A 72,089-nucleotide genomic window follows, 5' to 3' on the forward strand; every position below is an offset into this window, starting at 1 on the left:
CCCAAATTAAAATATGCTAAAGGTCGCAGATTCCTGCTTTATTTGAACTTACGTTAGCAATCAAAATAAAGGGCCTGATTCTCATCTCACACCAGTGCATATCAGAAGCAACTCCAATGCAGTCAGTGGTGTTACATAAACATAAAAGGGAAGAAAACCAGGCCCTAAGAAAGAAAACAAAAGGATTCTCTACTGCTTAATTGTCAGGAGCTACAGAGCTGCTAAAAGAGTGAGGGAAAGGGAGAAGCTCACGAAATTGTGCTGCAGTCCCTCCCCATCTCACTTTCCAAAGCAGAATTCCATGAATCCTGGTCTCTTTCCCTTACAGGACTGCAACAACCTCAGTGGAGCTGCTGGATGGGGGGAGAGAAGGATTCTGTTCTGTCCCTTTTCTCACAGAGATGAATTAAGAGCATAGTCAATGGAGAGAGGTATGTGAACACATATACATTGGTGTTCCCTGGAGAGGCCCGCAGCCTTAATGCATCCCTCCCCTGTGTGAGCATTTGAGAGTTCAGTCCTAAATTCTGAGGATTAAATTTGAGGGTTGAATCTAGTTGTTCTGGACTAGATTTTGTAGAGTTTCTGGGAATGCCTCCCTGAAATGAATGTAACTGGAGGAAGCCATATGCTTCCTACCTGCACTTGAGTTAATGAGGCTCAGAGATGCAAAAAAAGATCCTGAGCTTCTTTTAGGGCTCTCAGCAAGGATGGAGTGTTTGTTATTTTGAAGCCAGAACACAGATATCAGGATACATTAAGAACTGTCTGGTTGATACTGTTTGTTTTTGTATTTGAAGACTGCTAAGATGCCTGAAGCAAAGATAAACAGAGAATTTGCTGTTTTATTTTGCACCTCAGAAAGACCTGTGGCTAAACGTGAAATCCCTGAGAGGTTTTTGTCTAATTAACTTGATGCTTGTACTGAGGTTCTGTCCAGCTGAGTGGATGCTGGTCCTGCCGCCACATCCCTTTATGGCAAATATCTTTTATAATTTCATAGTAAATAAACCAGTAGAAATATAATAAGGTCCTCAAGAAAGTACTCTATGAAATTATGGAGTTTGATCTTCTATTGTCTTCTACTTCACAGTCATTTACTCCTGTGCAAAATTAATGTCAATTTCACATTCATGTACATTTCTATTTCACATATAAATGCTATTCTGATTTAATATAATTGTACATTCACTTGACCCAGTTGTAAATAACTACAAAGGGTTAAAGGCAGTGGCGAATCTTACCCACAGAATTAAATAGGGAATAATACCCTTTCTTTAGTTGCTGGTTTTTTTAACCATCCTATAGAAGTCTATAGCAAAGATAAAATTTTATATTAAAAATTCTATATGATGGTTGAGAAAGCCTAAACAAATGTTACCATTTTCTACTAAATTCATACAGCCCCATTGTGGTCAATGGCAAAACTTCTATTGACTTCAACGGGGCTAGGATTTTACTCTCCGACTCTTCCATAAGGAACTCTTCACCTCCTTCTCATGATCAATAGTGTAGCCTATAGAGATGATGCTTGCTTATGTTAAATAGAAATATAAGTAGAGAAAAGGTTTGTAGGCCTAAATTTGAGCTTAATAGTAAAGGCCTAATAAAATATGAGTGAAGTGAGACAATTCAGAGGCAAGTTAGAGATAAGTTAGGACATAACCCCAGGTCATACTATAAACACTTTTGGGTTTTAATGAGTGTTTTAGACAAAATGTGAATGTTGGAAGAATGCTACCTGTCTTGATAGTTACTGGAATGATATTATGCAGGTGTTAATTAAGATAATGTTTGTTACATAGCCAATGAGAAAGTAGAAAATATTTTATTATGATAGCTGAAATATAGATATGATAATAAGTATGCTTAGTGTTAATTAATTAAGGGGTGTTGTTATAATTCATTATAAAAAGGATATACACTAATTTTACATTAGCTTGCTCATCTACCATCAAGATACTGCTTGAGAAAAGATTATATACCCATTCTTCTCATCCAGGGTCTGATCACCTCTGGATGCACCATTTCATCTTGGAATGTGAGTAGAAATGCAGTGTATGGTTTATATTGTAATCCTATTTGTTTTATCTAATTATTTTGTTTTAAATAAAGTTTTTAATTCTGTCACTCATTGTGTCATTCACAATCCTCCACTAAAATAAATGATCTGTAACAGCCTTGGAGACTTGCACTTAAAGAATTCAGTTTGGTTTTAATCCTTAGCTTTAAATTTATTAATTGGGAACACATAAATCAAGGTTACAGGTTGACGACTGCAGCAGAACTGTAGGGTGCATGACTAAATGATTCTGGGGTTCACTGGGGCGTGAGAAAGTCAGGAAAGGGCCAGAAAGCAAATTCTCACTTCTCTTAGAATTCTTGATAAGTTCTTCATGCAGCAGCAAACTGTTTTGAAGTAGACTGTGGATTTGTTTTGCAAACAGCACTGCTTATCAGTTCAGGGCACTTTCTCTTTTGCTAATAGTTGCAGTTAAAAATATTGTTAGTGTTACATAGGGGAATTGATCTTTGTAAGTATGTAATTTGATTTTGGTGGTACTGGAGGCTACTGAAACACAGTAGATCCGAAACTGTTGGCATCCAGGCACGTACAAACAAGCAGCTATGCTTGAGCCCAGTTCACATATGTTTTTCGTTCTTGTGTAGCAGGACCAGGTATAGCACTTTTATTAAGAAACAGTAAATCATTTATTTCTCAGACCCTGTCTCTTCAATAACTCCACGAATTTTAATGGGTTAAAATCAATAGCATTTTATTTTCATTTCTTAATCAAACAAAACTGTTGAATTAAAACAGCAGCCCAGCTGTAGTACAATGCAACCCCCACGGTGCCAGTGACTTACCCAATTATTTTCTAGACAGCAGAAGAATGGTACGAATCAGGATTCCTGGGTTCTCTTCCTGGTTCTGGAAGGAAGTGTGCTGTAGTGATTACTCACAGTACAAACAAGCACCCTCATTTGGCAAATTCGGGCCTGTCACATTAGAAACAGAGAAAGTTCTATTCCCAATTCTGCTAGTGACGACCTTGTGCAACTCATCAATCTCCTTATACCTTCTGTAAAATAGGAGGAATAATACTTGTCTGCCTCCTAAGATAGGGCTATGAGGCGTTACTCAATAATATGTCCTGTGAAGTACACACAATTATTTAGTCAGAAAAAGGGCGGAGACAACCAGGCCATGTTTTCAGGCTTCTGTTGTTATGATTCTTATTAAATGGAAGTAGAGCTCAGGTAATTACATAGCAGGGGTTTTAATAAGAGCATCAGATCTCACCAGCAATTGCTGAGAGTTGGCAACAATGCCTGTAAACAGCTTCTCCCTGGTGATTCACTCTTTGTCCACCCCCTCATCTGCCCTGGTGAAACACTTCAGACCTGTGTTGAAAAGAATTTTTGGCCAGTGGCACCAGTTTCAAGAGTGAGTGCCGAAAAACTGTGATTTTTGGATACCTACATAAAATTCAAAAAATTTTAAAAATTAACACTGAAAAATGAAATTAATAACCCCCCAGAATGCAAGCCCTAATTAAGATACAGTCTTGCCTAATATTAAAGGAAGTCTGTTACAGAGACAAGAATAGAATTCAGCTCTCCTGAGTCCCAATCTGTTGCTTTAAACACAATCCATTTTCTTCTTATATCTATCTGTCCATCCTGTACACTAAATGAGGCAGGACTCCTGGAAAAAAAATAGTATGTGATGACACAAATAAAAACTATAACAGAATGCCTATGCACAAGGGGCCAAATTAAGTTTGCACAGGCAAATGTAATCCTGTCATTGCCTAGCTTTTGAGTGCTTGACTTTGCAACCTTAAAAAAATAAATAAAAATGGAAAGACAGAAAATGCATCATGAGGAACCACAATGACCCTCTGTATCGATCACTAGCAAGGTCTGAGCTCAGAACCTGTGCATCCACAGCACAGACCTTTGAGTTAAAATATACTTGATAGTGGTAATAGGCTATTAAGGATTCTTTGTTTTAATTCAACAGTTTTGATTGATTACTTAAAGAAATGAAAATAAAATGCTATTGATTTTAACCTGTTAAAATTCATGGCGTTATTGAAGAGACAATGTCTGAAAAATGTTGGCCTGGTTGAAGGGGGTGGGGGTGGGGGAGCTATTAGTTTCATTTTACTAAAGGGGCTTTCAAAAGTTTTGGAACATTGCCCTAGGCCCTAGGCTTAAGGGGCAGATGCTGAAACCTTGTCCTATCTACAGTTCAAGCTATGATGAATCACCAGAGAGCATTCTTAGGCTATATCCACACTTAAAATGCTGCACTACTCAAATGCTTAAGTGTAGGGGTTCTCCCGTCAGCATAGGTAATCCACCTCCCACCTCTTCTATCAGCCTAGTGCTGTCTACACCAGGGGTTAGGTCAGTATAGCTCTCTCTCTCTCTCAAGGGTATATATTTTTTACACCCCTGAGAGACATAGCTATTCTGATGTGTAGACCAGGCCTGGGTGTAGACGAAGGTCAGTGGAGACCAGGGAGCATGCTCAGTGCAGCTATATATACCTAGTTTTAACTGCACTGAGTACCTAGCTTTGACAAAATACCTAGTTTTGCTAAACTTCAAGTTTGGAAAAAGCATAACTGTTTTTGCTGAAACTTAAAAAACAGACAAAATTCTTCATGAATTTGTGATGAAGGCATACAGCTTTTTTTTTAAAAAAAAAATTGAAGCAAAGATATGTAAGAAAAAAAGCAAAAATGTAAGGATTCTTTTATATATATATATATATATATAAAGAATCAGCAATAAGGAATAGTCCATTTAAATTAGCCAAACATTTACAGCCTGATCAGTCCAATGGATCCACATGGATCATTTTTAAGGTTTGGGGCCTAAAAGTTTTGGCTAGTGTTAGCAAACTGACTATTGTTTATTGAAGGTTGTAGCCACATGTATTTACATCCACTACTCACATGTACATACACACACATAGTGCAAAAGTGATCACTGTGATCCAGTGATTTCTACATGCTGTGCCAACCACTCTGCTCCACTTCCACAGCTCCGCTCAGCATTCAGCAGGAAACTGTTGTTAGGATGTGACAGTTGGCTTCCTTGAAACTGGTGCCAGTGGTCAAAAATTCTTTTCAACACAGGTCTGAAGTGTTTCATCGGTGCAGATGAGGGGGTGGGCAAAGAGAGAATCACCAGGGGGCGGTTGTTTACAGGCATTGTTGCCAACTCTCAGCAACTGCTGGTGAGATCTGATGCGCTTATTAAAACCCCTGCTATGTAATTACCTGAGCTCTGCTTCCATTTAATAAGAATCGTAATAACAGAAACCCGAAACCATGGCCTGGTTGTACCCTAAAGGCTCAAAGGCAAATAAAAGGAACCCAACATTTACACTTCTAGAAACTCAACCAAGCAGGATTCTCTTCGTGGGCCTGACTTGGTTTTGAAGCACTGAACTCCCTGCACGCTGGACTTCACCGTGGCTTTAAGCCCCTCACCCCTATTTCAGGCCCTCCCTTCTCACCGCGTGGCCCCTTCTCTGAGCCCTTAGCCCCAGATTGCCCCTGACGCTCAGAGATCAGCACGCTGCTAGCCTGAAGCCTACTTCGGGCATGCTCAGTGGGAGCCCCGGCAGCTTGCCACGGCGCCCCGCCCCAGCCTAACCCGGATACACACGCTCCGCTGCCTTTCACCTCTGCTCGCCGGGGAACGTGGAGCCGGGAGCCAGCTGAGCAGCGAGAGACGCCGCCGGGGTCCCTGCGGTTCCATGCGGGCGGGCGCTGCCTGCGGGCCGCTGCCGGGCTGGGTGCGGGGCGGGCGGGCCGCTATGGAACGCTGGTGAGCGCCCGCCTTCGGCCCCCAAGAGCCCGCTCCGTGCCCGCCCCGCCGCCCCCGGCCATGGCCCCCATGGGGATCCGCCTCTCCCCGCTGGGGGTGGCCGTGTTCTGTCTGCTGGGCCTCGGCGTCCTCTACCACCTCTACTCCGGCTTCCTGGCCGGCCGCCTCGCCCTCTTCGTGCTGGGCGACTCGGCGGAGCGGGCCGGGGGCGGACCCGACGTTCCTCCGGGCCCCTTGCCCGAGGGCACCGTGGACCTGCGGGAGCTGCTTGCCGCGTCCGTGCTGGCCGCCGTCAAGGGGGGTGAGGAGGTGAAGCGCGTCCGGGAAAGCAACGTCCTCAACGAGAAGGCGAAGGGCAAGACCCGCGAGGGGGCCGAGGAGAAGATGACTAGCGGGGACGTGCTGTCCAACCGCAAGATGTTCTACCTGCTCAAGAACACCTTCCCCAGCGTGCAGGTGGGTCCCACACCCGCCCCCTGAGCCCCTGGTCAGGGGCCCCTTCCCTTAACAGAGTGAGCCACGTGTCTCTCAAACCCCCCTCTGCATAGCTGAACAGCAGCCCCCCCTTATGGGAATCTCTTCCCTAGCACCGCCTCCTTATCCAGCACACCCGTCCCTGATCATAAATCATTTGAACCGGTAACTCAGTATCCTGTAATGGCAACTTTCTGTTTGTTTAAACTGGGTGGCCCCTGAAATACTTTGTCAGTGATTCTCAATCTTTCCTTGCCAGGATCCTCTCGTGCTAAGGTCTGAGCCGCACGGAAGCTTTGTACCGGTATAACTCTTTCAGTTAGGGGTTTGATTTTATGTTTTCTTGTAATGGTTGTCCCAGTGTAATGCCGACCCCAGTCGTCATCTGCATAAAACCTGGGACCTCTGGAGCTTAATGCATGAGCTAAAAGACACATCTCTCTTGGCCAGTGTAACAGGCTCATCAATTCTAGTCACAAGAGGGGGATAGAGTGCCACACCAAGCAGGCCTGGGTTACACTAGGTCAGTAGTTCTCAAATTTTTTTTATTGGTGATCCCTTTCACGTAGCAAGTCTCTGAGTGCGACCCCCCCCCCACACACGTAAATTAAAAACACTTTTTTTATATTTATTTAACACCATCCTAAATGCTGTAGGCAAAGCGAGGTTTGGGGTGGAGGTTGACAGTTCGTGACCCCCCATGTAATAACCTCGTGACCCCCTAAGGGGTCCCGACCCCCAGTTTGAGAACCCCTGCACTAAGTACAACCCATAGTGTGGATGCAGTTACACTATTTTAAAGATGTCTTGTACAAGTATAGTTTATTCTCTTTCCTATGTGGGATTAGCTGTACTAGTATGAGGTAACTTTATAGTGGTATAACTGTGTCCACGCTACAGGTTTATGTTGCTTGAACTATTTCAGTGCAGTTAAAGCAGCACAACTTTCTAGTGTAGAAAAGACCTTAGCAATACAGTATAAGAAGAGCAGGACACCTTATTGTGATCCCCAGACTGAGAACCCATGTTTTATATAAATATAGTTATACTGCAAACAGTAAGCACGTTAATATGAAACTTCCAGTTTTAATACATTCTGCCCCAAAGTGCTATAACGGCTTTTGTCTCTCAGTAGGTTGAATGAAAAGAGGCATATTATACATCTGATTTGCAGGGATTGGGATGGAGTTGGGAAATAAAAAAGTTTGTTTGCATATTTTGACATAACTAGCGTAAGGTAGTACGTTGTATTGTCATAGGGTGATAAGAAAAAGACAACATGGATATGTCAAGAACAAATCATCCCAAACCAGCCTAATTCTTTGACAGGGTTATGGCCTAATGGAGGATAGGGGGGCAGCTGTAGACTTGATAGGTTTTGATTTTAGTGAGGCTTTTGACACCGTTCAACATAACATTCTCATAAGCAAACTAGGGAATGTGGTCTAGGTGAAATTACTATATAGTGGTGCACAAGTGGCTGAAAAGCTGTACTCTCAGATTAGAGTGGTAGCTGTGTTAGTCTGTATCAGCAAAAACAATGAGGCGTCCTTGTGGCAACTTAGAGACTAACAAATTTATTTGGGCATAAGCTTTCGTGGGCCAGAACCCACTTCTACCAATGTGATATATACCATCATGTGCCAGCAATGCCCCTCTGCCATGTACATTGGCCAAACCAGACAGTCTCTACGCAGAAGAATAAATGGACACAAATCTGACATCAGATCATAACATTCAAAAACCAGTAGGAGAACACTTTAATCTCTCGGGTCACTCAATAACAGACCTAAAAGTGGCAATTCTTCAACAAAAAAACTTCAAAAACAGACTCCAACATGAAGCTGCAGAACTGGAATTAATTTGCAACTGGATACCATCAGATTAGGCCTGAATAAAGACTGGAGTGGTTGGGTCTTTACAAAACCTAAACTTAATTTCCCCAATACTAATTTCTCCCTACTGTCACTCACACCTTGTCAATTGTCTGTAATGGGCCACTTCAAAAGTTATTTTTCCTCCCTTGGTATCCTGCTGTTAATTGATTTATCTCATTAGACTGACCTCACACTTGGTAAAGCAACCCCCATCCTTTCATGTATTTATACCTGCTCCTGTATTTTTCACTTCATGCATCTGATGAAGTGGGTTATAGCCCACGAAAGTTTATGCCCAAATAAATTTGTTAGACTCTCAGATTAGTTGTTCATGGTTGCCTGTCAAACTGGAAGGGTGTATTTAGTGATGTCCTTTAGAGGTCTGTCCTGGATCCAGTACTAATCAATATTTTCATTTAATGACTTGGATAATGGAGTGGAGAGCATGCTTATACAATTTGCTTATGACACCAAGCTGAAAGTGAATGCAAGCACTTTGGAGGACAAGATTAGAAATCTAAACAACCTTAAGAACGTTAGAATAGCTACAGCAATGGTCCATCTAGCCCAATATCCAGTCTTCTGACAGTGGACAGTGCCATATGCTTTAGAATGAATGAATGGAACATGGCAATTATTGAGTGATCCATCGCCTGTCCTTCAGTTTCAGCTTCTGGCAGTCAGAGGTTCAGGGACACCCAGAGCATGTGGTTGCATCCCTGACCATCTTAGGTCCATCACCCATGAATTTATCTAATTCTCTTTAGAGTCCAGTTATACTTTTGTCCTTCACAATTTCAAGAGGTTGACTGTTGTGTGAAGAAGTACTCCCTTTTGTTTGTTTTAAACCTGCTGACTATTAATTTCTTTGGATGACCCCTGGTTTGTGTGTTATGTGAAGGGGTAAATAACACTTCCTTATTCACTTTCTCCACACCATTCATGATTTTGTAGACATTTATAGTATCAACCCCCATTAGTTGTCTCTTTTCTAAGCTGAACAGTCCCAGTCTTTTTAATAATTTTTGTTGCCCTTCCCTGTACTGTACTTTTTCCAATTACAAGATATCTTTTTTGAGGTGGGGCAACCTGAACTCTGCATGCGGTATTCAAGGTGAGGGCATGTCATATATTTACATAGTAGCATTATGATATTTTCTGTTTTATTATCTGTGCTTTTCCCAATAGTTCCTAACATTCTGTTAGCTTTTTTGACTGCTGCTGCAACATGAGCAGATGTTTTTAGAGATCTATTCACAATGACTCCAAGATCTTTCTTGAGTGGTAACAGCTATTTTAGACCCCATCATTTTGTATGTATAGTTAGGATTATATTTTCCAATGTGCATTACTTTGTCGCCCAGTCACCCAGTTTAGAGAGATCCCTTTGTAACTCTTTGCAGTCAGTTTTGGACATAACTATATTGAGTAATTTTGTATTGTCTGGAGACTTCACCACCTCACTGTTTACACTTTTCCAGATCATTTATGAATATGTTTACCAGCCCTGGTCCCAATACAGATCCTTGGGGGACCCTACTATTTAATTCTCTCCACTATGAAAACTGACTATTTATTCCTACCTTTGTTTCCTATCTTTTAATCAGTTACTGATTCATGAAAGGACCTTCCCTCTTATCCCATGACAGCTTACTTTGCTTAAGAGCCTTTGGGGTGGGACCTTGCCAAAGGTTTCTGAAAATCCAAGAAGACTATATCAACTGAATCACCCTTGTCCAGGTGCTGGTTGACAAAGAATTGTAATAGATTGGTGATGCATGATTTCCCTTTACAAAAGCCATGTTGACTCTTCCCCAATATATTGTGTTCATCTATGTGTCTGATAATTCTGTTATTTAGCACAGTTTCAACCAATTTGCCTGGTACTGAAGTTAGGCTTACCTGCCTGTAATTGCCTCTGGAGCCTTTTTTAAAAATTGGTGTTACATTAGCTACCCTCCAGACATCTGGGTACAGAGGCTGATTTAAGTGATCGATACATACCACAGTTAGTAGTTCTTCAATTTCACACATGATTTCCTTCAGAATTTTTGGGTGAATACCATCTGGTCCTGGGAACTTATTCTGTTTAATTTACCAGTTTGTTCCAAAATCTCCTTTGATACCTCAATCTGAGACAGTTCCTCATATTTGTCACCTAGAAAGAATAGTTTAGGTGTGGGAATCTCCCTCGCATCTTTGGAGGGAAGACCTTAGTAAGTTGGAGAATAAGTCTGAAATAAACAAGATGAAATTCAATAAAGACCAGTACAAAGTATTACGCTTACAAAGGAAAAATCAAATGCACAGCTACGTGGGTGGTGGGTATAATAGACCAGGGGTCGGGGCTGTCCTGCTGCCCGGCCCCACACACCATAACTCCGAAGCTTCTCCCCCTCTTCAAAATTAGTATTAATTTGTTGTTCTTCAAACCTCTCCACTTTTGCCTTGGTAATTAGCTAATACATCATAGTATTACCTAAAACTTCATATACTTAGTTTAGGGAATGCTATACTAACATTTAGTTACCTTAGGCAACTTAAAAGGGTTTTTTTAGGGGTAACTAATGGCTACATGGAACTCCTGGGGGACTTCAGTCATGTCTTTTCTACCTGCACAAACTCTGAACAGTAGGAGAAGTCTTCTCACTGGTGATTGACTAAATGTAATGAAATATCTCTGGTAATGGGAATACCAAGTGACACACAATACACTGGCCATGTAATGTGGGTAGTAATCACAATCTTATGAATTAGTACATCAAAGATGTAGTAAACATACTAAGACACTTCTTCCAAAAAGCTAAACTATTACTAAGCTAGGAAGAAAATCTTTTTATATATATATAAAAAACTATCCAAACAAAAACACCAAAACAGACAAGAAGTATGCTAAACTTCAGTTCATTTACAGTTTTCTTCATTTTATCCCACCTCCCTCTTTTCCTGAATTTGTACATAGTGTTTAGACTGTTGAGGAAGAGTCTTGTCTTCAGACAGATCTGTAAATTGTTTGCCATGCCCTGAGGGCGCTCTTTTATGGAAAAAAATGTGGTTTTGTCTCCCTTTCACACACACGCAGCCCCCGACACTTTCTTTTCCCCCCAATTCCATCCTCATTCTGGAATTTATCCTTCACTCCAGAATGAGGAGTACAGGATCAGGCCCTTGATGAGGGAATTGATGATAGATGGTGATACTGAATCTCAGCTTGATATAATTTAAAAAAAACCTTGAAGTTAGCCTCCAGTTCATGAGTGCAAAAACTTGAGGCATTGTTTTGATTAGCAGTATTAATGCTTTGAATCATCCCAGCATATTCACTTTAAAAGTAAATAGATATGCTTTCCTTCTCTGCCTCTCTACAGCTCTTAAAATTAAATTGAGGGAAGCTTGTATGTACAAGATGAAACATATTTAAAATAATGCTTTATACTATTAACTCCTGTTTAGCAGTAATGATATATAAATTACAACTAAGAGAAAGTGAAAACTCTGTACAGTCTGTGCAAAAGGTTGGCACACACAGATGTGGTTGTAGATCTCAGCTGGTGAAAGTTGTCATAGCTCTATTGATCTTCAACCCGACAGTGTAGGTCTCTTTGTAAACTATTATGTCATGTTCCTTAGCATTGGTTTTTGTGGTGGTGGTGTGTGAAAGACAGAAGCAATAGTAGGAGTTAGGTTGTCACAGGAGACTGAACCTGTTTTGTTGTTGTTATTTTTTGTTTAAAAATAAGTGTCTTTTGTTATGGAAGCATTGATTGCTATTACCCTCTGAGCTAAAGATAATCTAAATTTCCATTATAAACCCCACTGTCTAATGCCACCAACTTTTGACTGGTAAAACCAATTTGTTTGTAAATTAATATGCTCAAAATAAATTAGGAGTAATATTTTTCTAGAGACCTTGAAAGTTGTTCCCACAGGAAAATTACAGTAATACTGAAACGGTAATGAAGGTTTCTGTTCTTTAAAGAAACTGTGACTTGAGGGTATGTTGACACTTAAACTGCCACAGTGGCAAAGAAATAGACACACACTACAGCTGTGGAAACACTTAGGCACACAAATAACTTCTTGCATGAGTAATGTTATGCAAGTGCCTGTGTGTGTGTGGCATCCCTTGCTGGGATATCTCCTTGTCAGTTAGCAAAGGACCAAATTTTGCAGTGAGGCAAGAAATATTGATATACCAAAATGATATACGTTTAATGCAAATAATTTTTGAGATCTGTTTTTATAGATTGTCTCAAAATGTGAAAATGCTATTTTTGATATTTCTACTGGAAACAGTTCTTTCCAGCAGGCAGGAGATTTGACTATGTGGATAATGATTCTCTGGACTAAATTTTTCTCTTCTGTAGCTAACAAGTAACTCTTTTGCATGGGTTCTTTATATGGATAGTGATGGTTCACTTGTTCAGTTAAAATAAAGTCAGGTTTTTCATGGTTATGTGGAGTTACACTTCCTTCATTAACCCAAAATAGTAATTCTCAGCATTATTAATACGATGGATTATGACCAAGTAAAACTAAAATGTTAAGATTAATTGCTGTTGGTTAACACCTATGAAAACAAAACTCAAAGATACTGTTTGCAAGAATTTTTTTTTTTTTAAATAAGGCATTCACTACCAGGCATAAGTCAAGTATGTGCTATTTTGGTTTTAGTGCTCTAAGGCTTCAATCCTGCAAAGAGAAGCATTTGGGCCAACCCCTATGTGAAGCTCTGTTAAAATCAGTGGTTCCCTACATGGGTCCAGGAATGCTTTTCTTTGCAGGAATAGGGACTTAAATCAAGTTTGGTGTACACTGAAAACTTACACTGGCAAAGCTGTGAAAAGCCCATGCCCATGAGAGATGTATCTATGCCAACCTAACCTCCATTGTAGACAGTACTAGGTTGACAAAAGAATTCTTCCATCAACCTAGCTACCACCTCTTGGGGAGGTGGCTTAACTACAGCAATGGGAGAACCCCCTCCCATTACTGTAGTGAATGTCTACACTGAAGCACTACAGTGGTGCATCTGCAGCTATGTCGCTTTAGCAGATTAAGTGTAAGCATAGCCTCAGTCACAGTTTATTTAAAGAATAGAAACTTTATTATGTTTTCAGCATTGTAATTTTCCAGTGTTAAAAAATAGCCTAATTAGATAGTAGGAAATAAAGTGTTTGTCATTTGATCAAAGTAGACAAAGACCCAATGAGCCACTGTATTCCCAGCGGTACTGTCTACCCTGCACTACGCTACTTAACATTATAAAGAAGAAAAGCATGTAAACAATCAATACTTGAAGCAGAGTTTCTTGTTAAGACCTCGTTATCCATAGAAAAGGAAGAGTTAGACTTCCTTGTTATGGGATTTGAAATAAACATGTAAAGTGTCTTGGATTTTTGATGCCTCTAACTTATAAATAAAAGCACTTGAAATCTGCAGGGGAGAGAAATCCATAGAAAATGTTGTACCTTTGTTTTTTTTCTCTTAGGAAAAAAATGTGCAGTGAGTCTCAATTCTATGCAGAATGGGGGGAAAAATCCACTATTTATACAAGTTATTCTGTTTGATGTCAGCTGGCTAAATTCACACCAGTTACAGTAGCAAAGTTAAATAGGAGCAAGGAGTAGCAATTAATTTTTACTATATGCTGCAATAAGCCTGATCACCTTTTAATGAGGGTTATTCTTTAATATTTGTATTACAGTGGGGCCTTTAGATGCTTCTCAGGACTGGTGCTCCCCGGGACTGGTTGCTATTCAGACATGAAGGCATGGTATGTCACAAAGGGCTTACTGTCTTAAAGCATAAAACATATGATGACATACAAACACTGCATTAAAAGAGGGTTATTTAAGTTGTAAAGTCGCACACTCAAAAGTTAGAAAATGCCAGAACAACGGTTGCCAGTTCTGCCTCTTTGTGTTTATGCATTTTGTTAGTATGTGATCATATAATTAGCAACCATATATTTTTCCACAGGGCTGCTGCCTTTTTCAGTGTATTCACTGGCATGAATTCCTCCAGTATACCTCAAACCTTAGCTGTAGCCACCCTACTTTTGCAGTCCTGGGCCTCATGTGAAAGGGAATGCAAATCATTATAGAATTATGAGTTATATGATTTGGGCAGTTACATTGTTGCAGTACTTTTGTGACATTGTCTCCTTTTTTGGCAATCTCCAGCAAGTACCTAAATAGAACAGTGAGCTAAGATGTAAACCCAAAATTCCACTGACAGATACTGTCTTGGGCTTTATGCAGGCCCTCTGCACTGAAGTGAATCTCCCATTTAAAGCTCATTGAAGAAAATATATTAATTCAGGCCCTTAACATCATGGTGCATATGTTCTGTGATTATCTTTTCAAATGTATTTAAAACTATTTTAGTTGGTATTTTTATTTTAAATTTCCAGACAGAGACCTTTGAGACTGAATTCCTCTGTCCATAAATGAGGAACAGCACAGAATAGTGCAAGCTTCTGCATGCTGTTTTGCCCATGTGCCTCAAATCTGATCTGATTAGGATGCCTTTAAGAAAGAAGATGGTGATTAAGGGCTGGTCTACACGGGGGAGGGGGTGTCAATGTAAGATGCGTCGACTTCAGCTACGCTATTCCCAAGCTGAAGTTGCGTATCTTATTTCGATATACCTCGGGTCCTCACGGCGTGGGATCGATGGCCGCAGCTCCCCCGTCGACTCCGCTACTGCTGCTCGCCCCGGTGGAGTTCCGGAATCGACGGGAGCGGATTTGGGGATTGATACATCGCGTCTAGATGAGACGCGATATATCGATACGCGATATATCGATTCCCGATAGATCGATTACTACCCGCCAAATTTGGCAGGTAGTCTGGACATACCCTTACTCTCTATGCCAGTGGTTCCCAAACTGGGGTTCGTGAAATGTTACAGGGGGTTCTCGGGGGAAAAAAATTCCCTAATGGCGGACAGAGCTGTCCCTAAGGACTCCGGGCAGCATAAGGGCCAGCAGCCCAGAGCCTCTGGACTTCCAAGAGCTAAGCAGATCAAAGCCAAACATATGTATCACACTGAGGAGATTTAAACTTCAAGACTCCTTATAAGAAATGGAAAGGGAAATGGATATTTTTTGCTGTTTCTAAAATTAAATAGGCAGCTCGTATTGTATTTAAAATGATTACGAAGAACAAGCTTAAGCTTTGTTGTAACGTGCGTTGTTTGCCTGGACTGCTCAAGACCTGAATGCTTGCGTAGGAGGAACTCTTTGAGTTGGCACCTTAAATACTTTCATGCTCTTTCACATCTGATACTCCTTGATGAAACATAGGAGCCTTGTCTTATAACAGGCTTCTTCAAAGTGATACAAGCTACGAAAGTGAGATCTTGGAAGAGTGTTGCTGTTTTCATAATGTAATAAAAATACTGTAATGATAAATAATTAATAATGTGTAATAAGCATGTCATAAAAACAAATTTTATATTTCCAAGATCACTGCTTTTATAATTTATACTCAGGTGAAGGAGAAAATCCCTGGAAATATTCATTTTTAGGAGGGAGTTCACGAGACTTGACATTTTAGTGAAAGGGGTTCACAGGTTGTTAAAGTTTGGGAACCACTGCTCTATGCCCATCCAATCCTGTCCTGTCTGCAGAGAAGTGGCCAGCTAGAGTGGTGACTTTTTTTGTGATGGGGACACTTGTCTACTAAGAAGTGAACAGCAGCTATTAACTATTTTACATAGGATACTGACCTGCAGGGAATTTAGAACAAGAAAGAGTCCAGGTGACCGCAACAAAGACTGTTACACTCCTGAGGTACCTGTGAAGAAAGGTTGGGGGAAATAAGGTTTATATTAATTAGAAACAAACTGAGATTAAACATGACTGAGGTCATGCCTTTGCTTAGAAACAGTTTCTTATCACTGCAAGAGTTTATCTACTTCATCATATATGGGAGTGGATTAGCTACCACCATGAGAGCAGATCAGGGTTGGTGAGTGAGGGAATAAATGTGCCATCCTCTCTGATTGAGTTTTAAGGAGCCTTGGCAATGAGATTGTGTGCTTCAGGGAGCTCTGAACTGGGTCTTGCATTTATGTCCCTCATGGCTGGTTATCTGGAAGAAAACATCAGTAATCTCAGTCGGCACATAAAGTACTAGGATTCCCTCAACTGAGAGCTTTATGAGCCATGCTATTTATTTATTCCTGTCTCTAGCTGCTTCTGTCTCCAGGTACACTACCCCCTCTCCCCCCCCCTCCCGCCCGCCCGGCCAAAAAAAGAAGTGAGAAAGCAACTTCTTGTGGCTAAGCAATTCTAGCATAATAGAGAATCTTCTGACTGTTTTGAGAGCATTCAGTCTAGCTTTAGGTGGTTAGTCCACTGATCTTGTTGGCTGATTTTCTGTTAGTGGACAAAGTTAGTATTCTTGTTGGTTTTGTTAGTTTCAACAGGGGCTTTTGAAACTGTTGACCATAAAAATCTTGATAAGTCCTCTGCAGTTCCTGTAAAGGGTGAATTGGAGTGAAAGTGTTAAGCCTAATTTCTGCACATATGCCTAATTGGTAATGGCTACTTTTTAAATTACAAGCAGGCAGTATTTGAATGAGTTAATCTGCAGTTTTAATGAAATAATAGTGGGATTTATATTTCGGAGTGCTTACTTACCTCCATCTGTTATTTACACTTCATATATAGATAGATAACTTTTAGGATTTTTTTAAAATTCTCCTACTTTAATTCCTATAATTAGGTTATTTAGGGAAACTTAATTTTATCACTTTCAATCAATTTCTTACTCTTTTTTTCAAAGTTTAGCATTGTATGATGAGCTCATTGTGTTTGGAACAAGGAAACAATTTCTTCCTTAGAAATATTGCATTTTCCATTAGCTGTAGTTGCTATCTTTTAAACTATAAAAGTGTATTTCCTTAAAAAGCTGCCAAAAGGATTTGACTATTCACATACTTAATTATAATTATTTTTGTATCTTCAATTTTCTGTGTAATTGAGACTTCATAGGGTATAGCTGTAGTTTTGCTTCCCAAACTGGGAAAAATGTCTTATTTAATGCACCTTTTCATGGACAACTGGCTAATATTCAAACACGTTTGGGAGGAGAGTGGGTGATGCAAAAAAAGACTTAATGAACTGTTGTCAAGGAATAGCCCAGAGCAAGAAAATGAACCAGTGTGAGGTTCCTGTAATGCTTTATGCAGGCTGGACTGTGGTTTGTTTATTCAGATTACTAGATTCATCAACATGGATTTTTTTTTTTTTTTTTTTTTTTTTTGGTATGCTTATGACTTGTCTTTCAATCCCAGCTTTCTGTTTTGCCAACAAATTATGAAAGAGAATGTCCTCAATATAAAGAACCAAGTTCTTAAGGCCTGGGAAGTCCCCTGTTGTACAGCTTTTTCAGGCCCAGATGTTTTGGTTGAATTTTCTGCTCGTACCTTTCTAGAATAAATTGCCTTCATACTTCATGAGATTCAGATAAACCACAAATTCATTTTAAAGTACGTATATACTCATTCATGCGCCAAATTTTTTTTAGTAAAAAAGGGAAGCACTAGAGACGGGGGTCGGCTTATGAACGGGTATAGAGAGGGAGAGGTGGGACACAGTCCCTCCCCCCAACAGAGAGAACAAGGAGAGGCAGTACAGCCAGCAGAGACAGAAGGGAAAAGGCGGGGCCAGAGTCTCTCCACTTCTGGCCATGCTGCTCTCTCCCCAGCCTTTGAAGCAGCTGCAGCTCTGGGGCTGGCAGGCTGCAATTGCGCCGCTGGGCCCCGTCCCCCAGAGCAGGCTGTGGCCGCGCTGCCCAGTCACCGGAGCACGCTGTGGCCGTGCTGCCCGGCCCAGCCTGCTGGAACATGCTGTGGCCGCACCGCCCGGTCTGGCCAGCCAGAGCAGGCTGCGGCTGCGCTGCCCAGCCTGCCGGAGCAGCTCCAGCCAGGACACTTTGTTTACTTAGGTTTACCTCCGTACCTGCGGATGCTCGAGGTAAACAAACCATCTCGGCCCACAAGCGGCTTATCCTGATGGCCTGGGAGCCAAAGTTTGCTGACCCCTGAATTATAGGGTCGGCTTATGAACGGGTTATAAAAATTTTCCATTTTTCCTTATCCATCTTTGGGGGTCAGCTTATAAACGAACTGGCTTATGATCGAGTATATACGGTAGTTTTGAATTTGTAGGTTGCAATTAGGTTGCCTTTTTTGTATAAGAAAATAATTGATAGGTGTCATAACTATAAAGGGAAGGGTAACAGCTGTCCTGTGTACAGTACTATAAAATCCCTCCTGGCCAGAGACTCCAAAATCCTTTTCCCTGTAAAGGGTTAAGAAGCTCAGGTAACCTGGCTGGCATCTGACCCAAAGGACCAATAAGGGGACAAGATACTTTCAAATCTTGGGGTGGGAAAGGCTTTTGTTTGTGCTCTTTGTTTGGGAAGTTGTTCGCTCTTGGGACTGAGAGGGACCAGACATCAATCCAGGTTCTCCAAATCTTTCTGAACAAGTCTCTCATATTTCAAACTTGTAAGTAAACAGCCAGGCAAGGCGTGTTAGTTTGTCTTTGTTTTCTCAACTTGTAAATGTACCTTTTACTAGAGTGTTTATCTCTGTTTGCTGTACTTTGAACCTAAGGATGGGGGGGAGGGGTCCTCTGAGCTCTTTAAGTTTGATTACCCTGTAAAGTTATTTTTCCATCCTGATTTTACAGAAAGGATTTTTACCTTTTTCTTTCATTAAAAGCCTTCTTTTTAAGAACCTGATTGATTTTTCCTTGTTTTTAGATCCAAGGGGGTTGGATCTTGATCCACCAGGAGTTGGTGGGAGGAAGGAGAGGGGATGGTTAATTTCTCCTTGTTTTAAGATCCAAGGGGTTTGGATCTGTATTCACCAGGGAATTGGTGAAGAGTTTCTCAAGGCTTCCCAGGGAAGGGAATAAGCTTTGGGAATGGTGGCAGCGGACCAGATCTAAGCTGGTAGTTAAGCTTAGAAGTTTTCATGCAGGCCCCCACATTTGTACCCTAAAGTTCAGAGTGGGGAAGCAGCCTTGACAATAGGCTACTCTTGAATGGCTATTCGCCACTTTTAGATGTTTTTAGAAAGCTGCAGGGAAATGAGAAATTTGAATAGCAGAAGGCCGTTTTTTGTGAGGAGTGATTTTCTTCAAACTCAATCAGGAATGTTACTGAAGTGGCTGAAGTTTACTTTTTTTAAAAGTGGTTTATTTAATTCGCACAGTGAGGAAAATATCCTTAATAGCAGGTTTTATAGTTAAACACCATGATCTGAAATATGGGTAGCTTGCAGCAAAATATAGGCGTTCTACATTTTGGTCACTTGTCATGTATTCTGCTTTGCATATGGGCAGATCTGAAGGTTCAGAGATATAATTTGGTCTCCAAAGTCATTAAATGTTTTGGGATTTCCCCCTCTCCCCTCCCCCACCCACATTGAGTTAGAAATTAAATTCCTCAAGGAGAAAGGGAAGGCTGTTAATTTCCATTATGTGCACAAATATTTGATAGATCATCCTGGTACAACACTCTGGGTTAATGTGTCTGTTTGTATCATTTTTAACATAGATAAATACTGAAGAACATGTTGATGCACCTGATGAGATAATTTTCTGGGATCGCAGTATTCCTGAAGACATAAAGGAAAAAATACAGCCTAAAAAGGTCCCAGCAGAAAGTGTGACAGTGTGGATCGATCCATTAGATGCCACGCATGAATACACAGGTAACTGTTTTTTGTTGTTGTTCTTTTTAAATTGAGCTAAATATTTAATTCTGATTTTTTTTCCTTTAGATAGGAGACAAAAATGTAATGTATTTTCAAGAGCATTTATACAAGAGTTGTTGTTTATTAGCGCTGTTGTGATTTTGCTGAACTACTCTTAAAAAGGAGATCCCAGGTAGATATCTTGGCCACAGCTGTTTTCAAAGCTTAGCACTGTGTTGACTCTGGAGCTAGGTGACACTAAAATACATCTGATGATATTTGTCACTTATGGGTGCAGTTGATTAATACCTATTTCTTATGCTTGAATAGCCAGTGATGCTATATTCTAAACAAATTACTTTAAATTCAGTTGAATTCTCTGTTCCTGGGCTTGAATTAAGAAACGGACATGAAGTTAAAATGCATCACATAATTGTAAATCTTCCCCTTCTCCAAAAGACTCATGATGCTGCACAAACTATTTAAAATACAATATAGTGCAGTTAAAAACCTAACCAATATAAACACAGGTAAATAATTACAGCAAAACTAAACCAGTGGTTCTTTTCCTTGACAATATTGCACTGGTATGATGGTAATCATGTATGAAAATTCAAAACCTAGGGAGAACATTCAGCTCTCAAGTAAACAGAATGTAACATGAGGTGGAGAATGGGAGGAATTTGTTCTGCCCAAATCTGCCACCTTCATGTAAGAATCTTTTGCTTAATGACCAGGTGGCAGAATTGGGTCCAGTAGGAGCAGAGTGCACATCTACTGAACAATAGAAAGTATGGGAAAACTGGGGAGTTTTTACTCTTTAATATTTTGGCAACTGTGGAATGACTTAAATCAAGATGGAACAAGGTCATATCTTTTTAAAGGATTACATTTAAAACTCAGGCTGTTTTAAAGCTTGAAGGATAAGATCTCCGTACAATCTATTAATTTACTAATGCTGTTCGGGTATTGTGTCAATATATGTAAGTCTATAAAGTCAGGTCTTTTTTTTGTTTTTTGTTTTTTTTGTGTGTACTCTTAACCTATGTGATGTTGAGCTAATTAATTTGTCTGATTTCCTGGCCCCTTCCCCCTCAACCCCACCCCTTAGAGGATCTTCGACAATATGTCACTACTATGGTGTGTGTGGCTGTGAATGGTGAACCAGTAATAGGAGTAATACACAAGCCTTTCTCAGCATATACAGGTATCAGTATGCATCTCTCATTTTTTGTTTCTGCCGTTTTCACTGACGTACAGTTAAAGTTTTACGCTTGAGGGAGAATCTGTAGTTATAAATGGATACAATAATACTTAATACAGGAAAACAAAAATGTGTCATTATTACTTATTTATATTGTGGTAATGTCCAAAATCCTTAATATTGGGGCACCCACAAAACACAGGACAAAGTGATCTTTGTGGGGCAGAAGAATGGTACATGAAAGAAACCTAAACCGAAAATACAGTTGTTGATGAAGCTCTTTCATTGAAACATTAAGAACAATCTCTAAAGAAAATAACACTGCATATATAGGCCTCTATTCTATCACCCTTGTACTGAGTAGCCCCTTGCTCACACAACCAGTTTCATTGAAGTCCATACGACTGCTTCCACAAGCAGATTATTTTTTATCATGAGTAAGGGTAGCAAAATCAGGACCTTAATGACCTGGGGCACCTACAGAATTTTTTCCTATCATACCCACTATGGCCCCAGCACCTCACCCATCAAAGTCTGCGCCTTTTGACCCAGCTTGTCCAGGTGCAGCGTCCTGATGCTTTGGGGAGTTACCCAAGATGACTGTGGTGAATCACTACCACCAGCTCACAGCAGGAGGGAACCCTGTCCGTGCCCACTCAGGGAAAATACTCCCAAGCCACCTGCTGCCAGCAAAATAAGTGCTCTGTTCTGGGTGCCCGGAGCCCTGCTCTGTCCCAGTGCAGGCTATCAGTTTACACATCCCACTCTTACATTCAAGTGCCCAGTCCCTTATCTTCTGGACACCTGCAACATACACCAGTTCACTGCCTCCAGAAAAGCAATGCATCCCAGTTCACTGGTTTCACCTTAGTTCAACACACTCCTTAGCACAGTGTGTTTAGACAGGTTTGTAGTAAAACCACATTGAAGTTTATTTAACAGAGCTTGAGATAAAGATTCAAATAAAACCAAGTGTAAAGTTTTGGTAGCATAAGGTTGCAGGTAAAAGAAAAACATAAGACACAATCTAATAGTCTATACAAGTTACTTTCCTGTCTAGTAAGGTATTTCTCACCCAAAGGTTAGTCCTTGCAGCACTTGTTCAGACCAAAGAGCTGCCCCACCCCGGGCATGACAATTGCAATGCCACTCACTCAATTTTGGCCCTGCAGTCTCCCCAGTCTCTCCATCATGAGGCCAAACCTGAGTGGGCAGTGGGGTGGCCAGCGCTGTTCTTCCTCACCACAGCCCATGCTATGGACCCTGCGTAATGTGTGCCTGACTGCAGGCACCACTGTTAATAACTATTATGCATCCATCTTTCACAGTTTTAAACACAAGACTTTCTTGAGGGAAAATCTGTGTACAGTAACTCCTCACTTAAAGTCGTCCTGGTTAACGTTGTTTCATTGTTACGTTGCTGATCAGTTTAGAGAACATGCTCGTTTAAAGTTGTGCAATGCTCCCTTATAATATTGTTTGGCAACTGCCTGCTTTGTCCACTGCTTGCAGAAAGAGCAGCCCATTGGAGCTAGCTGGTGGGGGCTTGGAACCAGGGTGGACCACCAGCCCCCGTATCAGCTCCCCGCTCCTCTAAGTTCCTGTGCGGCAGCCGCCCAGCAGGCTATCAAATGCCTGGCAGTTCAGCTGTCCCTACCCCCACTGCTATGTGCTGCTCCTGCCCTCTGCCTTGGAGCTGCTCCTGGGAGCCTCCTGCTTGCTGTGTGGAGGTGGGGGGAAAAAGGGGTGCTAATGTCAGGGTGTCCCCTTCTCCCTGCTCCTGCACCTCGTCTCCACAGAGCAAGGTGAGGACATGACGCGACAGGACTCAGGATGGAGGGAGCTTGCTGGCAGCAGCTGCTGTCTCAACTTGCTGATCTACTTAAAAATGCAGTGTACGTAGAGTGGGGTCAGTGTACTTAAAGGGGCAATGCTTCTCTCTCTCTCTCACACACACATGGTGTCTGTCTCTCTCTGCCATGCTGTCTCCCCTCCCTCCATTCCTGCTGCCTAGTAGAGTGTGAGGCTATATTAACAATGTGTTAACCCTTGAGGGCTCAGCCGAGTGCTAGTTCATCATTTAGCAGTAAGGCATTCCCTGAGAAATATCCCACCCTCTTCCACCCTCTGACTTCACCACCTCAACCAAAGTTCACAATCATCATTGCTGTGTACAGTATTAAAGTGTTTGTTTAAAATTTATACCGTGTGTGTGTGTGTGTGTGTGTGTGTGTATATATATATATAATGTGTGTGTGTGTGTGTGTATGTATGTATGTATATGTATATACACAAAATATATATAAAATTAGTCTTTTATCTGGTGAAAAAAATTTCCTTGGAACCTAACCCCCCTATTTACATTAATTCTTATGGGGAAATGCTTAAAGTTACATTGTAGTTATGTTCCTGAAAAATGATAAGCGAGGCGTTACTGTATTCCAAACATGCAGCCCTCACATACAGAATCTCTTGACTCTGTTGAAGCACTGATTAGGATGGATGCGAGTTTAAACATACACATTCAAAGACAGGGTATTGCCAATAACTTCTGAAAGGCTCAAACAACAAATTAAGTGTTGAGTATATTTGAAGGAAATGTGTTTTATATTCCTGGATAGTTAAAACAGAGGCTGATAACATGTTTCCCTTAAGCCATACTGACTTCTAGAGTCCAGAGAAGTTATATAATAGCTCTGACTAATAGCACCACAACTAAGCTCGTTCAAATGAACTAGGTTTTCTACCTACTAGAATATTCAGTGTTGTGATTTTTCCCCACCTAAGTATTACATTCTTTAAATGCTAACTTTAATTCCAGTTGTTTATCATTAGCACTTTATTTTCACGTTTATATGTATCTTGGCTTTTTCTGAAGCACCTGCCACACCTATTATTGAAGAGCTGATTTTCTTTCCAACAAAAATTCTGTAACTGTAACTGGGAATTTACCACATTCTTTCTTTTTAAAAAAAGGCATCTGCAAGGATAGCCCATCAGAAATCTTCAGGAATGGCATCCAAATAAGATTTTTTTCAAATGTAAAAATATAGTTAGTTGTATTACTCAAGATTAGGGATTGTGGAGGGTAACTTTCCAAACTGGAAATGCCACAACCCTTTGTTTTATCGTGATCCTGCTCTACCACATATATATAAATCAATAAGGGGGAGCCATATTTAAAGATTACAGGTTAGTTCAGGCTCTGCCCACATAGTCTCAGCCTCTCTCCTGTGCTGAAATCACCAAATAAATGTCAAATTGTAATGGCTTTTGGACACAGCCTATCAAGGGGTGGTTTGAACCAGTAATCTAGAAGCGGAAGGCTATGCATACTGAATTCAGTCTCCTGAATCAATCAATGTTTTCTGAAAATAAACATGTTCATATTCTTCTCTCAATCTAAAAGATGACAGTATTTTGTTGAATGATGGGAAGGAAATAAAAGGTAAAATTTCAAAATCCATTTGAAATGTAGTCAATTTAAAAGAATGAGCTAAAGGAATTTCAGGTAATATCTACATTATATCTGCCCCTGAATCTCCCTGTGAATTTTACAATCACTTTTTTCCAGTTTTACAATATTTTATCTATTATGAAAGATTACAGTTGAACCTAACTAGACATAAAGTGTTCTAAAATACACTAAAACCCACTAATGGAATGTGTGTTTCCTTTGCAGCGTGGGCAATGGTGGATGGTGGGTCAAATGTAAAAGCTCGTTCCTCCTACAGTGAGAGAACTCCAAGAATTATTGTGTCCCGCTCTCATGCAGGAAAAGTAGAACAGATAGCACGGCAAACATTTGGAAATAAAACTGTGATCATTCCGGCAGGTGGAGCAGGTTTGTTACCTTTAAGCATTCCAGACATTTTATTGCTTATGGATTACTTAGTAAGGAAATAGTTATTAAGTGGAGAAGTGACCAAAAACAAGTAACTTGCAGCAGAAGTACTGTACTTCATGCACCTAGAACCCAAATTTAAACCTATTTCAGATTGTGGGATGGGAACTGAGTGACTAAAAGCACTGGTTAGTTGGCAGGAAAAGGAGTAAGTACCCAAATATTAGGCACAACATGAAACAAAGGAAAAGAGAGTACTGGGTACATTGAGAGAGGAGCATTTTGGGTGACTTTTGCTCTATGCCAAACATTAGAAAAGATCAGAGTGAAAGTGGCTGCTATGTTAAGAAAAGGCTGATAATCATGAACAGAAACAGGAGTTGTTGCACTATTTTACTGGCATGAGAAAACAATAAAAAGAAAATTTTCAGCTTGTACATCTGAAAATATATTATAAGAAAAAGGAGTTCAGTGATTTAAGAATCTAATAGTCAGTTCCAGGAGTGATCTAACTACAAGCAAACAAATTGGTTGGAGGGTTTTTTATATTAAATGTCTCGGCAAAATTGGTTCATGGCATAGGCGGAGTGTGCCTATATAGACTCATAGACTTTAAGGTCAGAAGGGACCATTATGATCATCTAGTCTGACCTCCCGCATGATGCAGGCCACAAAGCCGTCCCAACCCCTTTCCCTTGACTCTGCTGTTGAAGTCCCCAAATCCTGTGGTTTAGAGACTTCAAGTAGCAGAGAATCCTCCAGCTAGCGACCCATGCTGCGGAGGAAGGCGAAAAACCTCCAGGGCCTCTGCCAATCTACCCTGGAGGAAAATTCCTTCCCGACCCCAAATATGGCGATCAGTAGAACCCTGAGCATGCAGGCAAGATTCTCCAGCCAGACCCTCATTGGCCATTGATGCTATTTACCAGCGATGGCACGCTGTTCATTTGACTAAATCATGTTATCCCATTAAACCATTCCCTCCATAAACTTATCTAGCTTAATCTTAAAACCAGACAGGTCCTTCGCCCCCACCGTTTCCCTCGGAAAACTGTTCCAATATTTCACCCCTCTGATGGTCAGAAACCTTCGTCTAATTTCAAGCCTAAACTTCCCCACGGCCAGTTTCTATCCATTCGTTCTCGTGTCCACATTTGTACTGAGCTGAAATAATTCCTCTCCCTCCCTGGTATTTATTCCTCTGATATATTTAAAGAGCAATCATATCCCCCCTCAGCCTTCGCTTGGTTAGGCTAAACAACCCGAGCTCCTCGAGTCTCCTTTCATACGACAGGTTTTCCATTCCTCTGATCATCCTAGTGGCCCTTCTCTGTACCCGTTCCAGTTTGAGTTCATCTTTTTTAAACATCGGAGACCAGAACTGCACACAGTACTCCAAATGAGGTCTCACCAGTGCCTTGTACAACGGAAGCAGCACCTCCTTATCCCTACTAGATATACCTCGCCTAATGCATCCCAAGACCGCATTGGCTTTTTTCACCGCCACGTCACATTGTCGACTCATAGTCATCCTGCGGTCTACCAGGACTCCGAGGTCTTTCTCCTCCTCTGTTACTTCTAACCGATGTGTCCCCAGCTCGTAACTAAAATTGTTGTTAGTCATCCCTAAATGCGTCACCTTACACTTTTCACTATTAAATTTCATCCTATTTCTGTTACTCCAATTTACAAGGTCATTCAAGTCTCCCTGCAGAATATCCCGATCCTCCTCTGAATTGGCAATACCTCCCAACTTTGTGTCCTCCGCAAACTTTATCAGCCCACTCCTACAATTGGTTCCGAGGTCAGTAATAAATAGATTAAATAAAATCGGTCCCAAAACCGAACCTTGAGGAACTCCACTGGTGACCTCCCTCCAACCTGACAGTTCACCTTTCAATACGACCCGCTGCAGTCTCCCCATTAACCAGTTCCTTATCCACCTCTGGATTTTCATATCGATCCCCATCTTTTCCAATTTAACCAATAATTGCTCGTGCGGTACAGTATCAAACGCTTTACTGAAATCGAGGTATATTAGGTCCACCGCATTTCCCTTATCTAATAAGTCTGTTACTTTCTCAAAGAAGGAGATCAGATTGGTTTGGCACGATCTGCCTTTTGTAAAACCATGTTGTAACTTGTCGCAATTTCCATTGACCTCAAGGTCCTTAACTGCTTTCTCCTTCAGAATTTTCTCCAGGACCTTGCACACTACAGATGTTAAACTGACAGGCCTGTAGTTACCCGGGTCACTTTTTTTCCCTTTCTTGAAAATAGGAACCACATTAGCTATTCTCCAGTCCAACGGTACCACCCCCGAGTTTAAAGATTCATTAAAAATTATCGCTAAGGGGCCTGCTATTTCTCGCGCCAGTTCCTTCAATATTCTTGGATGAAGATCATCTGGTCCGCCTGACTTAGTCCCGTTAAGGTGTTCAAGTTTGGTTTCTACCTCGGATATGGTAATCCCCCCCCTCCTGTATCCCCTTCTGTCACGCTGCCAATATTCCTAATCCCTTCATTGGCCTCAGGGGGAAGCACAAGTGTGAAGTAATTACCCACTTCAAGATCCTGCAAAATGCAAGTAATTTCTGAATTTCGCAAAAGGGCATCTTCCAATTTTGTATGGACAGCTATATCTGTTTTTTGTTTGTTTTTAGAAAGGATGCAGTTAATAATATCTCATGTTGATGAGCTGTCATGGGTAAGAGAATGAGTCTAAAGAAGTTGGGTTCTGGTTAGCAGGAAAGATGAAAGTTTAATTGGTCTAGCAGATATTCCATTCCATTTGGCAGCATATAAAAAGGGGGAAAGGTTTAGCAAGAATGAAGAGGATGAACTGTACTGTGAAATGAGTGAGTAGGGAGCTTTGTAAAATAATGAAGTCAATCAATAAAATGAAGAAAACTGATTACATGCAAAGATTTTTATGAACTGGAAATATGTTTGATATGCATGCCAGCTAGAATTAACAAAATGGTGCATTTGGGAGTAAAGTGGAGATAAGTGATACAATTGTAGTAAAGCAAACAAGCCCAAGAGTGAAACACTATCCTTTAGTTAAATGCACACAATCTGATTCTGTTGATGTATCTGACAAACCAGTAGAGGATGGTGAAAAGGAAATGATCATGGTCACAATGGATGTGTTAGTTTCAAGTGTGATGTAGTGGAAAAATCTTGATTTCAGCACCTTGCAGGAAGTGTAACAGAAGGTGAAGGTTTCTGCTGTATTCACCGTTACATTCTCAACTAACATGACACAGTTAACAAAATCATTTTAGTAATTGCTAATAAATGCCATTATTTTGTGATGAATTAGGAAAGTTGATGTTTTCATTAACTGATTTACCTTTCTAATCTTTAGGCTATAAAGTTTTAGCCCTCCTTGATGTGCCAGACAAGAAACAAGAAAAAGCTGATGTATATATTCATGTGACATACATCAAGAAATGGGATATATGTGCCGGGAATGCCGTGCTGAAAGCATTGGGTGGTCATATGACTACCCTGACTGGTGAAGAAATCAGTTATACTGGTTCAGATGGCAATGAGGGGGGACTCCTAGCCAGTATCAATGTGGATCATCAAGCGTTGGTTGACAAACTCCCAGATCTGGAGAAGGCATCACATAAACAAACATAACTGCTGAGGAGTACACATATGGTTCTGCAGCCTCAAAATATTCAGCCTAAGGAAACAGGCATGAGAAGAGCCTGCTACGGGACTAGGCACTGAGAGTCAAGGCCACTCAGTGTTTTTTGGGGGACTACATATAGCATCGGGCTTCTTCATTGGTGGTGGTTACAAATTCAGAATTAGGAAGGCAACTGAACTGTCTCATGCCATCTTTTATCTTTTGAGACGTTTCCATACAGTTATACTCAAGGTGCATATACAGTATATATTTTGTGAATATAGGCAAACTAAAAGAAAATCCAGATGGGTACTTATAATAGTCTAAGTGGTACTTTTCATATGGATTCTTGGAACACATCACATTGTTACAGTATTGTAGCCGCCCCATCTTGAATCAGGTAGAAGAAAGGATTGATTTATGTAGTCACTTGATAATCCATCTAGCAGGAAATCTATGACCATGTGTTCAATATTCCCTTGGATAAAAAGCACAAGTTGCAGACACATTTGTGTCTGCTTTCAACAGTTCCTCTGACAGAACAGTATTTTTGAATGATCAGACATGTTCTGTACTAGTTTGCTCATATTTTTTCTGAAAACTTAAACCAGTTTAATTCACATGAGAAAATCATGAATATTGGTGGTTTATTAATCAGTGTAATTATTTCTGTATATCTTTTAAAAAGAAAATAAGTGATTCCTTGTGTGGGTTTTTAACAAACTCTTGTTCTTGATTTCCGTTTGCAATGTTAAAGGTGCATGCTAGATTTTTCTCTAATGTGAGATTAGTTCAATGTTTGTCCCTGTAGAAGCAGCCTCCTTTTCCTTTAATGTCTTTTTGTTCACTAAGTTACTTAGCAAACACATACGACAGTGTTGTTGGCAACAGTAAGTAGGTGGTTTAGCTTACAATATGGATTTAAACTAGCAGTTTTTTAGAATTCCAAAATTAACTTGCTGGCTTCTTAAAGGTTGTCTTGTATGAATTCCCTTCAAAAGATGTACTCTTTCCTTCTTCGCTGTAAGCGCTCTAATTCTGAACAGTCTCTGGCCACATGTTCACCTTGTAAGTTCACCATGGAATTTAGCTCTGCATTAAATTACAACATTTTCCCATAACCCAAAATGGGTTTGGGAAATTTTTGGGGACCTGTGGGATTGCTGTACCTCAGTTTGAAATAGGACACTTTTTAATTAATTCCACTTCCGAGTTTTAGCCCAGTTCATATGGGACAAAACACTAACCCTTTGAGGTCAGATAACAAATAGCTGCACCACTAAAATCTGTGGGCCTTTCTCTTCTGAAAATGTAACTCTGTAACTGGGAGTCTTCTTAGAGAGGTGGAAGAATAATATTTAATAAAGCAAGTTAAAATGTACTTTTTTTTTTCTTTTTAGTACATGTGGGTGTCTCATCGTCTCAAGGAAGCTAAAAGTTTCATTTAAACACAAGTCTTTTTTTTTTTCTTCAGTTCTATGTTTATTCAGTGCAAGTATAGACCATTTATGCAAAATTTATATTCCCCTGGTAAAAATTTTAATCTTCACTCCAATAATCATCCATGTGGTAAAAGGAGGGTGACACTGCCTACAAAATAACTTTATAGTTCTTCTTAAATCAAGAGCCTAAATACATCAGTGACTTCCTTATGTTACAAAATAAAACAAATATGCTCCTTTTCAGTGGGCAGATTTATTCTGGACAATTAAACTTCACTGCAAACTTCACTGAAGAAATAAAGTCAACGATTTAGCAAGGCTTTAGTAAGATTATTTTGCAGGAGTACAATGTATTTTTTTTTCTCCTTCTGTCTACTTTAAAACTACTTGTGGCCTGATTAAAAAGATAGCTCTTTTACTACTAATTAAAGAACAAGGGTTAAATTTAATCCTAGAAATAGCTGTAGTTAGCACATTAGTAAAAGCTGAATGCATCATAGAGATAGAGCATAAGGTGTTAAATAATACTAAGGCAAAGATTTATTTCGAAGGTTCGGATTGGGAGATCATGTAAACTTTTCCTAGTAAGTATGTGACTATTTACTTTGGGGCTGATTCTGCCAACCCTACTTGCATAGAGCTAGATTGTGGAAAAGACTGCATGCCCATGCAAGGAAAGTAAGAAGGGATAATAACTCCCCTTACATCCCTACATAGGCTACTTAGATCAGGGAGTAAACAGAGATATTCACCTGCTTAATCTCTCCCCAGAGCAGGTGACTAGGGAATGGGCAAAGCTATGGCTCCACTCCTCCTACTTGCTGGCCACAGCGGCTAGCCTTGAGTCTATTTGAGACTATTTGCTTACAGTTACTGCATCCTTAGGTGTTTTGCTGCATCAGGTCCAGAGTATTCAACACCTTGCAGGATCAAGCCTTTATTGTGGGTATCGGCCAGCTGTAAATTACTATCTCTGAGGCCTAAGGAGAAGGCTGTGGAGGAATTGTGATTCAGAGGCATTCAGGGCTGTGCCTAGAGTCTCACAATCTAGCGCAAAGAGGCATCCCCTTGAAGTTGGCAGAATTGGGCCCTTGGTTAACATCAAGCTTTCTGATGTTTTCATATTACAAAAGAATAACTTTTTTTTGCACAGACCAGCTAGTATTTAGCAGTACTTAAACAGTGCACATCTGGGTTATTTGTGATAAAACTAAGGCCCTGTCTACACTATCCATTTTACCATGATTGTGCTGTGTTCCTAAACATGGTATTAGCCCAGCTTGGATATAACACAGTTTGATCTTGCCCATGTGGTAGGGACTAACTCATGTGTTCAGCATGGTAAGGGATCACAATGTAGCATTATCCTCTACAAGGGCTGGAGCACAGGTCCTTACTTTGGTTACAACAACCCTTTGGTCTCTTCCACATAAACCAAACCCTGTTGTACAATGGCAGTACAATATTTAGGCATGCTGGTGAAACATAACATAGTGCAGTTGGGGCCTACAATAGTACTTCTATAAATTAAACTTCTATCATAGCTACTAAAAGGGAAGCCCAGGATAATGTTTTATTTTGGCACTAGTTTTTATTTTAACTCGATACTTCAACCAATGTTCTAAGGCTTTAGAGCACCTTGATTTGTAATACACTTTGTTTTTCTCAGAACCATGGTTCACAGTAAAAGGTGGTATAGATGCTACATAGCACTGTACCAAAAGTTCTAATTTGCATTCCTTGAATGCCAAATATTTCTAAATAAATAAACAGGGAAATAAAAGGGTTGAATATTGTGCTTACAAAATGGATTTTGGTTTTACCTATTTTTTTATGATATAAAAGCTGATGTATGGAGGGTTTGTTCTTAAACCCACTGCTATTTCATAGATTTTAATAGCTATTTGATGGTTATAATAAATTGGCTCAGGGGAGGTGTGGGGTGTTCATTTTGAAAGCAAGTTGGGGAAACCATTTAGAGAAGCTGACCAATGGTGGAGTAGGGGAAACAGTTACTTAGATTCATCTTTTGGTTACTTATTCCAATTTTGATATCATATACAATTTCCTTAGTTTAAAAAACATCAATCAGGTCATCATGCATCATAATGTTCTAATGTATCTAATCTAATTGTACAAGAGCAAAATTTCCCCTGTTAACAAAATGATGCTACAACACACAGGGTAACAGTATAGAAACAGGCAGTCTATTCCTTCCCTCCTCCCAGTCATTTTAGAAGTGAATTTGAGTGCTGTGCTGCCAACTGTACTCTAATGTCAACTGAGTCCTGCAACTGCACTGACACTATCTTGCTATGGCTTTAAACTTTTTAATGAGATTCTCCCTCTTTTTTTTCCTCAGTTTTTCTCTAAAGAGAAAACTAGGTCTTTAACTGTGCCAATTTAAATTTTTTCTTGAGTGTTTAAAACTGCATTTTTGTTTTGGGGGCAGAGGGGAAAATGCCAGTGGAAGATCTGAATTTAGCTTGAAGGGGTTCAGGTCATATTAAGACTTCTAAGAATGATACATTAGTCGGGCAATTTAGATCTCTTGACCCAATTATGCTCGATAGTCTTCTGAGGTAAGTGAATCTTATGTTTTCTCTTCTTATTTATCATCTTAATTTTAAAGATTGGTCCATCTCCAACTCCTTCTGACTTCTTAAATTGCTGAGGTGGGATTGTGTAATACTGATTACTAAGGTTAAGATTTTTTTTCCCACCGTTATTTTAGTAAAAGCTACAGACAGGCCACAGGCAATAAACAAAAATTCACGGATGCCCATGATCCTGTCTGTGACTTTTTACTAAAAATAATGGGGATGGAGGGAGGACTATGTCTTTAAGGCCTTGTCTACACTACAAAGTTTTGTAGGCAAAAGTTATGCCGCTTTAATTAACAGCGCTGTTGCATGTCCACACTATGCTCCTTGTGTCAGCAGAGTGCATCCACATTAGCAGCTCTTGCATTGACACAGAGAGCAGTGCACTGTGATAGCTATACTACTGTGCAACTGGCCGCAGGGTGCTTTGGGAAGGGTTTAGCTATAGTTACCTCTCATGGCTTCAATTTAGTTTTGACATGACTGGAGGTATCTGGAGTCAGAAGATCACAGGCTAATTTTTCTCAATTTTCTAAGTTATTATTTGAAGTATTAAGCTTTCAGCTTATTTCTTTGTGGTAATAGGGTCTGTTTCCAGATAAATTTGTCCTCATCATTGAATGTTCTTATTCATAGTACCTGCTTCTTTTCTTCCTCCAGCAATGTTCAGTGAACTGTATATAGGAAAAGCAGTAGCAGCTCAAGGATTGGCACCCTGGAAATCTTCCCTAATGTCCCAGCAAACTGTATCTGCGTCTGCTGATTGTGTATCAAATGAATAGGAATTCTATAGATAAATCCTCTGTTGGACTGCGTTGTTGGCTTTGCACTTTTCACATTTTAAATGGACACTTCAATTGATTTGAGTTGTGGTTTATTTGCTTTTCTGCTAAGTTATTTTCAGATACACCTCTACCCCGATATAATGCGACCCGATATAACACAAATTCAGATATAATGCGGTAAAGCAGCGCTCCAGCGGGATGGGGCTGCACATTCCAGCGGATCAAAGCAAGTTCGATATAACACTTTCACCTATAATGCGGTAAGATTTTTTGGCTCCCGAGGACAGCATTATATCGGGGTAGAGGTGTACTACTTATCTTCCTGGGAAGGACAGACTCTTTCAGCCATAGATATCCCCATCCCTCATATTTGGTTACCATACCTTTGGTCTCCAGAGGAATTTTCACTAGCCAATGGGTTCTGGCAAGCTGGCACCAGAGCCTGGATTCGAAAGCCCTACTGCCAGTAGCTTTTGTATGTGAACTTTGTTCCTCGGGCTCATGTATTCTTATGAGATTTCTAAGAGGTCCCTTTCTGTCATGTTCTTGCTTTCAACGAGTCTGTTTCTTTTCCATTTGACCTCAAACAATTTCCCTTTTTATAATGTTTCAAGTCTGAAGTTTTATATTTGTATTTGGTAAGTAAGTTCATACAAATATCAGTGTTTACACTGATATACTCTAACCTAACAGAGTCCAGCCATTCATTTCTTTACAAACTTGAAGATGGATGTTGCTGTCATTGAAGCCCCACAGTATTGTGCTCTTACACATGACAGTGGAATAGTGCAACGTAAGTAAAATGACCTTACTCACATGATAAGCCACTAAAGCAGACAGCTGTTTTGTTTAGGGAAGTCAGAGGGCTCTGTATTGGGTTTTATTTTAAATTGTTCTCTGGATTTTTCTATTTTCATTTATGATGGTTAATATGGAAGAAATTTCAAGAACTAATCCTATAACTAACTCAGTGGTTCTTGGGCTGCTTGCAGTCCAGTCAGCAAACAGCTGCAGCCCATGTGACATCCTCAGGTCCATACAGCTAGTATTTGAGCTGCATCCATACAATATATATAACACAGAGTTTCATATCCAGCCCACAATGGTAAATAGGTTGAGAACCACTGCTATAGCTCCATTTGACAAGATGCCTGTCTTGTATACCGTGCTACCACAGCAGTGTCACAACTTTGTTTTTGTAACTGGAGCCTTGAAACGCCCTTTAAAACATAAATTGTATTCTCCAGAGACCAAATCTGTGGTGCACTCATTTTAAACATATGTCTCAGTTTCAGATGAGAAGGGAAAACAGGCTTGTCTAGTGATGTGTTTGGTGTAGTGTGTGGGGGTGGGAACCAGACTCTTTGCAGTGGTTTTGGTGTTAGGAGTTGCATATTTTTTTCCTCCCCATATCTGGCTATGAGATCCTTGGGAAGTCATTCATAGCCTGATTGTTTTTTTCAGAGGTATAAAGCACCAGCAGCTTCCATTTAAAGTCAGCTTTTCTTCTCAGTAGAGCAGAGGGGAAGATTAATTCCTTTGGAATGCAGGATTTCACACCAGCCAGTAGGCAAATAGACTCCAGGGATTGCATTCTCTAACACAGTTGGATTTACTAATAAAGTGAAAGTCTGTTCAAACTTGGAGGGTCAAGCTTGAAGTAATTTCTCATTTATACAGAGTTTCATTATGATATTGTTTCCATATTTCTTTGACATCTTGTTAAATCTTAAATACTTATCTTTGCTTTAACAATGCTCCATACTTCATGGATTAAAACTTGTAATAATTGCATGAACCAAAAGAATTGTAATAAATCAAAAGATTCCATAACATCTCATCGCAATAAGCCACAAAAGGGTGTCTGTTAATATGCTGTTGGAGCACCCTCACTACCTGGGAGTTTGAAGGCCTGTTAGGTAACCAGTTGTTAGTGACAATGGCCTACTAATACATATCCTAGCGTTGCTAATTGTGTTAAAATGTGAGGCTTGGGAATTTTAAAATGGTGGTGGTGTGGGGAGGATTACCTCATGGATATTTTTGCTATGAAAAATAGTTCCTAGCAGAAGGATAAGAAAAGTAGGGGCAAAAGAAGTGCTGTATTAGGCACTCTTCTTAGCCCTCTTCCTCATCCTCCTATTTTTAAATAGGGTATCCCCCTTATTTATGGTGACTGCTTCTAGACCAGTACCATTCACCAAAAATGTGCAACTGGATACTCGGCATCTCCAACCAGTTTCCAATATATGTTGCTTTTACACATCTCTCCACATCTTACAATATTCATTCGGAGGGGAAAAATCGTTTCTAGTCACCTACTCAGTGATTCAGTAACACAGTAGAACACTCCATAGTAAACTGAGTAGTGGCACACAATGCAGATTTACATTTACTTTAGCACCTCTTAGGCAAGAACGCTGTAGAGGAGCAGGGTGTCTCTAATCTGTCAGAGTGGGGGATGACTGCTTCCCCATGGCAGTTGAACAAACCACTTCCCTATTCCATTCCTGTTTGCGTAAAACTCCCAGTTTGAAAACTGCTCCTGGGCAGGGAGTGTAACAACGTGCTTGTAGCAACACCCAAAACTCATGTAAGATGGTTTCCCTCCTGTCCCCCTCCCCCACCAAAAGAAACTTCGGAGTAACAAAACTAGCATGGATTACCTTTCAAGGGTAAGGCAACAAACTGTTTTAGCTTCCTTGATTGCACAGTTTATTCAGTTTGTTGCAAAATTTCAGAAATCTCTGAAGAAGTTTGTCAGCATCAAAATTACTCAGTCATGCAGGAACAGAGAAGGCAAAGCTAAGACCTTGTCTACACAGGAAAGGGTTATTTTAATATTATTTAAGGGGTGGATGTAAATAGTTATACCAGTAAAACTACCAGTATAAACTGCTGTCTGGACTCTTATTCAGATATGAGTGTTGTGTTTTCCTCAAGTCTAGCTTAAACCTCTTCCCAAATGATATAAGCTAAATACAAAAGTCACTCTTATTCCAGAACAAGAATGTCCATGGGGGGAGGTTATACCAGTATAACTGTAACTTTACCTTTATATCTGGTAAAACTTTCCCATAACGACAATCACTAACAGTAAAAAGTGTTATCTAGAAGTAAATTTATATGTATAAAAACCTGAAAACATTGATTAGGCCACTAGGGGGCTATATTTTCCCATCAATACAATGAACACATCTAGAAAGTTAACTAAAGTTCTGCAAAGATTTACACACATCTATAGATCACTGCGGGGTCTTGTCCAAAGGCTGCAGTAATTTAAAAATAAACAAACCCACGTCTTGTTCATACCAAGATCTACATTTATGCAAAGGTCACTTAAATTGGACTGTTTTTGCTTCAATAAATAGTGAGAATAAGTACGGTCTAACACCTGCTCAAATTTACTTTTGCTTGATGCAAAAAAACTCTAACCCTAACACTTTCTCCCCAGCACATGCGTGGCTCGCTCGCTCGCTCTCTCTCTCTCTCTCACCCCTGAACTTCTAGCCCTTGATTATGGCAGAGGAATTGCATTCTTTTTCATGAAGTTCAGTCTTGGGCAAATATCACCTTTATTTTCCCTTGCTTGGTTTGATCACTACATATGAGTCTCAAACTACAGATGATTTGTCCTTTGAAACATCTTTGTTTGTGTAGATCCCTTTTAACATGACTTGTATGTGAATTTTGGAGCAGATGGGCTGGGAGTTGCATAGATGTTAGTGTGATTTAACTGCCTGGGGCTTGATTTAAGATGTTTAATGGCTGAGTGTTCTCAGAGTTGAGTGGTTATGACTATGGGACTAGCTGTTTACTCTAAAAGGACAATTAAGTCTGGATGTGATCCTTTGTGAGGCGAAGGCGAAATAACTGACTTGGAGGGCACATACTGCAAACTTGCTCAAGTCTGCCCTAGTTTAGGCAAAGTGAAATAAATGCAGCATCTCCACAGTTAATCAATATTCAGGAGGGATGGCAGTTTCTCAAAGAGACAATATTAAAGATGCAACAGCAAACTATCCCTATGCAAAGTAAAACTAGGCTCCATCTAGAGTTCTGTAATGACCTGTAAAATCAAAAAGGAATCCTACAAAATGTGGACAAATCGCTAAGGATGAGTACAAAAGAATAGCGCAAGTATGTAGGCACTAAATCAGAAAGGCTAAGGCACAAAATGAGTAATACCTAGCAAGGGATGTGAAAGTAAATAACAGGAGATTCTATAAATACATGAGGAGCAAGAGAAAGATGAAGAAAAGCGTAGGCCCTCTACTTTGCGGGGAAGGAGAGCCAATAACCAATGACAGCAAGAGTATGTCTACACAGCATTTTGGGGCAAGTCTCCCAGCCAGAGTTGACAGACTTAGGCTAATGGCATTCTTGTTAGTGCTGTACAAATAGCAGTATGGGCAGCGCTCAGGCTGGAGATCAGATTCTGAAGTAAGGGGGAAAAGTGGGCTTCAGAGTCTGAGCTCCAGCCCGAGCCCCAACTTCAAATCACAGTCTATACAGCTATTTGTAGAATGCTAGCACAAGTCCTACTACCCCACATCTGCTCTCCTGAGCTGGGAGGCTCGCTCCTACTCATTCCAAAAGGCTATGTAGACATTCCCAAGAAGGCTGAGGTATTTAATGCTTCTCTCTCTTCAGCCTTCACTAAAAAGATAATTGTGACCAGATACTTAACACCATTATTGGTAGCAGGGGGGAAGAAACACAAGCCAAAGTAGGAAAAGAACAGGTTAAAGAATATATAGATAACTTGGATGTATTCATGTCAGCAGGGCATGATGAAACTCATCCTTGGGTACTTATGGAACTAGCTGAAGCCATCTCAGAAAAACTAGCAATTATATTTGAGAACTCCTGAAGGATGGGTGAGATCCCAGAGGACTGAAGGAGGACAAACATAGTGCCTATCTTTAAAAAGGGGAATAAAGAGGACCCAAGGAATTTAGATCAGTCAGCCTAACTTCAATACCGGAGAAGATATTGGCACAAATTATTAAACAATTTGTAAGCACATAGAGCAGTGATACTTACTCCCCAGTGGTTCAGGAGCCAAATTAGCAATCAACATTACCCAAAAGAGCCATAGTAATGTGAATTCCATTGTTTAATTTATTATAGAGATATGGATATATTTTCTCTCAGCAAAATGACTGACCAAGTATTATTTTATCAACTACAATTGGTTAATAACTTAGTAAAAGCATCCTGATTGGTTAATAATTAAAGCATACAATGCTTTAATATCTCATGCTGCGAAGAGCCGGAGGAGACACATTAAAGAGCCACTTGCGGCTCTCAAGCCCCATCTGAGTATCACTGATCTAGAGGGTAGTAGGGTTATAGGGAAGAGCCAGCATGGATTTGTCAAGAACAAATTATGCAAACCAGCCCAATTTCCTTTTTTGACAGGGTTCCTGGCCGGGTGAATGGGAGGGATCATCTTGACTTTAGTAAGGCTTTTGACACAGTCCCACACAACATTCTCATAAGCAAACTGGGGAAATGGGGTCTAGATGAATTTACTATAAAGTGGGTGCACAACTAGTTGAAAGACTGTACTCAAACTGTTTCAGAGTAGCAGCTGTGTCAGTCTGTATCCACAAAAAGAACAGGAGTACTTGTGGCACCTTAGAGACTAACAAATTTATTTGAGCATAAGCTTTTGTGGGCTACATCCCACTTCTTCGGATGCATAGAATGGAACATATATTGAGGAGATATATATATACACACATACAGAGAGCATGAACAGGTGGGAGTTGTCTTACCAACTCTGAGAGGCCAATTAAGTAAGAGGGGGGGAAAAAAAAACTTTTGAAGTGATAATCAAGATAGCCCAGAACAGACAGGTTGATAAGAAGTGTAAGAGTACTTACATGGGGAGATAGATTCAATGTTTGTAATGGCTCAGCCATTCCCAGTCTTTATTCAAACCTAAATTGATTGTCTAATTTGCATATCAATTCGAGTTCAGCAGTTTCTCGTTGGAGTCTGTTTTTGAAGCTTTTCTGTTGTAAAATAGCCACCCGCAGGTCTGCCATTGAATGACCAGACAGGTTAAAGTGTTCTCTCACTGGTTTTTGAGTATTATGATTCCTGATGTCTGATTTGTGTCCATTTATTCTTTTGCGGAGGGACTGTCTGGTTTGGCCAATGTACATGGCAGAGGGGCATTGCTGGCACATGATGGCAGATATCACATTGGTAGATGTGCAGGTGAACGAGCCCCTGATGTTATGGCTGTAGTTATCAGTGGTTCCCTGTCAAATTTGGAGGGGTATCCAGTGGGGTCCTACAAGGATCTGTCCTTAGTCCTGTACAAATCAAGTCTCTTCATTAATGATTTGGAAAATGGAGTGGACAGTATGCGTATAAAATCTGTGGATACCATCAAGCTGGGAGTGGCTGCTAGCACTTTGGAGAACAGGCTTAGAATTCCAAATGACCATGCCAAATTAGAAAATTGATCTGAAATCAACCAAATGAAATTCAATAAAGGCAAGTGCAAAATACTACTCTTAGGCCTGGTATACACTGGGTGGGGGGGAATCGATCTAAGTTACGCAACTTCAGCTACATGAATAACATAGCTGAAGTCGACGTACTTAGATCGACTTACCGTGGTGTCTTCACTGCGGTGAGTCAACTGCTGCTGCTCTCCCATCGACTTCGCCTGGACCTCTTGCAGAGGTAGAGTACAGGAGTTGACAGGAGAGCGCTCAGGGGTCGATTTATCGTGTCTAGATGCGATAAATCCACCCCTGCTCGATTGATCAGTGTCGGCCGATCTGGCGGGTAGTGTAGACATACCCTTAGGAAAGAAAAATCCACTGCACCACTTCAAAATGGGGAGTAACTAGCCCAGGTGGTAGTGCTGCAGAAAAGGATCTGGGGGTTATAGTGGATCACAAATTGAATGAGTCAGGAATGTGATGTAGTTCTTATAATGCTAATATCTTTCTAGAGCAGAGTTGAGCAAACTACGGCCCGCGCTCCTGACCCAGGAGGCTAGCCCCTGGCCCCTCCCCCGCAGCCTCAGCGCGCCGCCAGCACAACACTGTGGGCGGCCGGGCAGTGCAGTTGCAGAGCCGCGGTCTGACCCGGTGCTCTGGGCAGCGCGACTGTAACCCCGCCAGCCACCGGTGCTCTGTGCTGTGTGGTAAGGGGGCAGGGAGCAGGGGGGGTTGGATAGAGGGCAGGGGAGTTCGGGGTGGTGGTCGGGGGCAGGGGTGTGAATAGGGGTTGGGGTAGTCGGGGAGGGGAACAGGGGGGTTGGATGGGGCAGGGGTCCTGGGGGGGCACTTAGGAATGAGAGGGGGGGTTGGATGGGGCATCAGGGAGTGGGCAGGCAGGGGTGGGAGGTCCGGGGGTGGTCAGGGGACAGAGCAGGGGGTGGTGGATGGGGCAGGATTCCTGGGGGAGCCGACAGGGAACGGGGGGTTGATGGGGTAGGAGTCCTGGGGGGGCCATCAGGGGACAGGGAACCGGGGGTGGGGGGGTTGGATGGGGCGGGAGTCCCAGGGGAACCGTCAGGGGGCAAGAAGCGGGCGGGTCGGATAGGAGGTGGGAACCGGGCCGCACCTGGCTGTTTGCGGAGACACAGCCTCCCCTAACCTGCCCTCCATACAATTTTGGAAACCCGATGTGACCTTCAGGCCAAAAAGTTTGCCCCCCCCTGTTCTAGAGCATATTGACAGGAGTGTCGTATATAAGACATATGAGGCAATTGTCCTCACTCTACTTGGCAAGGGTGAGTCCTTAGCTGGAGTTCTGTGTTCAGTCCCGAGTGCCCACACTGTAGGAAAATGCAGATAAATTGGGTCCTGAGAAATGTGTCTCAAGCAGTGAGCTTGCCATGGCAGTTCATGTAACTGAAATGCTTGAGCTAACTTGCATCTGGGCTCCTCCTCCTCCCTGTTTCCATGCCTTCCATACCCCCTTTTCCTGCCCAAGCTATCCTTCTTCCTAACCTTATCGTTTTTGGTGTTTTAGTTAAATATCCTGATAAAGACAATCATACGTCTCACTTTACCTTCTGTAATCTCATTTACTACTAATATAATTATTTCTATGTCTGAAACCAATATGAACCAAATTTAGTTTCTAGTCCATGTATTGCTCAGTAGTGTATACTTAAAGAACCTGTATCATTGGGGTTCATCCTCCATCTATTGAAGTTAACACCAATTTCATGGACTGCAGGGCATACAGAATCAATCCCATCATGTCCAACCAGCAATGTGGAGGTATCTGGGGGGTGTGGAGAGAAGGATCGCTGGGTCTAAGGGAAACACAGGAAGCAAGGGGAATAGAGGGAGACTTCTTTGTTTAAATGTAAATCTAAAAGAAATGCTAATTTTAGACCTTTGACATATGTGAGATTAATTCTGTTGGTAAAGGTGTGTGCATATATACAGTATTATACTTCATACAAGCAGTATCACACTTACAAGTTACATAATCAAACTTAAGGAACACCCACATTCTAGGCACATGATCATTTTATAACAAGCCATTTTAAAAGACAAGTGAGAATTTTAAAGAAGTTTTAAAAAAATAAAGTAAAGAAGATATTAGCCTTTTGTTCAATCCAACCTCCATGTATAAATAACAGCACTTTGATCAGTTAACATCAGCAATCCCATGTTAGCCTCAGGCTCATTTTGTATATGCATTTATTGAGATAATCAAGATTAACTGAAGTCTTGTTATGTATCTGTCATAGGACCTAGAGGGATAACTTCTTATTTCAAAATGCTAATTAGGATCATCAAAGAAAAATCCTCTTGTTGGATAACACCATTAGATTTCCATTTTTGTATATAATACTTTTATCTAGTGAAATTGCATTAATACTAATTAAATCCTTTGGAAAACTTACACACACACACACACGCCAACGAAGGTGGTATTATGACTATGGCTGGGTCTACACTACCCGCCTGAATCGGCGGGTAGAAATCGACCTCTCGGGGATCGATTTATCATGTCCCATCGGGACGCGACAATCGATCCCCGAATCGACGTTCTTACTCCACCAGCGGAGGTGGGAGTAAGCACCGTCGACAGGAAGCCGCAGAGGTCGATTTTGCCGCCGTCCTCACAGCGGGGTAAGTCGGCTGCGATACGTCGAATTCAGCTACGCTATTCACTTAGCTGAATTTGCGTATCGTAAATAGACTCCCCCCTGTAGTGTAGATGTAGCCTATGCCTATTGCTATTTTAGGTTCTTTGATTTTCATGGTTAAGAGTTAATGTGTTTTTCCTTAGCACATGTCTGCTGAGTCACTTGAAAGAGCAAAATGGGTTTTGGACAGTAGAATTGAAACTTCACATTTAACTTCTTGAATTGGGGGATCTAGTTTCTCATCAAATGCCTGTTCAAGCAAAAGTGTGTGTGTGTGCGTGTGTGCCTGCCTTTTAGGAACGGGGATCTGAATTTTGTGGCTTGGGATCCATATCTAATTACATACCTACAAGGTTAAGAGTCTGGAGGCACTGGAATTAACTCTGAAATATTTGATGTGAGTTTGAATGAAAGTGTTTAGGATTCAAATAATTTTATCAATATTTACTGAAATAGAAAAGCTAGAGTCTACTAAATTACCGTTATCCTCAATTAGTTGTGAGGGGCAGAAGATTTGTGAGAATATGACATATTGAGTCTTGAGAGGAAACTTGCTGTTACTGAGATCTTATAAATAGTTCTATTCTAAGATGAAACAGGAAAATTATCTTAGGTCAGCCTGGCCACTTGGCTGAATTAAACCAAAAAAAAAAAAAAAAAATGAAATCCCATTACCATATTTTAAATGAAAGATCTGTAACTGTGTTTGAAAGTGCTATGAATTATTTAGCTATTAGCTTCTACAGTAAAGAGAATCTAATTTTTAATTCTTTGGGGCTCAAATATTTTATCCAATCATAATTATATCCTTGACAAAGCACAAAGGGCTTGCTTGAGAAATATGGAGCATTAATGTTTCAAAGACATTTACAAGGTTAGAGAACCTGCCAACTCCTCTGTGTCTGAATTGTCCTTATTCATGAGTGGCCCTATTGGAATAAATGCGAGAACTAGTGTGAATAAAGGTTTCCAAGATCAGCCCCTGAAATTCCTATGCAGCTCAAACCTGACATGTAGGAGCCACCTCTAGGAAAGAGTAGTGTTTGATCTCAAAGTATGTTCATTCATTCATTTCTTGGATACCCTCTTGAGGCTGCTGGCAAATGGTGCTAATTTCATTCTAAATAGTAATAGCTACTTAATTGTTAGAATGGAGGACTGTTCATAAGGGCCAAAATATTCTCTCCTCAATTTGACTGCAGTGAGAGCTGCAGGTACTCAGCACCTCTGAAAATCTTCAGTTCTTCAAGTTGGGCTCCCAACAATGTGCTTTTGAAAACTTAGGCTGAGAATTCTATGAAAAACTATATCATGGCCTCCTCTCTGTTCTTTATTTTCTTCCTCAAGGTGTATGGTTTTGTGTTCTTTGCAACAGTAATTTGTAACATCAGAAAACGTTGATATATTATTTATCATGCAGAATTTTATTTTCGATAAACAGTCCAATAGATTATTAGACATTTAAAACGCTACATTTAATGGTTATTTCAAGATAATGATTCTTCAGCACTCTAAATTTATGTACATAAGCAAGAACGTAGACCAGTCTCCTGAATCCGTCTTTCTATATAGTAATTCAAGTAGAATTAGAGACAAAACCTGTGCTTGAGCTCTACCCTGTTGTGTGGCATTGAATGGGTTTTACTTTTGGGTTTGTTAAGTGATCTGTCTTTCAAGGGCCACTTACTTTCATTTCAGATCTGTTGGTGATGATGTTTAATGTCTAGCTAGACAGAAAATAGTATACGGTTAGGACAAACTGGAAAAAGATTGGGTTTGGTTTCTACTGTGAGTAGTTCGGGTGAACTTGTGTGGCCTAAATCAATTGTTCCCGTCTGCCTTTATTGTAGAGATGGGAGACTAAAGATAACGGGCGGGGAGGGAGTTTGGTTGTTTTTTTTGTTTGTTTTGTTTTGTGGCCAACTGCTTCTCCCTGATACGACTGCTCCTCCTGCCTGCACAGTAGGGTAGGCTCTTCTAGGTAGGTAGCAATGGAAAATCAGCTCCCAACACTAAGTACTTCTGGAATACTGTGTTAGAAAGTAGACTGTCCTCTCCTTCCTGTGCTGTGAGTATGGCCTACCACTGTTTCTGCCCACAGTGAAATAGTTAATGTTGACATTTAAATTCTGATAATTGCTTAATTGAGATGGATGGGGCAGCTGACACTCAGTGATTGTCTGCAGACTGACTGCACTGCATTGGTTTACGTTTCTTTCATACTTGAAAGATTACCTTTGTCACCATAAGGGCATAGATTGTAGAGCACAACTATATAGCAACTTTAAAAATAAAAACAAAAAACCATACTGTAATGATGCTGGTTCTGGTGGGACCCAACTGAGAGTGCCAATTCAGGACAAATTGCTAAAACAGGGCAATTACAGCCCAAGGCTGGGGTTTTTCCACCTCTAAGGCAAACCAAACCAGCCAGACAGTGAAGACTTCGGTCTCACCCCACTGGCTAACCACAAGTCACACAAGCAATTCCTTTAGACGCTCCAGTTTCCCAGTATCACCACCAGTGCCACTCGTTACGGGGACAAATGGTTATGAAAACCAGTACCCCAGTAAAAGAAAAAAGGTTCTCTCGATTCCAAAGGACCAAGCCCCAGACCCAGGTCAATATACAAATCAGATCTTACTCACAAATCACACTGTTGCCAATCCTTTAGAATCTAAAATCTAAAGATTTGTTTCTAAAAGGAAAAGATATAGATGAGAGCTAGAATTGGTTAAATAAAATCAATTCCATATAGTAATGGCAAAGTTCTTAATTCAGGCTTGTAGTAGTGATGAAATAAACTGCAGGTTTAAATCAAGTCTCCGGAGTATATCCCTAGCTGGGATGGGTCATTCAGTCCTTTGTGTAGAGCTTCCATTTGTAGCAAAGTCCCTCCAGAGGTAAGAAGCAGGATTGAAGAGAAGATGGAGGAGAGGTATCAGCCTTTTATAGTCTTTTTTTTTTCCAGGTGTAAGAACATCTCTTTGTCCTTACTGTGGAAAATTACAGCAAAATGGAGTCTGGAGTCACATGGGCCAGCCCCTGCATACTTTGCTGAGTTGCAAGGCATATCTGCCTTCTCTCAATGGGTCAGTTGTATAGCTGATGGCCCTTAATGGGTGATCAAGCAGGCTAGGCAGAGCTAACACCAACTTGTCTGGGATGTCTCCCAGAAGCATAGCATAAGTTTGAAATACAGACAGTATAGAGCCAATATTCTCATAACTTCAACTACAAAATTGATACACACATATAAACAGCATAGTTATAACCAGCAAACCATAACCTTGTCTTAGACACCTCTTTGACCCCCTTTATACAAGCTTTGGTGCCACTACAGGACTTTGGTTGCAACCATGTTCTATATGGTCCCAGATTATGTCAATAACGTCACACATACACATGTGGAGCTACATCTTCATAATTCAAACTGGATTATCAAGGGCAGAGCTGGTAGCACCATCTATGATTAAATTTGCCCAACACTTCCCATTATAAGACCCTGTTTTCAGTTATTTAGAACTTTGCCAAACTTTCGTTGTTTGGGATAAAACTTTCCATGCTGTCTGTCTGCCTCAGGGTGTATTTTATTAATATTGAAACTTTCATCCAAAATGGCTCAGCTGTTTCTGAGAATGAAGATAATGGGAAAATACATTCTTGTGCTCACGTTAAAATTCTGTTGACCTTTTCATTTAAAAACTTTAGTGTCTCCATGCTTAGGAACAGGGACTTGAAATTTGGCAAGGGGTGGCCTTTGTGTCATCCCCATGAAAATCCACCCAAGTGTGGTCAAGTTACTAGTTTTGAAAAAAATGCAGTTTGCACATGTTCAGTAGAGTCTTAGATTTTGGGAGATAAATTCCCCAAGATTCTATTCACATTAGGCTTACTCCAGCCTGGGGTTGAGCAGGATTTTCCTTGCAATTGTAGCTCTGGATTGCTGTGGGCAATGGCAGGCCCAGGTCCAGATACCTGAACCGAGAGCAGGGGAATTCTCTTCTGAGCTCTCAATGGCTATGCTGCTGAGCACAGGCAGTCCAGATGAGAAAGATGCCTGAACTGAATGTGGAGAGACAAGAGCGAAACCTATGGGAAGGACTGGGAAAAGGATCTGTGGATGGGAGGTGATTGGGACTAGAGGCTGGTGGCAGAGGAGGATGGAAACTGATTGGGAGTTGGGATGGGTGGAGAAACTGGGACTATCGGTAAAGAGACTGGGACTAGAAGCCAGGGTGGAGGCTGAGAAACAATTTTGGGGGAGAGGAGACAGTTCTGATAATCAACCAGGGCATGGGAGGAGAACTTGTACTGGCTGGACAAAAGCTGGGGCAAGAACCCACTGTGTGGGGGAAAGAGGAGATGCAGAAAGAAATTGGACAAAGGAGCCAAGGGAGAGAGACTGGAATGGGGAACATTGGTCAGGGAGAGAGAGAAGGATTAGATAAGGATTCAGGATGGGGGAGTTGGAACTGGCTGGGCAAAAAAGACTGGAACTGGGATGAGAAGCCTCAGGAATGGAGAATGTGACTGGGTAAGTGTGGAGAATGGGACTAGGACAAGGAGCCAGGGTGGGGCTGAAACAGGACTGGGACAAAAATGGGGATTATGATTTGGGCAAGCGGGGGTGGGGGGCAAGATGGGGGTAGAAGACTCTATGCCCATTAGAGCCCCTCTGGAGCCTAGAATGGATCCCAAGATTCCTTAATCTCATCTTCATCAGCAAATATCCATGAAACCCACCGTTAGTGTCTCATCCGCCTCTAGTGCTAATCCATATAGAGTAATATAGCCCAAAGTGGTGGTCAACATGATGCCACATGATAGAATTTAAAAAAAAAAAAAAAAAAAAAAAAAAAAAAAAAACTAGATTTTTTGTGTAATTTCCTATGTTACAAAGTCAAGCACTCAAAATTAGGAAAATGCCAGAATTAAGGTTATTTGTGCAACCTTAACTTACTCCATTGTGCATATGCATTATGATGCAGTCTCTAATTGTGTGATCGCATAATATATTTTCCACAGGCCCTCTGCCTCATTCAGTGCACTACAGGATGGACCTGCTTTGAGTGGTGAATCAGGGTTGCATAGTGATAGAGACTGCTGTCTATAGGACTCCTGCTTTATTTATTTCAGCAGTTGGAAGGTGTGTAGTGAATAAGGCAGGGGATTGCAGAAAGAGACAGGATGGTCTTGTGGTTCAGGCAATTGAATACAGCCTAGAGAGCTGGGTTCTGTCAGTGCCTCTGCTACCGAGCTCCTTTGTGATGCTGGACAAATCATTTAGAACATTTGTGAAGTATTCAGGTACTGTAGTGATGAATGCCTCAGAAAAGCCCATGAGGAAATCTAATAATTCTGTCTTCAGAGCAGGTTTTGCATGGCATGCAGTAAGTAAGGCTTGGGCCACACATAGAACAACAAGGAAAACCCCAAAATATTGAATAGCTGTTCATTAAGTGAGTTGTATCCGTTCTTTGCACTGAATGAGACTGGGATCCTCTGCACAAAATAGTATGTGATCATTTAATGAGAGACTATATCATAATGCATATAATTTCCTAACTTTTGAATACTTGATTTCACAATCTTAATAAAGATTTTTAATGTTTTGTGTCTGTGTGTAATTATTTAGATAGGACCTATTAGGCCCTATGAAGTTAATAGGAGCAGCACATCTAAAATTAGGCCTTACACTGTGTTACTCACTCCACATAGAGCTGAAGCGGCCAGAATTTACAATCTCTAGTTAACCTTGATCTACTTTCATGAGTTACAGCTAAGCAAAGGCTATCAGGGAAACACATAGCCACTCTCTCTACAGAACGTGAAAGGAAAAGGGTGAGGCAAAGTGGGGCTATTTCAAAATAAATCTGTTCCTCCCTGGAGATAGAATTGTTCCTGTTTGAAAGGCATGGCTGTAGAAGTGAGACTATACGATTTCAGTGATATGGGCATAATTGTTCAGGCCTAAGTCTAAAAACCGGAGAACAGCGTCACTGAAATAAACATGGTCCTGTTGTATCGTTGTGACACAGTGGCTCATTGGTGATTCACTGTTATGTGTCAGCAAATCTTGTCAGGACTGAACATCATTTAGGGTTACCAGATGTCCCAATTTTATAGGGACAGTCCCGATTTTTGTTTTTTTTTTCTTATATAGGCTCCTATTACCCCACACTTTCACATTTGAGATCTGGTCACCCTACTATCATTCCACTTAACACTATGCTGTCATGATACATGCCCAAAAGGCGGCGTGTAAGATATCAATAGAAAACTTTAAAACTCACTAGTCATTAATATTCTTGCATGATGTATGTATGAGATGTGTACAGAGAGTTATAAATATGTGCTAAAAGTACGTTCTTAGAATGTGTTTAGCAAGCAATTCATAAGCCCTGTCTGTCATAGATCATGGAATGTGTATTTGCTTGGCTGTCCAGTCTGGTTGTTGGGAAGAGACAATAAAGATATATTTATATAAAAGCTAAACAAAGCCATCAAAGAAAGGGGGGTCTGAACCTCAACTGATAAGTAATTTGAATCAATTGATTGTATACAATATTATTGCATTATAAAAGTATCAGTAAGGTCTGTTATGAAATCGAATGGCACACTGGTGATTAACAATTGTAAAATGTATGTATTAACACTATATGAGGAATTATGAATATTCAATGGTATTATGCTTTCAAATCCGTGAGCAAACAAAGGGAGAAACAGGTTCTCCCAGCCAGGAGGAAAAGTAGTTATCTACAATAAAATTAAGCAAGGTGTGACCAAAAACAATGGAAGGCCTATTTACATATGAATCAGCAGGGGAATGGGAACCCCACAGGAAGGGAAGAACAGGAGGTCATCCTGCCTCTGGGGACAAAACAGTGAGTTTGGGAAGATATATGGAGAGAGAAGAAGCCATCTTGGCATCCATCACTGGACAGGCACAAGGGACCAGAGCTCTTGGAAGCTGAGAAGGATGAGCCCTACAACCAAGGGGGTTGAAGTCTCTGGAAACTGAATATAATTGGAAAAACCTGCTTAGGCAAAGATCTTTCACTTAGGAAGACAAGGGAAATCAGCACCTTGTACTTCTGTGGAAGGTCCTGATTGAAAGTCAACCACAGCTGGAAGGAAGAAAGTGATTGGTAAGAATTCTACCTTGAACCAAGGCTGTAGCTTGTTGAGTTAAGTCTGTCACCAGCAGTGGTGGGTGTTCTCATGCACACAATGTATTTCAATAACATATACGGCACTACTTTATACTTCACATATACTGATAGCACATACAATCCAACAGGATATCAATGTTCAACAGATCAAGACTTTTAACATGATGCCTCACAAGGCATACTTTGTACAAAACATAGCATAATTATATGACAGTGGTGAATGTGGGAGTTCAAGGGTGCTACTTTGAGGTATGGAGTGCCACAAAATATTACTTGTGTGACTTTGCAAGTCACTTAATCTCAACTCTCAGTGCCATAGTTTTCAAACTGTAAAAATCGAAATACACCTCTACCCCAATATAATGCTGTCCTCGGGAGCCAAAAAATCTTACTGCGTTATAGGTGAAACTATGTTATATCAAACTTGCTTTGATCCGCCAGAGCGCGCAGCCCCACCCCCCCTGGAGCGCTGCTTTACCGCGTTATATCCGAATTTGTGTTATATCGGGTCGCGTTATATTGGGGTAGAGGTGTAATAGTACTTCCCTGGTGTATTGTGAAGCTAAATCCAGTGTTTATGGAGTGTTCAGATACTCTGGTGATAGGGGACCATAAAAGTACCTACATTCATTTCAGTGAGCAATATAGTGACAGCTATTTCTGAATATTTTACACTTTTAACTTTTTAATATTCCTGACTTGGTCCTCAGGGTTTTTCCCCCATTCCAGATCATTTCAAGTGCTTCTTTTTAATCCAACCACATCCTGCCAGTACCGCAAGTACCTTCCATGATCTTTATAGATGGTCAGTTCACAAAGGAACTTGCAAAAGTCCACGTGGGTCACAAAACTTCTAAAACAACTAACATTTAGTCTAAAGGTCAGTGAAAGAATGGTATTTTTAGAAATCGCTCCAAGTTGATTAATCTCATCAAAGTATCCCCAAAGACTTTGCTATATTACCATCATTTCAGAACTTCATGTCCCACCATGCACTGTAAAACCTGATTTTTATTTATTTCACAATTCCAGTAGCAACTCTTTATCAGCGAACTATTAGGCTGGTTCTTATGTCACAATTAAAATGCAAATAGTAGGTTGACCAAGTCTGGTGTTCTTAGGGTATTTACATTTTATTATGCCTGTCAAGGTCCATGGTTACATCAACTGCTTCCACAGCTGCTTGAAACCTGTATTTGTTTTATCAAATGGAACATTGTCATGACAAGTGTTTAAAACACTGTGTAGAAATGTTCCAAAAGCAGCTGTTGAATGGATCATTTTCCTCTGTTGCTTGGATTCTTATTCCGTAGAGATGCAAAGAAAAGCTGCTCAGTAAGTCAAACAGTTCTTTCATGCCTGCAACTGTCTCTAACTTCTGTAGATTAAAAATGGAACATTTGGGCCTAATCTAAAAAGGAATGTTGTGGGTTGATGCAATTTTTTTTATTGTATGTAATGTGCCTAGAGCTAGTGATAAATGGAAAAATATCAGTTGTGAAGATCAGATGTACTGGAGTAAAATACAGAAAACTGGTTTTTAGAGTGACAAATCCTTTCCCTAAATCACTACAGTAAAGGTGTGAATTGGGCAGTCCTGTTGCTTTCATTTCAGTAATTACTGCAACTCCTTTTAAAACAATGCTTTTACTTGATGTATTTGAAAATTATCAATACTATTAGGATACTATATTGTAAACTATAGCAATTTTAATTCAAGTTCTGAGCAAATATATTTTCCCCACAAAAGCTAGAGGTTGAAAATACATATCGGTGATTTAGGGTGAAATACATCAGAGAAATTATATTACCAACCCAGGAAATTCAGAGTTAATCTTAACATTAAATCCAAAACACATTAAAGCATGGAAATGCATTACTAAATCCCGCAATAATCTTGACTGTGACCTGTAGTGATATCATCAAATAACCCAACAATTGTGATTAGTGCAAAAGACTGTGCAAAAAAAACTAAGCTGATTTTTAAAGACACACTAGATGTTCTTTTCCCTTCCTCACGGCTTTACTACTGGGAGGAGTTAAGGTTGTTTGGGTGCATTCACTATGCATTTCTATCCCTTAATACATTTGGATTTGTGACCCTTAGGATCTATCAATGTTATAGGAAAATATGCATAAGTGTGTAGGATCACTAATGGCCATTACCACAAAGTAATTAGAGAATATTCCCAATGGATCTGCCCTTTATTTTAGTTTATTTTCATATTTAGATACAGAACTAAACCAGAGTCAGGCAATCTTAATACTCAATCGCTTTTCTGTGTCGGTAGTATTAGAGTTAACAAAAGTTTTAAAGGGAAGTTCAACACTAGGATTATTTTGCCACCTTAATGTGTTAATACAGAGTGACTGAAAGAAACAGATTATACTAATAGAAGACAGTAGAACATGCAGAAGTAACTGATAACATGAAATATTGTTCCTGATTCCTTTGGGTTATTTCACCTTTTTTCCCCCTTAGAAAAGCTGACATTAGTGATCGTTTTTAAAAACCTCTCCTCTTGTTCTCCATTCCTTGCTATATTGCTTCATACACAATGAATTATCAAACTTCACCACAGAGGGGAAGTAGAGCATCATTCTTTAACCCTGTGCCAGGGTGAGCAATATTACCTGCTGATTTGGTATCTCCCCATTAGGGGGTAGGGCTCACTACTTATGGGGTCAGCAAGAGGCAGCAAAAGACTTTTAATAAATTGGCTTAATAATTAGCCATCTATCATGGCTATTACAGAAAAGTGTTGCTGCTCTGGGACGAGGCACAAGTTATTGTGTTGCCTTTTCCTAATCCACGGCAAATTGAACAGAACTCAGGCAGCCCAAGAAATAAGAACTGTGCTTTGAGGTGATTTTTTTTCAGATTGAAAAATCAGAATAAAAATGAACGTTGTTAATTTGAGTCTTTAGTAATTAGCAAATGGGGACTACATGTATTTAGGCACTGGAATCTCCTCGCATTGTAACACACCCATGTTTTGTTTTGGAATCTCAGACTTTGGTTTCAAGCTCTCCTTGGGTGTGACAAAGGGGAGACCCTGTGTTGCGGATTGTCGCAACCTTTTGAGGCTGTAGTGGTAAACTTCAAAAACAGGAAGTGATGCGTTTGTGTAATCCAGATCTTAATTTAGGAAGGTTAAATACTGAACAAAAAAAGGAGAGATTTTCTAGAAACATACCACTGTGCTACAGGTGTGGGACACCTAGGGAATCTTATCCCATATTTTAATAGCGGAAGATACTAATTACTTTCAAGTGGTGACTATTTACATTTTAATGGTGGCTACAGAAGCACACCTTCACAACCCCAAGTTTGTAAGCCTAGTGTCCAGGACCACTTTGCCCCACTCTCCTCCCTACCCTCCCCACAGAGAAGAACATAGAATTGTCATAGTGGATCAGAACAGTTTTCCGTACGAGATGTTTCAGTGCAAGATTCAAGAGGTAGGAAAAACTTTGTGAGGTTCTCCATTCAGTTCTTGAATATGCCTGTAGGGCTCCCATAACCTGTAGGTATCCTGCAGGTCTCTTGAATTTCAGGACCACAAGCCAGTCTCCTATGCATGGATATCCTGTCCCTCTACACTGCCTCTATGACATCCTGTCGCACCCTCCAGTTCCCTGACAGCGTGGCTTCATTCAATCGTTACACAAGCAGCTGCCTCCAGAACCCACTTCTATGGGGGTTCCATGCCATATGTGATTCTGTTTGGGGCTCTGTTACCTTGTGTGCATATTTACTGGGGTGTGGGGAGGAAAAACATGCAGCCCTTCTGTCAAGGCTGATGCCTCATTCTGGCACTTTGAGTGCAGAAGGTGGGGGCCTGCAAGGACTCTAAAATTTAATACTCGCCACTCCACGCTTGTATTAAACTCCCAAGGTTACAGCTTTTCTCTGACCCTGGATGGGTAGATGCTGCCACCACCCAAGTGCAAAAACCCTTTGAGAACCCAGGAAGGTGCACTTGGGAATTCCTTCCTGTGGGGTACCCTCAAGCCCTTTCACCACCACCACCACTCTGGGGAAGAGCTGAGAAAGAAAAAACAAAGAAAATCAGCTGTTGCCACCAGCTAATAAAAAAAAAAATGTGCACAAACCTCTTAAAACACAAAACTCCAAACCTGTTCTTAAAAAAGGTACATTTTATTTAAAAAAGAAAATACATCTGAAAACTCAGGCTATTGCTAGATTTAAAAAGAGCAAATAAGCATTAAAAATAGCTCTCTTGAGGTCTAGCTTAAAGGTTACAAGCAAAACAAAAGCACCTGGGGTTAGCACAGAAGAGTCCACAAGCCATAAAGAAATAGAAGGGATAAACCTAATCGCATCTTCCTAGACATTTCCTGATCTACTTACATATCTGGGGTTTTAAATGAGCAGCTTCTAGGTATGATCCTGATAATTTTGTCATACCTGTCCCCAAGCTTCTTACAGCATAGTTCTGCCTTGTCCCCTCTCTCCTGGAGAACAACCACAGACAGAGAAAAGGGGAATCTTGTTTCAATTTTAAAGAGTTCTAGCCTTCTGATTGGCTCTCCTGGCCAGGTTCCCACTCACTTCTTTTAACCCTTTACAGGTAAAGCAAGTAGAGAACAGCTACTAAGAGGGATTTTATAACTAACTGCCTGGCTGGGTCAATAAAAGGGAGCCACCCCCCTTTCATTTATCACACCACCTATCCACTCCCAATGAGTAGATAGTCAGACCCACTGAGCATCCTTGACAGGCACATGAAGGATACTAGATAAGTGATTGATTACCCCTGCCTCCCATCTCCCTTTCCATATGCCCAGGGATATATCCTGGCACAGATGGGTTGCATTAGGATTAACTTTTTTCTCCTTTCCCATCTGTACAACTTCAGTTTTCTCCTTCAGATGGGAAACATTTCTTTACTGATGCAGTTGTCTGCTCAGCTGGAGAGTGATTGATCTCTCATCATTCACACAGTCCTTGATTACATCCTTTCTAAGATCTGACACACTATGATAATAAAGAAGAATTTGAATAGTTATTGAAAGTCATCTGAACAACCATTGAAAAGCCCACATAACATCAGCAAGAATCTTGGGTTTGATTTTTGCATTAAAAATGTTTATTAACATTATTTTAATAGCAATGGACCAAATCCTGAAGCCCTGAGGTAACATTTTTTGCTCAGGTTAAGGACTGTAGAATGTAGCCCACTGCACTAGGTAAGCCATTCAAACCTTCTTAAAATGCTATTTCTGTACAGTCAGTGCATGAAATTTCAAATCACAGTAGCTATTCTTATATAAATTATAATTATAGGCCTAAATGGGGTATAATGAAGCTATGTTCTCATTGTGTACCCTGTGATTAGCCCTTGGGGAAAATCAAAGTTGCAACCTGTAAACCGAATCTATTGCATGTATTGAACTAAATTACTGTGGTCCTAGACAAGGAAAAGGAAATGTTAAAAACATTGGTCCTTCCCTGAAGGTGCTACAGCCCTCTGTTCTTGAAACATTGCCTCCTGACACAATGTTGATGTCATCTGCCTTCAGAAAAAACAATGTTAATGCCCTTATTGCCTGTTGGTTCATAATATGTGGTTTCTACCTCAAAGTATAGCCTGAATTAAAAATGTGGCTGAGACACTTACGTAAGATCTAACTTAGCTGATGTGGAGAGTCTACCATCTACATGTGGCTACTGTAATATCAGAACGATCAGCCAGCTTAGATTGGCTAATGTCTTCAAGACGCTTAATCAAATATGGCCTGTTCCTGTTCTACCATCACTCTAGCATCTTGCCATCTATGCTAGAGACTTAAATACCTATCATACATCCTGGGGCTATAGAGAATCTGGTCAAAGTGGCATTGACCTTGCAGACCATGCTTCCCTCTTTAAAAAAGCATACCTTATTCATGAACCTAAGTAACCAGGAAATTCTCACTAAGCCTGCTGGAACCTGGGCTACTCCCCTGACGCCAGTTGGGTCACTTTTGCTGGAGACCACCCTCTATCAGCCATCTGCAGGGTCCTTGAATATTTCCCCCATAGCAAGCATCACACCATCCTCATGCAAATAGGGATTACCAGACCTGTTGTGACCACTAGCTCCAGGCTACACTGGAACAATAGAAAGGCAGACGGGACAATTACACCAAGCTCATTGACCAATATACAGTCTGTAGTCTTCATAACATCTCAATAGATCAAGCATATTCAAGGTTTACTAAACCAATTTTTAAGGCCACCTCCAAGTCCATCTGATGCGGAAAAGCAGTCTCAGAAATGGAGATGTTAAGATCTAGCAGGAAAGCATGGACATGCTTCAGGAAGTTAAGTGCAGCACAAAACCCACCAGATACACAGCAACAGAAAGTCTCTCCAAGCTGTGTCATCACACACCTGACCACCATCACTAACACAGTCAAAGATAAAATTGGTGAGGTGTCAATCAAAAGAGAGTGGTGTCAATACAAGCAATCTCCACAGCTTGACCAAGAGAAAAGTTTCCAACCATTCTCTAGGAAAGAAATAGAAAAGGCACTGAAATTAATGAAAAGAGGGAAAGCCTTTGGCTTTGAAAATGTATCACCAGAACTATTACATCATCTTGGGAAGAAAACCCAACTGTGATTGTCCATCTTCATGCCCTGCAGCATACAGGAGAATGTGACAAGATGTGACAAAAAGCTAAGGTGATAACTTTACCAAAGCCAGATAAAGACCACTCTTCTGCAGCCAGCTATTGTCCAATATCACACCTGCACTGTAGCTACAAAATCCTTCAGTGGATGATCCTACTAATAATTACTCCCATGACAGAACAACTTTTGAATGATGATCAGGCCAGTTTCCAACGAAACTGAAGTACTCACTATGTACATTGAGAATAGATTTTAAAAGGAGAAGAAAACTGGAGCTGTGTTTTTTTGACTTTACAGCCGCCTATGACACCATCTGGCCCACTGGTTTTTCTGTTCAAGACGTCAAGAGTTCTTCCTAGATGGGTTTTCATGGCAACTCTGCTGAGGCTCTGAAATAGATGTTTTCAGGTGGCTCTGGGTCACAAAACCAGGACATAGAGATTCCAGAAGAATGAATTCCTGTAAGGCTCAATTCTTGCACCAACTTAATTTAATAGTATTCAGTAAGTCATTGGTGAATATATCTCCAGGCATCTCATGTACGCCAATGACATCTGCTTGGCTTCAAGGGCCCTCAACTTCCAAAAGACTGAGGACACCTGAACTGTGGTATGGCTGCCAGAGGTGACTATTGTGAGAAATGGAGACAAAAATCAACTAAGTCAAACACTGTGTCGACATGCTTCCACTTATAATATGCTCAGAGCCATCAACGTAACATCTTTTTGAATGGTCAGTGGTTGGCAGATGATTAAAAGGCAATGTATCTTAGTGGTCACCCTAAATTGCACACTCGAATACTATCACACTAAAGTCACTTGAAAGATAAAGAACAGAAACTATCTCCTGAACAAACTGGGAGGGTCCATCTGGGGACCAAATGTGCAAACACTGTGTAGTTTGGGGCTCACTCTTTGCTACCCAGTTGAAGAATACTGAACCTCAAGTTTGGTTAAACTCTACCCACACTAGACTTGTAGAGACACAGCTTAATCATATCATGAGAATTATCACAGACACACGTATGCCAACAAAACTTGTATGCTTACCATTGCTAGACAATATTCCCCCACCTAAGATCCAGCATCAGAATGCAGCCAGCAAACTGATCAGCAAGGTACAGCAAATGCACACTTACTACTGCTCAGCAATATATGGGATACACTCTGCCACTAACTGCATGGAAGAAATCCTATCTGGACAGTGCTGCACACTCACCATCCAGCTGATAACTTCATGAGCTCACTGTGACAGACAGAATGGAAGATAGCTTCTGTCACTACCAGGAACTCCCACATCAACATCAGGTGGATGAACAGCCTACATGGCTTTCTGTTCCCATGCCACCTCTGGAGTCATCTGAATAGTTTCAGGTTTGGCATGGTTCACTGTGCCAAGACCAGCCATGCCTGGGGCACCTAGGACAGCCCACTGTATAGCTGTGGTGCTGCGAAGGATGCTGCACATATGCCAGATGGTTGCGCTTTCCATGTTGGGCTCCTAATTGACCTTCCCAAGCACAATACTGCTGCCACTGATGGTTCAAGACCATTTATCTAGATTGTGGTGATGTTTTAAACCTTGCCTTGCTTCTCGTACCCACATGCAATCACTACCTACCTACTAACTGGACTAAAATCCCTGACTCTTAATGAGAGTTAGGCACTGTGATGGGGCATCTGCCCCACATTGGCCTGTGAGGGGTTAATGGATCCCCAGGGAGCTGCACAGAAAGCAGCCAATAGGAGAGGGGCTACGAGGAGCAGTCAATCAGGGCTGGGCAGGCCCATATAAGAAGAGCTGCAGGGCAGAGCAGGTTCAGTTGCTCCCTGGAGCTTGAGGCGGGAGAACTGACTGCCTTGCAGGAGGAAGAAAGCTAGCACTTTGGACAGAGCATTGCTGGGCAAGATCAGGAGAGTGAGAGTCTGCTCCTGGCTGACTGCCAAGCCACTGAGGAAGTGGCTAGACTGTTGGACTGTGGTACTGTCCCCCAGAACGGGGGATCACAGAGTGTAGCACAACTGGAGGGCTGAGTCCTGAAGAGGACACGGTGGTCCTTGGAACCCCATATTCTTTATAGTGATATTATGATATGGTTATAGCATAATTATGATGTATTTTATGCAAGATGGGTTGTGTAAGGCATCATTGGAAAAGCTATGATTTTCTGAAAATGACTATCCTATTTGTATGCATGTATCATTTTTGTATCTGAAGTTATACATACTGACGAAATATATGTACTTCAAATGTAGTTACACCTGGGTAACACCCACTAGACAAGATGCTTTCAGTCTAGATAGCTGGTGGGGAAGAGCCTATTCAGGGTAATGCTCCATTAGGGAAAACAATAGGCCTTAGGAGAAGCTTATCTCCCACCTGGGGAACCTTCCTGAGAATGCTCCAGACAGCCTGTAAGTTATGGCTGCTATGACTCTACAAGGACATGTGACCAGGCCACATGTCTCTGGACTCCATCTTGGGATGTCAGTATTTTTCCACAAAGGGTCTGGGAACCAAGTTTTGAAAGAAAGGGTTCCCGCCATATGCTAAAGCTATATAAGGCAGAGAGTGACATCATTTGTTCTTCACTCCCCACATAAGAAGACTCTTGAAAACCGAGGAACAAAGACTGAACTGGGGGAAGTGCTGGACCCAGGCTAACAGGATTTTTAGCCTGTGTATGAAAGACTTGGGGAGTCCAAGCTGCAAAGGAAGTGTAGCTTGTGCCTTAAGAATCTGCAGCCCACTTGTTCCATCAGGTAGGGTGAGATTCTGCTAATTCATATCCAATCTATCTAGTATATTAAGCTTAGTTTGTGTTTTTGTTTATTTGCTAGGTAATCTGCTTTGATCTGTCTGCTATCACTTATCACTTAAGCTAATAAATTTATTTTATGTTTTAATCTAAACCTGTGAGTTTGGAGTGAAGTGTGTGGGAATCTTAGCTTGGAGGGGCTGTGGCATATTCCTCTTCACATTGGGAGGGGGGCGAACTCTATGAGCTTGCGCTGTACAGTTCCCTGTGCAGCGCAAGATGGTATAATTTTGGATTTATGCTCCATAGGGTATGCGTGCCTGGGGAGCTGAGAGTTGGCTTTAGCCTTTCTACTGTTGGTTCACATGCAGTGGCTAGTCAGAGAGCCTGCATGTAATGGCAGCTGAATGTGTCCCTACCTGTGTATATGCTGGTGGAACTGTAAGACCAGGAGCGGATCTGCAGCTTGTCACAGCAGCACAGTGTGAAAGGGTGCTCAGGTTGGTGGGTCAGAAGGCTCAGTGGTACCTCAGTTCCAAGTGGCACCCCAGGGGGAACCCAACACAACGGGTTCAGGAGCAGAAGTGTCGGCGGGCATGACACCACCAGGGCAAGACAGTACCGACCTGTAGAGCTGATCTGCAAGATGACCAGCAGGATGCGCTAGTGTGGTGAATCTCACCCTGTCAGAGGCACCTAACTTTTCAAAATGGGACTTAGTGACTTAGATGTCTTAGGTGCTTTTAAAAATTTCTCCTGAGGGCTGGCATGTTGGTCAGGAGGGAAGGTGAAAGAAATCCCCTCCATTATCAGCATTAGATCCACTTACTAGTCAACTTGTTTAAGAGTAAATTCTACCAAGTGAGTCATAGTGTGTAAGAATGAAATACAAAGGGAACGAGGGTCTTGTTGTATAGTTTCAGGTTAATACATGAAAGATTTTTGTCTGAAGCATATGTTATGAGTCACCTAAAAACCCTCTGTCCCTTCCTATGAACTCAAACCATGCAAGAGAGGAAATTGAACTATGGCTCAAACCCATTAAACCATTCGGTATTTCTTGAATCAGAGGAAATGTTTCTGAAAAGTATACTCTTCTTAGAGTAATTAGTTTAATACCAGGGAAAAAGGAAATACAAAACTAATTTCATTATTGATGGGTAAGACTTCATCAAGGTCATTGGCTTGCGAGTTATTGCTCTGATATAACTGAATTAATTAGGGCTTCCTCACTGTAATGCACACATTAAAGAATTTTATTTCTGGAAAACATAATGCATCTTTGCATATAGCTAGTAATTCAGTGACTTAGGCTCCAGTCCTGTGAAGTGCTGAACATCTCACTGAAAGTGTGGAGTCCCCTCAACTCCCATTTGAAGTCAGTGGGAACTGGGAGCACATAGCCTCAATCTTGCAAGGCGCTATGTCTACACTACAGCTTATGTCGGCATAATTAATGATGGTCCGGGGCAGTGGTGAATAAATCACCCCTGCGAGCAAAGTAAGTTACATCAAAATCAGTGTCGGTGTGCACAGCACTATGCCAGTGGGAGAGCTTTTCCCACTGACATAAGTACTGCCACTCAGGCTAGGTCTACACTACCCGCCTGAATCGGCGGGTAGAAATCGATCTCTTGGGGATCGAATTATCGTGTCTCGTCGGGACGTGACAATCGATCCCAGAATCGACGCTCTTACTCCACCAGCGGAGGTGAGAGTAAGCGCCGTCGACGGGAAGCCGCGGAGGTTGATTTTGCCGCCGTCCTCACAGCGGGGTAAGTCGGCTCCGATAGGTCGAATTCAGCTACACTATTCGCATAGCTGAATTTGTGTATCTTAAATCGACCCCCCGCCCTGTAGTGAAGACCTGCCCTCAGAGAGGCTGGAGAAGTTAAGCTGATGGGAGAACACTCTCCCGTTGGTTTAGAGCAGCTACATTAGAGAGCTTACAATGGCACAGCTGCATCAGTGCAGCAGAGCTCCGGTAAACTCTCTAGTGTAGCCATGCCCTGAGCTCACTGAGAAAGGATTGCACAATGAAATGTCTGTAAATAATGATTACAAAGCTCAGAGCTCAGCCTGTGTTCTGAGGACACAGCTCAGGTATGCTCTCACACACCCCAGTGAACAGGCAGATCAAAGATTTCATCAGCCTTGAAGGAGACCAGGAAGAGTTGTGGAAGACCTAGGAAAAGAATCTGGCTAAGGTACATAGAGAAATATGTCTGAGAAGCCAGTTCTGAAGAAGACTGAATAGAGCATTTGTATAAAAATATAACAAAGAAGAATCAACCCTTAGTACAGTATCGGAAGTCCTGTAAATAATTTCCTAAATTAAAACAGCTACAAAATCAGTAGCCTTAAATAACTACAAGTTCAATGAGAAGAATATTTCTGCATAAGTTATAGAGTTCACTTGTTTATTTTAAATCTTGTTTGTATTTAGCATTTAAAAAATTAATACTTTGTAACAAACCAATCTAATTCAGAGAAGGAAAATCTTTCTACTTGTGTGTCAAAGAAACAATATACTTTTACTTCTGTCTTGATTATCCTTATCTACCAAGAGGTAAATAGCCTCCTTTATATTATCAGGGATCTGTTCCTAATCAGGGACTGAAAACTATGGCTTAAGGCAGATGAATGCAAAAATCCCGTGCAAGACTTTGTTATGAGATCTCATTGAGGGGGGAGGGGGGAGGGGGGAGGGAAGTAATTGAGCTCTGTTTCTCAAATTACTCACATCACAAAGGTGGCTTCTGCTGTTGTTAGTGGCCAGAAGAATGGCTCTTGGAGTTAGAAAAAATAATGATGTTGTGCACATACTAGTGTAGTTAATATTATATATATTTGCAATAGTGTAACTGTTCTGACTCAGCATTGTTCATCACTGCTTCCCCTAGGCAATGTTGATGCAATCATTCTGCATAGATGCCTTTTCTTGTGCTTGGTCAAAGATGTCAAGAAGGCATTTGGAAATCCGCTAGTGTGCTCCAGAAACGATGAAATGCTCAACCTGCTCATGTGGTATTCCCGTAGCACCTCAGTCTGACGCTTATTTCTGAAACTATCGTTTAACAATCTGAGGTTAATAGTAGGCCCCGTTACTCTGAGTAGGATACAGGCTGGTTGAGACCTGCAGCTGACCTGAGTTAGAGCCCAGCTCCAGGAGGAGAATTGGGGACCCCTGATCCAAGGCAGAGTGACTATTTACAACCCCCGAGAAGGGCTGTGGTGCTCCTGAATACAAGGAGGGCAAGCCTCCCACGCAATTGTCCAGGGGGAGTCTGTGAGAGCAGGGCCAGCTTTAGGCCAATTTAACCAATTCCCCTGAATCGGGCCCCGCACCTAATAGGGCCCCGCGCCCAAGCCCCGGTACGGCGTACCGGCGTGGCCCAGCTTCCCCAGGGGGCAATTTAAAGGGCCTGGGGCTCCCAGCAGGGGCTGGAGCCCCAGGCCCTTTAAATTGCCACCAGAGCCCCACTGCTGGAGCCCTGGAGTAGGACTGTGGGGCTCTGGGGGCTATTTAAAAAGTCCGGGGCTCCCACTGCCTCTACCGCCCCGGCCCTTTAAATAGCCACTGGAGCCCCGCTGCTTCCCCAGGGCTCCCTCGGCTATTTAAAGGGCTGGGGTGGTAGAAGCAGGGGAGCCCCGGGCCCTTTAAATAGCCCCCCGAGCCCTGGGATAGTGGGGGCTCAGGGGCTATTTAAAGGGCTGGGGCTCCAGCTGCCTCTGCTGCACCCCCTGACCGCACCAGCCCCGCACCCCCTGCCCTGCCCACAGCCAGCCCCTGCTGCATCCCCTGCCCTGTCTCCAGCCCTGCCAACCCCTGCCGCACCCCCCTGCCTGAAGCCAGCCAGTCCCTGCTGCACCCTCTGCCCTGTCTCTAGCCCTGCCAACCCCTGCCACACCCCCCTGCCTGAAGCCAGCCAATCCTGCACTCCTCTGTCTCCAGTCCTGCCAACCCCTGCTGCACTCCCCTGCCTGAAACCAGCCAGTCCTGCACTCCTCTGTCTCCAGCCCTGCCAACCCCTGCCTGATGCCAGCCAGCCCGCCCCACACCCTTTGCCCTGCCTGCAGCCAGACCCTACCTCCAGTCAGCCCCTGCCCTGCCTCCAGCCAGCCCCATGTCCACTGGTGCCCTGTAGTTCCCAGGGCAGTAACCCTGCACACCTGCTTCAATGAGGGGGGCAGGGAGCAGCTGGGTCCCACACATGTGCACACCCCCCTCCAGGGAGTGGTGGGGACCCACACATGTGAAATGGAGCTCATTAATAACCGATCAACAGCATATATAACACAATGTACATAATATATAATTTTATTATTTATATAGTTATGGAAAGTAAATAATACATGGAAGAAATGAAAGGCTTTTTTTTACATGTTTTTTTGTTTTGTTTTGTTTTTTTTTGTTAGTCATCCCTGCCGGGGCTCCGCCGAAAATGTTGGAATTGGACCCCACACTTCCTAAAGCTGGCCCTGTGTGGGAGGCCTGAATTTAGGAGAGGAGGTCTGCCTGGATTAGCACCTAGGTACCCAGTGGAAGGGTGGACTTGAGGGGCTAAAGAGTTTGTATCCTGAAAAAGAGTTAACAAATAAGCCCCACATAGGGGGTATCTTGATTTTGAGTGCTCTGATCTGGGAGTAAATCCTAGTGGGACTGCACGAGAGACAGAGAGAGAGAGTCCAGCGGGGCGGGGGGCCTGCAAAGCCATGCTGTGCTACAAGACGGCATGCTCAAGGGTTGTGCCCTGTCACACCTTCCATTTGCTTTGTAAAAATGTTGGATGTTTGCCCCGAGATAAGCCTAGCTTTTTAGAGACCTGCCAGTCAGATTCTTGCTGCCTCACAGCACCACCTGCTACATGAGCAGATGAAATTGACAAGAGCTGTATCCATCTGCTTAGCTAGTTCAGCTTTGTGACGTGAGAAGAGTCTAATGTGTGTACGTGCCTTAGAGAGGAGCAGCCCACCTCTTAAGCACAGATATTACCACAAACTGATGGAACAGGAAGATCGGGAATCACGCTGGTTGGGTTTCCATCACTGACTTGTGCCCCACCCCCCAAGAAATTACCACCTGCAGGCTATTGGCCTTCACAAGTGTGGGCAGCTCAGTTCATGACATGACAGTGGAAGTGTGGCATCTTTTTATAATGGTCCACTTCACCTGAAAACAGATGGACTGAGCCTGCTTGCAGCTGCCTATGTAGAGGTGCAACAGATATAATTCAAAGCAAAGATCCTCTTTTTAAAAAAATCTTATTTTACAAAAGGGGATGCAGACTCAGAAGAAAAGTGACTTGCTGTAAATCATAAGTCAGTTTCCAATTCAAGATTAAGAATCAGGAGTTTCCTGTGACCTACTCCCATTATCAAGCCATTAGATCATGCCCATTTCTCCTCATGCAGTATTACAGATTAATTCCTTTGGTTGGCACAGGTATCTTGGCATAAAATGCACTTCTTATGCCTGCTGTGTCCGGTCCATTCCTGTTCAATGTTAGCATTTCAAACAGTACTGATCCATTCTTTCACCACTCAGAGGCTGCCGTGGAGAACAGCACTGAAGGAGTAAAAAAATGCACATATTGTATTAGGTAAGGAAATCCATTATACACACACACATATATTCGAATCATACTACTTGAAAGTGTTATACCTCAAGCCAGGTTCCGGGACTGTCACTGCACTGTAGTAGTATCCATGTAGGATGTTACTGCACTGCAAGCTGATGTAGTCTAGATTCCCACTCTAGAATCTTGCCATGCGGTAACTCACCATGTAGACAAGCCCTTAATGCCATTGAGTGAGAGCCTCCTTTCCCACATGAAGAATTGTGGGAGGGGCACAGTGAGAAGCAGTCTCAGCTAGAGTTCTCACTCTCAAAGATTTCCCCACATTGTGGGAGGTGGATGACAAGGATGCAGGGTTTTCTTTTCTGTGGGAAAGGGTGAAGAGCTTGCTCTCAAACCTGGAGGAGTCCTGGGAAGCCAGGGAAATCTCCACAGAGAGCCTATGATTCCCCACTCCAACTCCCTTGCAGAGCAGCTTCATTGGAGACCCAATAGAAGGAACTCTCCTCTGGCTACGATGAGCCCCAGGAGTAGGGTGACCAGATGTCCCGATTTTATAGGGACAGTCCCGATATTTGGGGCTTTGTCTTATAAAGGCACCTATTACCTCCCACCCCCATCCCAATTTTTCATACTTGCTGTCTGGTCACCCTATCCAAGAACATATGGCAGAGCTACGTGGGGAAAAAGTTACTATGCTTAGAGATGTATTATTTCTTTTGGATAAGGTCCATGCAGTAGGAGAGGGACTTATGTATCCCCACTCCCAGCCAGCTCACTCAATCCATTCTCCTAGTCTTGAAGAGACCATTGAGTTGTATGGTGAGGGCTCCACTGCATTGGGTAGGTAAGGAAGGGCTCGGGATGGGGTCACTGAGGCTGCTACCCGAGTGGGTCTGGGGGAGAGGGGAGAGATGATGATGACCAATCATTGGGCATCCAGCCACACACTTTTATTAACTTTGGAATTAAAGACACTCAAAAAAGAATGGTAAAAAAAACTACAGAAAAAAAACTCAAAAGTCTTCTCTCTTGGCCTGATGAAGGCTGACAGATGACCAACAAAAATTCCCCAGAGCAAATTTCAGTCCCCAGAAATAAAGCATCAAATAAATAATCTGAAAATAAATTAAACATATAAAATTACCCCCAAACAAATGATCTATAAACACAACTAACCTATATCACTCTTAGTAAGCAAGACACAATCACATTACCAAACCTATAGAAATCTGACATACAGTTACACCACTGTCCCGTCCTTTAAAATATTGACTTAGAATGGAGTTAAAATGAGTCAGAACTCTTCTATTTCCATTCTCCTTTGGGCAATAACAGGGTTTGCAAAATGTTTCCAAGAGACATTTGAAATCTTGCTCTTTAGACATTTGCCAGTGTTGTCATTTGCTTGGAAGCGTCAATGCCAAAAAAGTTACCATGGGAACAATATGCTGTTTCGTCATGCCTTTAACCTCTGTAATCACAGGACCCGAAGACTGAACGAGAGTCCTGCCCTCTCTAGAAAATGATGTTACCACTAACAGCTTTTGGTCCACAATGAATATTTTACCTTGAAAAGAAATGTAATTAAGCCACAGAAAACTACCTTCAAATATCATTAAGAGCAGCATTCTCTAGTAATAAAGAACAATTAGTTGCTAGCCACATGCCTCAACATGGTGGATCACTGTGAATAATAATGTCAACCCATGACATTTTGTTTCTTTTAAGATTGTGAACTACCTCCCCATTCAAACTCCTTCTTCCTCAAACCAATGTAAACGTCTGATTCTGTGATTCTCTTTCGGCCAAATTCCCATTGAAATAAATGGAAGTTTGGTCTGAGTAAAGGTTTGGACACAAGTCATCAACCATTCCTTGCCTAACTTCCTCACTTGCTCCATCAGTCTGGGTTATAAAAGCTTTTTCTTTTCAAGAGACCCCTGATTGAGTCTCTTTCCTTTCGACCTTGTCCTTAAATACAGTCTGTGCCAAGGAAGCTGCTTTGAACATTTGTAATAAACACTATATCAGAAGTTTATAAATGTCACTGGCACAATTCCACTGTTTAGCATAAGTGTGATAAGGACCTACTAATCCACCAAGTAGGAAAATCTAGAGTTTTAAGCTGAAATTCCACACCCACATATCGTTGTGCAAAAAAAAGGGGAATATTTCATATTTCTCTCTATAAAAAAGGCTCCTCCATCCATAATGCACCATTGAATCACAAACACTGCAGTGATCTTTCACTATTTGTACTACAATACCTCACCAAAATAATGTGGTTAAGAAGCAAGGATGGAGTTTCATTCTGACCTTTTATATTTCCGGGTTCTGATATAACTGAATATAGGGGTCTTTTATACGTGCTGTTTAATTTAAATATTCTGACAAAAGTGCCTTTATGGAAGCAAAAAAAATTATATATATATATATATATATATGCAGAGCCACTGACAATTTCATGAAATAACAGACCATGAGACTGCATTAAAAATACCTTCAGTAAGTATTGCAATTTAAAAAATACTGATATGTAAACTGTAACAATAAGCATCCAAAGACCTCACTATATTTCAGTATCAATAGCACTTTCAGTCCTTCATCTGCTTTCTTTTGTTGATCCTTACATTTCTTAGATTTTTTACTATGAATTGGGGATATTTACATACCATTCAGATTCTAGCCTGGATGCCATGAGGGCTATATGCAATGGGCTGTGGATGAGAGAACAGCTTAGGAAGGAGGGAAATGTGAATCTATAGAAAGATGGAAAATTTGAGAATTTCATAATGAACCTTAATGTTTGCTTGAAATTGTGTTTTGTCTACCCCTGCATTAGGTCTCTGTATACTCACACATTCAGATATTACCTTGAACATTCATTCTTCCTGTTCACTCATTTCTTTTGTATACACTCTTTTTTGTATTCAATCCACTTTATATTCTTTAATATCTTTCATGAAAGCTAGTAGATACGGTTACAAAGCTAATATGAATAATAGCAAAGGGAAAGAAATTCAGTTTGGCATGTGGGAGGGAATGTATTCAGATAAGACTGGGAAATAGTTGATAAGGCAGAGAGATAAAGGATGTTGCAGATGGTGGTTTTAGCACTAACAACAGTGCAAATGAGGAAGAGAGTAAAGAAGCTAGATTTGTGAAGTAGACTGGATCAAATCTTTCCTCGGTATTTTCCCGTTTTGACTGAAGTAATCAATATCCTCCATGAAGGACTTGCTTGTGTTTGTTAGGCACAAGCCCCCTCCTAAGACTCCCCCTAACTGCCCCCCCAGGACCCTACCCCCTACCTGTACCCTGACTGCCCAAAACCTTATCCACCCCCCCCAAACTCCCGACCTCCCGTCTCTTGACTGCCCCCTCCAAAACCTCCCTGCCCCTTCTCCGACCCCCTGGCTCCTTTGTTGTTGGCCTTCGCCTAATGTCTCTGTGAGCTTGCTCAAGCACAGCCTGAGCCGTTCGTCCCGGCACGCTGGGCAGCAGTGGAGGAGGAGCGGGGGAGGAGCTCCAGACTGTCGGAGGCGATCTGCGAATGCAGGGAGGGAGGGAGTGATCTCTGCTGCAGGGGAGAGGACGAGAGGCTCTCTCTGGCTGTCGGAGCCCAGTGTAAGTGGCACCATCCAGCCGGCAGCCCTGTTAGCCGTGCGCGCTCGCATGAGGGGGGGAGGCCGGACATTTACAAATTCCCCCCGACACTATTTTTAGCTCAAAAAGCCGGACATGTCCGGGGGAATCCGGACGAATGGTAACCCTACCAGTGGGAAACACAATGCATCATAGGGATCCCAGGTGTGCAGAGGAGGCACACCTCATCTTCCCACTTGCAAGTGTGGAAAATGCTCCCTTGCTCTGCCAGCCTGTATGTTGGTGTCAGTTAGACTCAGGACTCACAGTTTGTCACACCACTCTGTTTTATTAGCACAGCGCTCTGCTAATACATTCAGATAATGTGAGCCCCCATGCAAGATTCAAACAGTCTTATTTATACAGATAAAAGGGTGCAAACTAAACAAAGGGACAGAGAGCAAAATTGTAAAATTTGCATAGGGCACAATATGCGTATCCTACTTCCTTATTAACTCTTATCGATCTAAGGTTAATGCTTCACCAATTGCCCTTAAGTGGGGCAATTCACTAAGCAGTTAATGTCTGCTTTCCTGCCCCCTGGCTTGCAGCATTTCTCATTTCTACTTAAAGGTACAAACAGCTTTCTTTAATTCATTCTATTTCTTAAATATAATTCATTTCACTTTCACATTGGAGAGGAGGAAGGAAGGCGATGACCCTGCATTCTCTCTACCCCTTTTGTGCTGGATAATATCTGTTGCATGAGTGCAAGGATTTATTGTGGCCAGAAGATTAGTAGAAGGGACGGTGCTTAGATAGGATCCTATCTTTAGAGGTGCCTTAGGCCTAGTCCGCACTTAAAAGTTTTGTTGTTCTAACTATGCCAGCAAAACTCCACTACTGTACAAACAGTTAAACCATATGAGTGCTTTTATCCTGGTTCAGCAAAGTGAAATAAGTTATGCCAGTATAAAACCCCTTATACTGAGTATACACTAGGGCTTTCTCAAGGATAATGATGTCAGACAAAAAATCACACACTCCTTAGCAATGTAGTTAAGATGGTAAAACTTGAAACATAGAGCATGCCTTAGAAAGCCCAGCAATAAATAGCCCAGCCTTTGCATCTTCTCTCTCCCAGGCTCCTTAAGACAGAGGCCAGTAAGAGTCTTGCCCTATGTTTGCAAAGATAACTTGACATGCTTCTTAAAATCCTAGCACAATTTCACCACTGGTATCAACAAGGGATTTTACTTAGGGCTGGTCTACACTAGAAAATTAGATTGACCCAGCTATATTACTCAGGGGTGTGAAAAAGCATCCCCATGAGTGACGTACTTAAGCCAACTTAAGTCCCTGTATAGACAGCCATAGGTCAATGGAAAAATCCTACTGTTGACCTAGTTACTGCCTCTCAGGGTGGTGGATTTACTTCAGCAATGGGAGATGCATGAGTGTCTATGCTTATTCTCACCAGCAACCACGCACCGCACCATAACAACTCTAACTCAGGAAACAACCCATGCAACAAACCTCGATGCCAACTCTGCCCACATATCTACACCAGAGACACCATCACAGGACCTAACCAAATCAGCTACAACATCACCGGCTCATTTCACCTGCACGTCCACCAATGTTATATACGCCATCATAGGTCAGCAATGCCCCTCTGCTATGTACATTGGCCAAACTGGACAGTCACTATGCAAGAGGATAAATGGACATAAGTCAGATATCAGGAATGGCAATATACAAAAACCTATAGGAGAACACTTCAACCTCCCTGGCCACACAATAGCAGATGTAAAGGTAGCCCTCTTACAGCAAAAAAACTTCAGGACCAGACTCCAAAGAGAAACTGCTGAGCTCCAGTTCATTTGCAAATTTGACACCATCAGATCAGGATTAAACAAAGACTGTGAATGGCTATCCAACTACAGAAGCAGTTTCTCCTCCCTTGATGTTCACACCTCAACTGCTAGCAAAGCACCTCACCCTCCCTGATTGAACTAACCTTGTTATCTCCATACTGATTTATACCTGCCTCTGGAGATTTCCATTACTTGCATCTGAAGAAGTGAGGTTCTTACCCACAAAAGCTTATGCTCCCAATACTTCTGTTAGTCTTAAAGGTGCCACAGGACCCTCTGTTGCTTTTTAAAGTAAACAAAGTAACTACTTTCATATTTAGATTATTTGTATAGTTATTTCCAGAGGTTTTAAGAATATTTTTGTATGGACTTTGGAGAACATAGATCTTTACTAACACATTTATTAGTAACAGCAATGCTCTTATTAGTTGGGAATTAGAAAATAAAGCACTGCTCTCTACTACTACGTGGTACTACCATGTTAAAGGAGAAATTAAAACTAACAAGAAAAACAAAATGAACATGGGGGAGGGATAACTCAGTGGTTTGAGCATTGGCCTGCTAAACCCAAAATTGTGAGCTCAATCCTTGAGGGGGCCATTTAAGGAACTGGGGTGTAAAAAAAACAACTGGGGATTTGTCCTGCTTTGAGTAGGGGGTTGGACTAGATGATCTCCTGAGGTCCCTTCCAACTATGATATCTGGCTTCTTTTTATTGAATTTTCAAATAGGGTATATTCACTATGTGTAAAATCAAAACACTTAATGCTTTTGGAGTGTTGAAGGAAAAGTTGAGTGTGCAAATCTCCAATGGAGAAGACCATTGTGATGATGGGCTATGTCTGTACAGTTTATGAAATCAGGCTGATATTGTTAAATTATATTATGGAAAAACTTTGGCATCACGAGTGCCTATATGTATGTGGATCCACTATTGCTGACAGGGCCTGTAGCAGGTCCACACCAGACAGGGACCATGGGAAATATTTAATGTTAGCAGTTGTAGTCCATAGGGCTAGCTTGCCTTTATTATATTCACTGCTTTTCATTATATTATGCCTTTATTATATTCAGCAGTAATGCAAGGAACCTACAGGCCTGTATCCTGTGAGACATTAGCTTCAGGAGTTTTAGCATAAGGCCTGAGGCCTATGAACTTTGGCACAGATAAATGACACAACGGAAAATCCCGAGTATTGGGGAGCTCAAAATAGAGTGTTTAAGGGGAATTACTGATTACAGGAACATGAGTTCAACCACAAGAGTGTCATAGCTACAAATTGATTTCTATAATAATAACGGGTACATGAGCTACATGCGCAGATACCTAACCACGAGAGGGCCCTGGCAACAAATTGATGTATATGATAATAAGTTGAGATCATTGATATACTAACCTGTAGGAGAAGGATACTCCAACATTAGTAAGTTGAGGAACCACAAATAAGGAAGGGGGAAAAGATCCCTACTCAATATGCATCAGACATAGTGCTGTAAGCGTAACATAATATAAAAGTTGCATCCCAGCCTCTGGGCAGTAGGAGAGAGAGATGTAGCCCTGGGGAGATGCTAGAATGATGGCCATTGGTGATGAGGGGGAAGGTGATGGTGATGAGGAAGCTGATGGCTCACGTTTCAGGGTGTTCTGCAAGGGATGGTGTGAGTGTGTGGATGTTCAGATGTAGATTCTGTAGTCTCTCTATCTACCTTACTGAGTTGGAGTGTTTGGGACTGTGCTCAATGTATTAATAAACTCTTTGTAAATACAGAAGAGTTCCTATAGTATGAGTGCTGTATGCTGTAACTGCATATTGGGGTTTCCAACTATATAATAATTTGAATAATATTAGGCCTGATATTGGGTCAAGATCTGTCAACCCACAAAGTGAT

General features: G+C 41.5%; 1 protein-coding gene across 1 annotated transcript; it reads left to right on the top strand.

Moving 5' to 3' along the window:
• The first annotated feature begins 5,694 nt into the window (after window positions 1-5,694).
• On the top strand, window positions 5,695-29,988 carry BPNT2 (3'(2'), 5'-bisphosphate nucleotidase 2). Its single transcript, XM_054020234.1, has 5 exons — window positions 5,695-6,306; window positions 19,781-19,937; window positions 21,031-21,126; window positions 24,806-24,967; window positions 28,338-29,988. The coding sequence occupies exons 1-5, from the start codon at window positions 5,911-5,913 to the stop codon at window positions 28,613-28,615; spliced, it is 1,089 nt and encodes a 362-aa protein (XP_053876209.1). The 5' UTR covers window positions 5,695-5,910; the 3' UTR covers window positions 28,616-29,988.
• The last annotated feature ends 42,101 nt before the right edge of the window (window positions 29,989-72,089 follow it).

The sequence above is a fragment of the Malaclemys terrapin genome, chromosome 2, assembly GCF_027887155.1.
Source record: "Malaclemys terrapin pileata isolate rMalTer1 chromosome 2, rMalTer1.hap1, whole genome shotgun sequence".
Classification (NCBI taxonomy): domain Eukaryota; kingdom Metazoa; phylum Chordata; order Testudines; family Emydidae; genus Malaclemys; species Malaclemys terrapin.

Coding starts and splice junctions, on each gene's coding strand:
- BPNT2 (XM_054020234.1), top strand. CDS start 5,911: ATGGCCCCCATGGGGATCCGCCTCTCCCCGCTGGGGGTGGCCGTGTTC. Junction 6,307..19,780: donor ACACCTTCCCCAGCGTGCAG/GTGGGTCCCACA, acceptor TTTTTAACATAG/ATAAATACTGAAGAACATGT. Junction 24,968..28,337: donor CATTCCGGCAGGTGGAGCAG/GTTTGTTACCTT, acceptor TCTAATCTTTAG/GCTATAAAGTTTTAGCCCTC.